Source organism: Zeus faber (assembly GCF_960531495.2).
Source record: "Zeus faber genome assembly, chromosome: 21".
In the NCBI taxonomy this organism is placed as follows: Eukaryota; Metazoa; Chordata; class Actinopteri; order Zeiformes; family Zeidae; genus Zeus; species Zeus faber.
Genome location: NC_137208.1, coordinates 3198994 through 3271082, shown reverse-complemented (window position 1 = coordinate 3271082; position 72089 = coordinate 3198994). Strand labels below are relative to the sequence as shown.

The 72089-nt window shown below is 43.1% G+C and overlaps 3 protein-coding genes across 4 annotated transcripts; 2 read left to right on the top strand and 1 right to left on the bottom strand.

Annotated features, from left to right (window-relative positions):
* Nucleotides 1-2818: 2818 nt before the first annotated feature.
* On the top strand, nt 2819-11572 carry mapk12b (mitogen-activated protein kinase 12b; the record flags this gene model as incomplete). Its single annotated transcript, XM_080022493.1, has 12 exons — nt 2819-2937; nt 3580-3709; nt 6079-6137; nt 6338-6449; nt 6587-6616; nt 7081-7128; nt 7723-7837; nt 7944-8015; nt 9006-9085; nt 9586-9664; nt 9819-9992; nt 11508-11572. 12 exons carry the CDS (start codon nt 2819-2821, stop codon nt 11570-11572), a joined length of 1083 nt encoding a protein of 360 aa, XP_079878619.1.
* Nucleotides 11573-45009: 33437 nt separating this feature from the next.
* Nucleotides 45010-59811, bottom strand: rpap3 (RNA polymerase II associated protein 3). Of its 2 annotated transcripts, XM_080022702.1 has the most exons (18): nt 59689-59811; nt 58160-58318; nt 57883-58038; nt 56154-56255; nt 55922-56049; nt 54876-54997; nt 53990-54060; nt 53470-53607; nt 50734-50861; nt 49898-50019; nt 49632-49702; nt 49472-49558; nt 49137-49360; nt 48123-48303; nt 47101-47198; nt 45984-46084; nt 45778-45881; nt 45010-45697 (listed from the first exon to the last, which is right to left on the bottom strand). In XM_080022702.1, exons 2-17 carry the CDS (start codon nt 58310-58312, stop codon nt 45796-45798), a joined length of 1968 nt encoding a protein of 655 aa, XP_079878828.1. In that variant the 5' UTR covers nt 58313-58318; nt 59689-59811; the 3' UTR covers nt 45010-45697; nt 45778-45795. The 2 variants fall into 2 exon arrangements, with proteins under 2 accessions (XP_079878828.1, XP_079878827.1); XM_080022701.1 differs by having other exon boundaries at nt 45010-45881.
* A 649-nt stretch (nt 59812-60460) lies between these two features.
* On the top strand, nt 60461-66629 carry atp23 (ATP23 metallopeptidase and ATP synthase assembly factor homolog). The gene is made up of 6 exons (XM_080022569.1): nt 60461-60681; nt 61283-61328; nt 62440-62521; nt 63686-63823; nt 64755-64838; nt 65763-66629. The coding sequence occupies exons 1-6, from the start codon at nt 60534-60536 to the stop codon at nt 65964-65966; spliced, it is 702 nt and encodes a 233-aa protein (XP_079878695.1). The 5' UTR covers nt 60461-60533; the 3' UTR covers nt 65967-66629.
* Nucleotides 66630-72089: the final 5460 nt, after the last annotated feature.

Here is a 72089-nt window from a genome sequence, read left to right as displayed (position 1 = left end):
AGAAGCCATTCGCATATTCATGTATGCTTACGAAAACAATTAATCCCCAGCCTGCTTCGGACAAGTGTCAACCAGTAATGACGCGCCACACTTTCAGTGTAACCTCGCTTCTCATATGTTCGCTTTAGGTGTTGGTTGCTCATGAAAGCCTGTTCACGCTGGCCCTGGTCCATCAGGAATTAATAATACATCAATCAACAAAAAAAATCGGGATGAAAGGAGGTGTAATCCAGGTGTCCAGCATGTTGAAATGGTATCTCTCATCGGGTTAAGGACATTCATTGTGTAAAAGGTATTCATTTTGCACCTATGAATTGCCGAATACAATTCCTTAAAGACAAGTAACGGCCCTGAATTACATTGCGTGATTTAAGAAGTTTCATCCAGATAATTTGACCAATCAGGCATCCTGGCAAGTTTTCAGTTATCATTTTGCTGGATAGTTTTAACCCTCCTGACGATTTTCAAGCACAATTTTGCCTGTTTGACATATACGGCCCTAGCTGACAGGTGTACCTGTTGTATTGACGGTAAAATGCATGCAGGGTTGCGAAGCTATGTGACACATTTGCCACAATTTTGACATATTTGACAAAATCTTAACACATTTGCCACAATTTGGCATTTGTCACAATAGTTTGAATTACATAAACATCTAGATACTAGATTTTACTGTCAATTTATTTTCACTGAATTCCATAGGGCAGGTTATTTTGGAGCTGAATTAAAATGTTTCTAAACCATTGAAACGCATGTCATTGATACAAATTCACTATATTTTGTATTTTGTTCCACTCTGAAATACCACTGTATGTGCAAGTTCTTCAATAGTCAGCAAATTATAAACGACGTCCCTCCAAACAAATGATCCGTCTCTGTCCAGGTGTGTTTGAATCATCTCTAAATTGAATTTAATTGAATTAATTTGACTTTATTAATTAACTTAATTTAATTTATCATAGATATCTATGATATTGCTGAATAATATACAGTATGCAGTGTACAGAATATTCGGGAATATACATATCACAATCTATATGCCAATTTAAAAGCAGCAATATATTCTGCAATATTGCAAATATATTATGGATTATATTTTTCAATGCATATGAAGTTTATTATCAATTGCTTTTGTCATCCTTTAATTTTGAGTGGTAAGAGTTAATATATTTTCGACGTATTATTGCTTATCTCCTCGGTTGTATCGCAATATGAAATGAAGATGTCATTGTGTGGTGATGTACCATTTTGTGGTTTAAATTCTTGATCTGTGAGAGAAATATGCAGATGACCAATTCTTTGAATGATTTTTCATAGGGCAATAGCCTTTTTATATGTTGCGTAGCTTTTATAACACATTGCCTTGGGGTTTTTAATGATGGTCTCTCAGAGCTCATATGAAGAGACTGTTCTTTCAGATACATCACTGTATTATAAAGACCAGATCACATTCCATCTTCACTCAACTTTATGTGGAGATAAGGGTCGCCCCAGGGGGCTTGACAGAACGTTGTGGTTTGTTTTATAGCACAGTAACATTGTACCTGTGACTGGAGTTTGACTGTTGAAACACTGTATGAGAGAAACATTATCCTGTAAATAACAAGCTGACCAATGGGACACAACCACTCTTCTCTATAAAGGCCTCTTCAACAGAAGCAAGGGCAGACTGATCAGATCACTGTTTTGAACTATTCTGTTAAATTAAATTAAACTCAATTAAACTCACCCATCACGCAGTGAGAATTCTCCAACAGCTCTCAATTAATGCAAATGAAAAGATATGACCTCAACGCGTTGAGTCTCTCTCCATATTGGAGAGGATTTTGATGTGTCTATTTTTAACATGATTGAAATTACACAAATCACTGATATACTTAAAATGACACGGTTCAATGTAATAACAATCTATAACAATGTGGTGAAGCTGGATCTTTTAAGTTATTGACATTATAAGCAGATATTGTGTAAAAACAATCTCTAAAAGTATCAAAAGGATCAGTAAGTATTAATCCATCACATTGTGTTGTGTTACACTGCAAATCCCACTATTTGAGTCACAACAGTAGTGGTCACTTCCTTTTCCCCAGAGTTTTCCTTTTTCTGTTTTGTTTTGTTTTCGTCACGAGGTGGTGGGGGTATATTTTCTTCTTTTTTAATAAATATTCATCCATATCGACAGTTTTACTGATCACATGTAGCCATGCCAACCCATCCAATTCACCCCCGGCTGCCTTTAAATTCCCTTCTCATGCGTGCCCCCATTGATGCATTCTTTCCATGGGAAGGCGGACCCCGCCACCAACAATGGTAAACAACATATAGCTGAGCAGATATAACACAAGTACACTGGAATGGCTGTGTATGGAAGTGTGCAGGATAAATTAAGGATCACATATGGGATTTGTTTTCTTAATTTTTTGGTTAAAAGATTTCATGGATTACCACTTTTATGGTCTCCAAAGTGGCCGGAGTAAGGAATTGTTGTTCGGCTCCACTGGTCCCCCATGGCAACAGGCAGATGTTGAGAGGCTTTACACACATTGTCCTCAGACGACACACCCAGAAAGAAACCTCCACCCTGCCTCCACCCAGTCTGCAACATTAAAAAAAACTCCAAAAAACAAAGAGTCGTACCAGGTCCAGGTCCCCAAATTCATCCTGGAAACGCGCCGCGTAAATTTGGAGATCCATGCAAAAACAACAACGCGCGCACAGGCACGCGCGCGCGCGCACTCACGCCCACCGACTTTTGGGATCGTGCATGAGGAGCAGGACATCCTGAGGAGTCATCACCACCAGCACCATCACCACCGACATGTCCGTGCGCTCCCGGACCGGCTTCTACCGGCAGGAGGTGAACCGGACCGTGTGGGAGGTTCCGGAGAGGTACCGGGACCTGAGGCAGGTGGGGACCGGAGCCTACGGGACCGTGTGGTGAGTCAGGGCTGCGTGGGTTTTTAGTCCAACATCATAACTGGGACTGGTGGACGCGTGTGATTTGATTCTATTTATAGGGCTTATTATGGGCCATGCAAATTCACAGCTGAACGGCGCGTCCGTGCGTAAAACCCACGGACACGTCCCCAATGAGTCCCCAAACCAGACCGGAACTTTACTAGAACTTTGTTGTAATTCTACTTTGTGTGGGTTTCTGTTGGTCCCAGCTGCTTGGGGGTGGGGGGCCAAACAAAGGCCCCCGGGGGCCTTTGTCTGGAGGCTGCTGTGTCTTTCCTATGACACGTCACTCTTAATGATCTTTTTAAATCCAGTGTTTCCTGCTTCTGTGTCCCTGTAGAGCAGCTTCATCACTGGTTATATCCATCCATCCATCCATCCATCCATCCATCCATCTATCCATCAATTAACCTATCTATCTATCTATCTATCTATCTATCTATCTATCTATCTATCTATCTATCTATCTATCTATCTATCTATCTATCTATCTATCTATCTATCTATCTATCTATCTATCTATCTATCTATCTATCTATCTATCTATCTATCATCCATCCCTCTGTCAGACCTTCCATCCTTCTGTCTGTCTGACATACTATCCATCCTTCTATCCCTCAGTTCAGCCCTGGACCGCAGGACTGGACTGCAGGTTGCCATAAAGAAGCTTCATCGGCCGTTTCAGTCCAAGCTCTTCGCCAAGCGTGCGTACAGGGAGCTGCGGCTGCTCAAGCACATGAAGCACGACAACGTAAGAGCCCTCAAATATTAAACATATAGAGATATACACCATATATGGATGTATTACTGGAGCAGCTACACCCGCTTTCTGCTTTATCCTGAACTGGCCTTGGGGTCAAGGAGGGTGGTTCTCAGACCAGTGATGAGTAGAAGGACGGGAAGATCCTTGTGAGGAGGACGAGTCCATGTGGAAAACAGTCTTATAGTAGTTATTAGTACTTATCAGATCAATCAATGTCTCGAGAATTTGGCAGTGCCCCCGGTGGCCAGGTGAGGGATGAAGCGAATAGGACCCTTAGACCCGCGAAAACGTCTCGCAACACCGACTCAGCATTGTCAGTGTACTCGATCCACAGTCTCCGATTAAATACCAAAGGACCAACCTCATGCAAACTCAAAACACTGGGGAAATGGGGTTTGTTACTTACTTCTAGACATGTGTTGTTTTACACAAAAAATTGTGTTTGTGAGCATACTGGCGTGTTACCGGTCCATTGTTTGGTTAAAAAAAGACCCGAGGGCCCCTACAGCCCGGCCGAAACTCTGCTACCAAAAGTGAGAGTTTACCGACATAAAGGACACAGTGTTAATGTACAAGTTAAAGCTTCAGCCAAAAAATATTATATAATGGCAATTTGCTGAAATATAACAGAAGCTTTTGTGGTGCAACATCAAATTGCGAGGCTGGACTAAATGATCAAATTCATCAGATCTATCCAGAAGAGCACCTCTTTGAGAAGCATTAGTCGTGATGAAAGGTTGGACCCTTTTACGATCGGTTCTTGACATCTCGCTCAGTAAAACGAGGCGCTCGATTTTTGATGCACGGTGAAAGTCCGGGGACTTCCTGTGGGAGCGATGAACACAAAGAGTTCATCATTTTTAGTTTGTGATGTGAAGATTCACTCTTTTGACGGAGTGACTCTCGAGTCATTTAGGAAAGTTGTTCGCTAGGGGCGGATCGTTTGCGAGTCGTGCGTCACTAACACTAACATTAGACGGCCATGATAATACTACTTGTTGTTTTTTTGTTGTTGTTTGCAGCTGTGTGCTGTTTGTTTTTGTTTGTTGTTGTTGTTTGTTTGTTTTATGCTGTTGTTTGTTTGTGTTTGTAGTTAGTGTATGTTGTTTGTTGTTGTTGTTGGTTTGTTGTATGTTTTTGAGCTCTTGTTTGTTGAAGTGGTTTGTAGGTGTATGCTGTTTGTTGTTGTTGCTTGTTTGTTGAATGTTTGTTTGTGGTGGTTTGTTTTTTGTTGTTTGTAGGTGTATGCTGTTTGTTGTTATTTGTTGTTTGTTTGTTTTCTGTTTGGTTTTGTTGTATACTCGTTTGTTGTGGTTGTATGTTGTTTGTTACATGCTTGTTTGTTTGTTGTTGTTGTTGTATGTTGTTGTATGTTGGTTTGTTGTTGTTGTTGTTGTTGTTGTTCGTTGTTTGTTTCATGTTTTTTTTGTGTGTTTATTTGTAGTTGTATGTTGTTGTTTGTTGGTTGTTTAGTGGTTTATTGTGGTTGTCTGTAGTTGTATGTTGTTAGTTGTTTGTTCTTGTTTGTTGTATGTTTGTTTGTTGTTTTGTTTCTTTGTTGTATGTTGGTTTGTAGTTGTTTGTTGTAAGTTGTTTGTTGTATGTTTGTTTGTTGTATGTTGTTAGTTGTTTTTGTTTCTTTGTTGTATGTTCGTTTGTAGTTGTATGTTTGTTTGTTGTATGTTTATTGTTTGTCTGTTGTTGTTTGTTGTATGTTTGTTTATTTCTTTGTTTGTTTGTTGTGTATTTGTTTGTTGATGTTTGTTGCATGTTTATTTGTTTGTCTGTTGTTGTTTGTTGTATGTTTGTTTATTTCTTTGTTTGTTTGTTGTGTATTTGTTTGTTGATGTTTGTTGCATGTTTATTTGTTTGTTTGTTGTTTGTTTGTTGTTGTTTGATGTATGTTTGTTTATTTCTTTGTTTGTTTGTTGTGTATTGGTTTGTTGATGTTTGTTGCATGTTTGTTTGTTTGTTGTTTGTTTGTTGTTGTTTGATGTATGTCTGTTTTTTTCTTTCTTTGTTTGTTGTGTATTTGTTAGTTGATGTTTGTTGCATGTTTATTTGTTTGTTTGTTGTTTGTTTGTTGTTGTTTGATGTATGTTTGTTTATTTCTTTGTTTGTTTGTTGTGTATTGGTTTGTTGATGTTTGTTGCATGTTTATTTGTTTGTTTGTTGTTTGTTTGTTGTTGTTTGATGTATGTCTGTTTTTTTCTTTCTTTGTTTGTTGTGTATTTGTTAGTTGATGTTTGTTGCATGTTTATTTGTTTGTTTGTTGTTTGTTTGTTGTTTAATGTATGCGTGTTTGTTTTTTCATTTGTTTGTTGTTGTTTTTCTGATCCTCCCGGCTCCTCCTTCAGGTGATCGGGCTCCTGGATGTCTTCACCTCAGAGATCGCTCTGGATCGCTTCCGGGACTTGTAGGTTCATCACGGGTTCAAACCAGTGCTCCTCCCCTCCCCTCTCTCCTCCTCTCCTCCTCTTCTACTCTCCCCTCACCTCCTACCTCCCCCCCCCCCCCCTTCTCTTTCTCATCCTCTCCTCCCGTCCACCTCCTCCACCTCCTCTCCATCTCCCCCTCTCTCCACTCACCCCCTCTCTCCCTCTCCCCGTCTCTCAGCTACCTGGTCATGCCCTTCATGGGGACAGATTTGGGGAAGCTGATGAAGCTGGAGAAGCTCTCAGAGGAGCGGGTCCAGTTCCTGGTCTATCAGATGCTCAAAGGACTCAAGGTTCAGTTCCCCAAAAAAACAGATGCTCGCCATTCAAATGAGGAGTAATTTCTTTAAATGAATTGTTCATATTTTATTTATTTATTTAATGCATTTAATATATTTGTTTATGTCACTGATTTGTAATTTCTCCTCAGTACATCCATTCTGCAGGGATCATCCACAGGGTGCGTGACCTGTGACCTTTCAAACTATGCAATGAATTAAGCCACTGCCATTATTATTATTATTATTATTATTAATAATAATAATTATAATAATAATAATAATAATAATAAACATAATGTCTTATTTAATAATAGCCGTTATTTTTATAGCACCTTTCATACACAGCATGGAAGTCAAAGTGCTTTACAGTGATCAAATAGTCATCAAAAATAATAATAATATTAAAGAAATATGGTTGTTATATTATGATGATGATGATGATGATGATGATACATGATACATTTAAGTAAAGTAAATAAGTAAATATAATTTATTTTATTAAGCTTCATTTTTCAGTATCGGGTACCAAGACATTTTAGTGTGTGTGTGTGCGTGCGTGCGTGCGTTTGTGTATATTATACATTTTATACATTCTCTTATGCATTCTTGCATTAAATGTTTATTTTGTATAAATATGTAACAGGACCTTAAACCTGGAAATCTGGCGGTGAACCCGGACTGTGAGTTAAAGGTACAGTATGTAAAGTAGTCTTACACTGTAAGATGTGCATTAATAATACATTTGAAATGACTAAGTCACATTTCTAAAACTTCTGTGAGTTGGATCAATTTCATTTTTAAATTTTTTAATTCAAATTAAATATTTCAATTGAAATATTCTACTTAAAATTAGATGTTTCCTTCCGCCACCAACCCGCTCACTTCCAGATTCAAAGAGCTTTCTTTCATTTGTTAACTGATAATGATTTTGTTAAAGTCATTTTTTTCCCAAAAGTGCTGAGTGACAATATCTGCATCATGAATCACCCGGGGAGGTGTTTTAAGGTGCTCTCAATGTGGAACTATTTTCTACCCAAATCATTGTTTTGGAGGCTGAATATTGACTTTTCTGTACAAGTAATTGTACACAATTAAAATAGTGAAGTTATTTGTGTACAAATGTAAAGATTATTGCAAAATGTGGGGGAAATAATTGTGCAGCCAAAAATGAAAAATAGGTGAATAATTTGCTCAGCCAAATATATCTCCCATTTCTATGCTTCATAAAACTCTACTTATGTACTTCATATTATTCCCTTGTTGTCATTGTCATGCTTCCATCCAGATCCTGGATTTTGGGCTTGCCCGCCAGGCAGAAGAGAAGATGACGGGCTACGTGGTGACGCGCTGGTACCGAGCCCCGGAGGTCATCCTCAACTGGATGCACTACACGCAGACCGGCAAGTCTGAACCGCCACCGCATCCTGTGGCCACTAGGGGGCAGTGCACACCGAGTTGAGATCCTTTAAAAACACTTTTTACCTTATTGCACTTGTTTTGTTGCAGTGGATATCTGGTCTGTCGGCTGCATCATGGCCGAGATGCTACTCGGGAAACCGCTGTTCAAGGGGAACGATCGTATCCTTAGCTCAAGACATGAGCTTTCATGGTGTATTTTACCATTTGTTGATCCCCTGTGGCGGTGGTTCTCAATGTGGGGTCCGGGGACCTCCCAAAGGGTCCTCCAAGAGGTTCCAGGGGGTCCCCAGCAAAGTAATAGTTTAAACTGAATCGTTATTTAATTTACAAGACATTAGAATAATAATTGTTTGGATCCTAGTTTGACTGTTACCTCCCTAAATATAGTTAAAACACCAAATCATATTTAACAATAAAAATATTCTCAGATTGTGATTTAACCAGAGACTAAATTCTTATCAAATTAAGGGTCCGTGGCCTTATATGTTTCAAATTGAGGATCCTTCGCGTGCAAAAGTTTGGGAATCACTGCCCGGTGCCCCGTGGCGTCTTACCTCATGATACAGCATTGCTGGTTACAGGACAGCAGTCTCTCACTCACTGCCTTCCTCAAGGGCACTTGGGCGGGGCAGATTCTGGCAGGTGATGTAAAACCTTCATACTCTCGTTCAGTTCATACCGTCTGAACATGTAGATCACGGTCATTCAGTTACAAATTCAAATGGGTCCGATTTTTTTCAAAAGCCTGCACTTTGAAGGCTTTTGGTCACATCACAAATGCAAGAAATAACGAGAACTTTACGAACACGTAAAAATGGTGGGTATTTTAAATTAAGATAAATAATATTACATGTATACATCACAAACTCAGCAGAGATCGGATATAAATGGCAAAAAGGCAAGTTTCCCGATTCTCTCAATGACATTTTTATTGATTAGCCAGTTTGGAAGGGTGCTATCCCCTAATTGTCCGCCAGGGGTCACTGTTGACCCACATCTTTGCACAATCTTTGCTATCCCTGGGCTGTGATTTGAACAGCTCTGGTGTAGATCATTCTTAGTTCACCTGAATATCAGTCTTACACTTGAGTGATAACATTTTGGGACCAGCGACACATGTTTGACCTTTGACCCCCTGGCTGACCCCAGACCTGGACCAATTGAAAGAGATCATGAAGATCACCGGAACGCCGGCGGCCGACTTTGTGGTGAAGCTCCAGAGCCAGGATGTAAGAGAACGTGACGTTCCTAAATACACAGCAATATATTCACTTTCTATCATCTGTGGGCAGTAGTTCATGAGGTAGCATGGGTAGTTTAGTAATCTGAGGGTTGCTGGTTCAACTCCCTAGCATGCTGAAGTGTCCCTGAGCAAGATACTTACCCCGTAACTGCTCCTAATGCTGAATCCATCAGTGCATGGATTAATGTAAGTCACTTTGGACAAAAGCATCTGTTAAGTACAGATGTTCCATCAGTACCAGATCATCAATTAAGATATGTTATTGTGAGGAGACAATCTTGCATTCCAAATGAATCCCAACATGCCTTTTATTAGAATTGTCTCTTTTGAAATGCGATTTTAAGTTGTTTACACCAACATATAGTTCGATATGATGAACCTTTACCATGAGATTTTGAATTTATAAGGATATATTATGATGGATATTGACACTGCGTACATTTTACTCACAGTATCATGTCACGATAACCAACACTCACCTTCCAGGCCAAAAACTACATCAGAAGTCTGACCAAAGTGCCAAAAAAGGACCTGCACACCATTTTCTCCAAAGCTAGCTCAGATGGTAAGCAACATTTTTTTAATAATAATAATTATATATATATATATATATATATATATATATATATATAAATAGTTCAAAGTAAAAAAAAAGATATACAATAAAATAAATAAAAATATTATCTTCTCAATGTTTAATGTGTGTGTTCCCTGGCCAGCGGTGAGTGTTCTGGAGCGCATGCTGCTGCTGGACCCGGAGCAGCGGGTCAGCGCCGCGGCTGCTCTGGCGATGCCCTTCTTCAGCGACTTCAGGGAACCTGAAGAGGAGACGGAGGCGCTGCCCTATGACCACTCGCTGGACAACACCGACCTGCCCCTGGACCAGTGGAAACGTGAGGGTTTAGGGAGATCAACAAACGACAACAATAACAACAACGACATCAATGACGGCAACAAAAACAATGACAACAACCGCTACGACAACAGCGACAAGAATAACCACGGCAGAGTCAACAACGTTGACAACGAAAATGACGACGCAAAGATAACAGTGAAAACAACGACAAAGATAACAACGGCAATGGCAATGCCAGTGTGGACCACAACAACAGTGACAACAACCACGACAGCAACGACAACAACTGTGGCAATGCCAGTGACAACAACAACAGTGACATCAACAACGACAATGGCAACGAAAACAACCATAATGACAACAACGATGATAGCTATGACAATGTCGATGGCGACCACAACGACGACAATAACAACAGGGACAGTGACCGATGACGGCAGTGAAAACAATGTCAACAACCACAACGACAACAACAACAACAACAATAATGATGACAGCGACAACAACGGTGACAACGAAAATGACAGCGCAACGACGACAAAGATAACAGCAACTTCAACAACAAAGACAACAACAATAACGACGACATAGACTGCAAAAATTATGACAACAACGTCAACGGCGATGACAACAATGAAGACAGTGGGGGGCACCTCGGTGGGCCACCGGGTAGAGCCCGGTTCGATTCCGGCCTGGGGCCATTTGCTGCATGTCATCCCCCCTCTCTCTGTCCCCTGCCTTCGCTTCCTCCCCGCACTTCACTGTCAAATATAGCATGAAAATCCCCCAAAATATATACTGTATATCTTCAACAAGGAAGAGAGTCAACAGCAGTGACATCGACATTGACGATGGAAACGAACACAACAGCAGCGATAATGACAACAACAACCATGATGACAGCAACAGCGACGGGAACAACACAAATAACAGCGCAACAACCATGACAACAATGACGACTGCAAAAATGATGAAAACAATGAAGACATTAGTGACAACAACAATGACAACAATGTCTTTTCGGATAACAACAGCAGTGACAACATCGACGATGGAAACATACACAACGACAAGGGCAGTGACAACAACGACAATGACAATGGAGACAACAGGGACAACAATGATAACGACAAAGACGGCGACAAGAATAACGATAACAACACCAACAACAACAACTATGAAAACAACAACGACAACTATGAAAACAACGACAACAACTCTGAAAACAACAACAACAACTATGAAAACAACAACGACAACTATGAAAACAACAACGACAACTATGAAAACAACGACAACTATGAAAACAACAACGACAACTATGAAAACAACGACAACTTAGAAAACAACGACGACAACTATGAAAACAACAATGACGACAACTATGACAACAACGACAACTATGAAAACAACAACGACAACTATGAAAACAACGACGACAAGGACTGCAAAAGTGACAATGAAGACTTTTTATTGGTTTAAAGTGAATTAATTATTTTCTTTTACTGCTTTGTTTGTTCAACGATTTCCTTTTTCTTTTCTCTTATTTCAGGCCACACTTTTACAGAGATTCTCACCTTCCGGCCGCCGCGGGACTCAAGAGAGACGTCACTTTGACACACACACACACACACACACACACACGATCTGAATCTGAAAACGCTGTTAAATTGAAACCACTTGAATTGTACTAGCTGTTAGAAGTTGTACTTAAATGAATTAAAACCATTGTTTTTTTTCACATCTTCTGATGCCCAAAATAACATTATACTACTACATTATACTAAAGCTGTACTTTAAATGAGTGCATACCAATAAACAGGAAGAGCCAAAATATACACTTCAGGTACTCTCACAGAAAAGCACAAATGGGTAGAAACACACTTTATAAAGTAAAAAATATACTTTCAGTTCAGAAAATGTTACTTTTCCTTCAGTTGATGCCAAAAAGTTCATAAACAACAACAACTCTGTTGTTTCATCGATTAATTTTCAATAAATATAATGCAATTTGTATTCTTTCTTTCTTTCTTTCTTTCTTTCTTTCTTTCTCCACTGTTTACCTTTCAGTCATTTATATCTGATATGGTTTCTGGGCGAGGACGTGGTTAGATTAACACCCACGTGGACCATGGGATTCTTAAGCTTTTCTTCCGCACGTGACCCGAGGATTTATTTCACTTCCTTGTAAAATGAAGGCGGGGCGGGGGGGTCCTCGAGGAATCGCACGGGTCATCGGAAAAATGATTTTTATACATGTATTTTTATGTATTAAAAATATGATTTAATATCCATCCATCCATTCATTATCTATACCGCTTGTCCTCGTGGGGTCCCGGGGGGGCTGGAGCCAATCCCAGCTGTCATTGGGCGAGAGGGGGGGTAATATGATAATATGATTTTATTTCCCTTTTTTCCATATTTATCAGTAAATAATAATATTACAATATTAAAATATAAAGATGTTTTTTTTTTAACTTTTCATTAGTATTATTATCATTATTAATAATAATAATTACCTAAAATAACAATACTATAAAGATTCATAAGAACACCCATTTATAATGATTGTAAGTTAAACTCTCTCTCTCTCTCTCTCTGGCCTTTAGCCAGAGCTTAGTCTTTCATGGGGGTCTCACCCAAGAAAACTTTGGGGACCCCCAAATCTCTCTCTTAAGGTATGAGATTCAACCCGTACGCGCAAAGACTTGGCACGGTGGCTACGCTATGCTGGGCCTGATCACATGCCCAGCGCTCTCTGATAAAGGCCGCCGGGCCACTCAGGAAGCAGCAGCTCCTCCATTTTAACCCTCACACCAACACGAGCATGGACCAGCTGCTCCTCTGGCAGGAAGGCCCGGGACGCTGGAAGGCGGGGCAGCTGCTGCTTCTCCTGTGCCTGGCAGGTAAAACTGTGGATACGTTAGTAACGTCTATGTCTTAGCTCCGTTGGGTGTTGGTTTTTGCGAGGGATCTGCTGCACTGGGATCAGTCCCGTGTTTGGCCGGGTCAGTGTGTGAATAAATATTTGGACACAATCGTCGACTTTGTCCAAACGAATCCTTTGGCTCAAAAGCTGAAAGAGTAACTCAACGCCTTTTCGTTTATAGCCGAACACCAATCTTTTTTTTAACTCTGCTCAGTGATTAGTGAAGTTTAATTGGTGATCGGTGTCTTTCCTCTACTATCAGAAAATAATTTACAATTTACAATATGGGGGAATAAAGACTTTGTCTGCTGATGACATCGTGCTATTATCAATCAATAAATTAAGTTTTAATTTTAGTTATAATATGTGCTTTTATGTCTATTATTATTCTATAATATTACAGAGATATCAATAATTACATGGAAATGTAACCTAATGCTCAGATTAAAATTGAAGTTGAGGAGAGGATGGAGTTGAAGCTTTGTTTCGAGTTTCCTGTTTAGAGCTATGGAGTGGGTGTGCATTGAGGTGGGTGCTGAAAGGGGTGAAGTCATCCATCGAATGTGACCAAGTTCCCCAGATGTCGTCTAGATATCTGAAGAAGTTGTTGGGGTTGAGTGTGCAAGTGTTGAATGCCGTTTCCTCCCAATCCGCCAGGTGTAGGTTTGCGTAGCTCGGAGCAAATTCAAAGTGGAGTTGTCAGGTTGATTTCCAGTCGTTCCAGTATGGCACTGTCTGGCCGTTGTGGGTCTGGAAACGTGTTAAAGATTCTCCTGATTGCTTGTAAGCCGGGTCCCATTTCGATGTAGGTGCAGAAAAATAATTTAATTCACCCTGCATTTCTTTATTCTGGAGATGAAGTCGTAAGTGTCTTGTGATATAGCTGGCATGTTTTGTGGAGATGGGGGCAAGAAATAGTCAATGAATTCCGCCACTCTGTAGCTCTCACTGCCGCAGTCTGACACAACGGGTGTTCCAAATGGAATTCTATCCGGTGCCGACCAGTTGTTTCTGGGTTTGTGGATTTTAGGGAGGAGTTAGAATGTTCTTTCCCGTGGTTCTTCTTCTCCCATTAGGTATTGAAACTGTTTTATTGTCATGGTGCCCTCCTCCACCATTCTGGATAGGATTTCCTGGATCTCCTGTCGTGTTTATTTGAAGATGGCCCTCTCCATACGTGTGTAGTATTCCATAAGTTGTAGTTGTCGGTTTGCTTCCCACCCGTAGTCGTTTCGGTCCCGGATTACTACTACTGCGCTTTTGTCTGCTGGTTTGATTATCAGGTTTTTGTTGGCGCTTAGTTGTTTAAGTGCCTGTACTTCATCTCTGGAGAGGTTTGGGGGGTCCTGATAGTGGTGTAGATTAGTTCTCGATAGGTCCGTCCAATCAATTGTAGAGTTTCAGGCAGGATCTGTCCCTGCCCGGGTTCCCGCTGTGAGGCTGGTATGAAGGGAAGTCTGTTTGTTTGTGTCCTTGGGTAGTTGAAAAAGAAAGATGCCAGTCGTAATGTTCTGTGATATTGTTCCACGTCTACTCCTGTTCAGGGGATGGCACCCTTGGTAGTACCCAGTGTGGGTGTAAAAAATAGGCCCTTCTCCAGTCGGGAGGTCTGGGCTGGGTTAGGTTTAAAAACTTTTGATAGGTTTAAAAATTATGATTTCCCTTCACTGTGTTTGTGTTCGGTGGGAGAATCGGTTCTCTAAAAACGTCCGCCAGTGTGTCCGGATTGCTGTCCTGGTTGCTGAGTCAATGTGGAACCCATCGGTGGTCTTGAATTTGTCCTGGGGAATCGGGGTGATTGTGTTTCCTTGCTGTTGGAGGAAAGTGTTAATTTTTCTTACCTGTCAGCGCTCAATTTACGGCGGGGTGGTGGAAGCATTCAGTAGTGGGATTCTGATCCACGCTGAAGGGAAGGTTGTTTTGGTTGCCTGGGTTGTGGTTTTGTAGCCCTTCTTCATGTTGGTGTCGGTCTGTTGTTGTTCGTTGATTCCGAAGTCTAGGATCACTTCGTCTACATCTTTGTTGGTGGGGGTCTTTCTCCAGAGGAGGTGGGCTGCGTGTTCGAATTTGGCCCCAGGAAAACAGGCCACTTGTAGGCCGCCAATATTCTTGCTGTTTTCCAGGAGGTGATGTAAGTTGGAGTCGCCTTGGAGTCGCCCCGCTTCCTGCGGTCGGTTGGTACGCCTCGTAAGTCTCTTCTTGGGGGTCTCTACCCTTGGCAGGCTGGGAGTGGTCCTCCTAGGGGGTTTCTGCCTTGTGAGTGGTGTCAGACGAAGATTCTGTAGAATTCTTGGTTGAAGTGTTGAGAATTGTTCGTCATCCAGTAAGTGTAGTAGGAGGCCGTTTTCTTCCCGTTCCATCTTAGTTTGTAGTTCCAGTTTTGATGGCGCGCAGATCTTGTAGGGGCATTGTGTAGTTTCAATGGTCACTTCACAAAATGGAGGGTCCTCGTCTCGAGGATGTTGTACTTGGGTCCCAGTTTCTCCTGTTGGGGCGGGTTTGGAAGCCTTTCTTGTGGCCGGTGTTGTGGCTCTTGTTGCTGAGTTGATTCCCTGCCGCGGAGGTTAAGCGTTGGTACCTCGTTCCGGTTCCTTGGGCTGTAGATCGGTCAGTGGGATGTAGACGGTGATTTATTCTTTTGTTCCCTCCCTGTTTTGGTACGGAAGTGCTTTTGCTGCGAATCTGACTGACGCTGGGTGGAGGCGATTAAAGGATTTGCTGTTAGGGTTAGGGTTAGGACCCTAGATGTTAGGACCCCGACCCTAAAACTGCAAAGTACTTAGTGTCATGGAGTGAAGAGTGGTTTGATCACGCAGGCTCTCAGCTCAGGCCGGTTGTGTCAACACACGCAAAGGAAGGAACACCTGAAGGCTCCAGCGACGGTGAGAGGAACACACACACACCAATATAAACAGTCACTACCCACTAAGATACACATTACTACATTTCTCTCCACTCTACATCCCTTAATTCTACCCTAGTTCTACTCCACCTCTATTCTACTCCTCTAACCTGTACTCTACCTCCACATCTCTCTACTCTATCTCTACTCTACATCTACTCTACTTCTACTCTACCTCTACTCTAACTCAACCGCTACTCTACTCTACTTCTACTCTAACTCAACCCCTACTCTACTCTATTTCTACTCTACCTCTACTCTCACTCAACTCTACCCCTACTCGACTTCTACTGTACCTCTACTTTAACCCTACTATAATTCTACTCTGCCTCAACTCCACCTTCTACTCCTACTCTATACTGTATCTACTCTAACTCAACTCTATCCCTACACTACTCTACTTCTACTCTACCTCTACCCCTACTCTACTCTAACCCCACCGCTACTCTACTCTACCTCTACTGTAACTCAACCCCTACTCTACTCTACTTCTACTCTAGCTCTACTTTAAGTCAACACTACCCCTACTCTACCTCTCCTCTAACGCAGCTCTACCCCTACTCTACTGTACTTCTACTCTGCTCTACTCTGTAGGGAACTGTCATCGACATGATTGTCATCAATATATATGATATTAGATATGATTTGCTTTAGTTCATCAATATTAATAATAAATATGATACAAGATTTTGTTTGATAATAAATCTAGGTGTATAGTTAGTAGTGTATAATTGTTAGATAAGTGTATTTTTTTAGAGCCTTATATATGTGACATGTGTCGCTTTACCTCTTTGGATACTCAAAGCAACTCAGTTACACAGTTAACGTTCTTTCCTGTTGCTCTCACCACTTCTATCTTGAAACCTTCCTGAGACACTAACGTTATACTGATTTTTCCAGGGCGCCTTGAGGCGGCCATCTTGGGACCCGACTACGTGATAGTGAACGTGCCGTGCAGCTTCGAGTGCAAAAGCAACTGCCCGTCCTCCTCCTGCACCTACTCCCTGGCCGTGGACGGACAGAGATCCCTCGGCAAGGGCAACGTACTGGCCCTCACCCTCGAGCAGTGGATGGATTCCCTCAACCTCACGTGCACGGTCATGGACGAGGGCCAGCAGGGCCCAGTTGTCACGGTAACAAAGAACCTGCAGGTTTTAGGTGGGTGGATCGTCAAATTCCAAACCTTTGTTTTCACTTGCAGTCTTTGCGATTGTCCGGCTTCAGAAGTTAAATGTCCACCCCAGGATCTTGCGTCAACCATGTGTATTTGCTAACTGGCATCACTGGGTCTGTCTTATTGTGACGCAAGAGTCGTGAACGATTAGTTCAAAGCGAGTGACTCATTTGTAGCGAAACGTCCATTGATTGCAAACGATTGGTTCTTGGGAGATAGCGACTCAGGAGTGAAATGAGTCATTTGTTCGCGACTCTTACTCGAGTATTTTACCCATGAACAGAAAATAATTAGAGGATCAAATGTGAATGTGTAAAAAAAAAAAAAAAAAGAATAAACAAACAATTAGAAGACAATGAACAAATCATTTTACTGAGTCACTTGAATCTGAATCTCCAAAAAGAGCCAAACTTCTCCTCACTCCCGTCTGATGAGCGCTCCCATGCACTGGCGTGGGTGGAGCAAAAACACAGCAGGACTTTTACCTTCTGAAAAAAAAAAAGACCATTGAGCCTGACCATTGTTTCTCCTCCATCCATCAGCTGGACCAACCAACATCTCCATCACCGGCTCTGACATGATCAACCCCAAAGTCAGCCATAGCTACAGTTGCCACGCCTACTGCCGTCCTTCCTGTAACTACACCTGGAAGATGAATGATGGCCCCTGGATCGGGGGGCAAGGGAATGTGATCGGAGTTACCCCCGGAGAGCTGGATCCGTCCAAAGCCCTCATCTGTAAAGCCGTCAACAGCGTGTCAGGCCTGTGGGTTGCCAAAATGCGATACATCACAGTAGTGTGTAAGGCAACCGTTTCCCCATCGGCCGACGTATTTGAGGGCTAATGAAGAATGTTGAATTGACTGTTACGTGTTGCTATGACTTCCTCCTGTAAGGAGAAGGTTCAACCAGGACAACTGACCGTCAGTAACAAAACTGTAACCTGTGGACCGGCAAAATTGGAATCGTCTGTTTAGTTGCTCTCTAATTAGTTGTACCCTAAACTTATATTCATGATACCATTCACCATCTACTCAAACCTGACTCTGGACTGACTCTCCCAAACAAATTGATTTCTTTTACCTTCAACTACATAAGTAAGTAAGTAAAGTTTATGTACCTTATTTCCTCAAATAGAAACCCGGCCTCTAATAAATGCCGGGGGCGTGGTCAACACCAGCAAATAAAAGCCTGTCTCACAAACAGGCCGGGGGAAAAACTGATCAGAGCGATCTTTTCTCCAGGCAAAGTAAATAAAAACAGCCTGATTCTGTTATTGTGGATGTATTTAATTTACTCAATGTCCTACTGCTGTGTAGCCGATCGCAGAGGTTTTCTTTGGGCAAATGCCCCAACCTGAACGCTCTCACTCTCCAGTGTTCCAAGCAGGACGGGGTGCGTTCAAGGTGACTTTCAGGGCAGCTACTAGCTCTCTCTTTTTTCACCCTACATGTGTTTGAATGGCATGGCACCCAGACAGACGTTTGATTTAAAAATCATACTAAAATATACTTATTAAACAGAGGAATTCGATATAAAAGATTCAAGATTCAAGAGTCCGCCTGAAGCCTGCCTGAAATATAAGACCTGCTTCCCGCAAAGGCCTGGTACCCTCTGCAGCTGAGGTAAATAAAGGCCTGGTCACTATTTGAGGAAATACGGTGTGTAGCACCTTTCCCAGACACCACTCACAAAGTGCTTCACAGTCAAATAAATAAAAATCAAAGATAAAAAACAGACCAAACACGCAAGAGGAAACAGACACAAGTTAAATCGTAAAAAAAAACTAAAAAACACTGCTTTTTAAAAGAATCTAGAGCCACTGGGAGACTGTTCCAGAGCTAAGGTGCTGCCGATTGGAAAGCACCATCTCCCTCAGCCTAAAAATGTGTCCGAGGGACTCTAAGAGATCAGCTCCCGGAGTGTGAGTCCAGGGGGTCCAGGATGCATTGTGGAGTCCGGTCATGTAGGGCGCTAAGGTTTTAAAATTAATTCTGAATTTAACGGGAAGCCAGCACAGACAGGTTTAAATGGGCGTTATGTGTGACCACCATGTGTGATCATGTTAAAAGCCCCGCAGAAGCATTTTGGAGGGTTTGTAAACGGTCCAGAGAGAATTTATTAAGGCGGGTAAAAAGAACACTGCAGCAGCCCAAAGGTAATGAGATTAAAGCTTGTACTTGCATCTGCATTTCAGCTCTTGACACAACAGACCTAACTCTGCCTGTGTTTCTTAAGTGAAAGCAAGATGATGGTGTCAGCTTCCTAATACGAGCATCAAAACTCATGGATTGGTCAAAAATCACACCAAGATCACGCAGGCTCGACCGGAAAGACAAGGACAAGGCACCAAGGTTCTGCCTGATCGCTGAGTGAAGGTCATCAGGAGCAATAATCAAGACGTCGGTTTTATCTGCATTAAGCTGCAGAAAGTTATTTGCGATCCAGCTCCTGATTGAATTGAAACGGTTTTTCCATTTTTGAATTGAAAACCTGGGGTTTTACTTAGTTTACTTAGCCCCTCATTATGTGGAGACCCATTGCGCATGTCCGCGTAACAAACAAAATAACGACCTATCTATCAAAAAGGGGATTATTTACTTGGATTACATGGATTCATTGAGATCAGACGCCACAAAACAAGGGCAAATTGCACTCAGCAGCAAAATGGAGGGACTGTATGTTCGGCTGTCCCATCACGTGATCGTGATCAGGTCACGCCATGTATTTGTCATGGCCTCTAGCGGATATAACCAACGAGATCATGGTTCCTCCGATCCCCGATATCAACCCAAATCAGAAAATGACAAAAAAAAACAACCATAACCAGTCGTTGTTTCATCCAAACGGTCAGCCCACCGCTAATAACAGGCGTTACTGGACATGGTAACTGTAAAGATATTACCAACACTGTATTAGTAACTCATGATATTGCTGCATTGCTGCTAAAAAGTAATGTATTTCTGTAAAGCCTTACTTTTGTAATGTGTTACCCCCAACACCGGCCTGTCAACATTATCGAATGCTGCGCTCAGGTCTAACAAAACCAAGACCCAACACTCTCCAGCACCTGCAGCCGTCGAGCAACATTAGAAGAGCTTAAGGAGAGCTGTTTCAGGGGAGTGCAGTTTACGAAGAACCAGATTGAAAACTGAAATTTGTCAAACACCCTGTGCACATCCAGTGGTTGAACAAGTTGTTTTTCACCAACCTTTTCTAAAATAAAAAAAATAAATAAAGGGAGTTTTGAAATAGGCCTGTACTGTGGTTCTCTGGCAGGGAGGGCTCCAGGTTTTGTTTGGCTTCTTTGACAACCGTTATACAGTGACCTATTTAAAATAGCTGGGGGACACGCCCCGGTAAAAGAGAGTCCAGCCTAGACAAGTCTTGACTCTGACTGACGCGATTTGGTCTTGGACTCGACTGGGACTTGATCAACTTTGGACTTGGTCTTGCCTTGGGTGGTCTCAACTGCCGCCCTGCCAACAACCAGAATAAAGGAAATACCTTGGAGATTCGCTCTGAGTTATGAAGTCCACCTCAGGGGCTTATAGGTCCTCTCTTCAACCGACAGGGAAGCAAAGAGGGAGTTCTCCAAATCTGGGGTTGGATCATCTTGGGTTTCAGGTCAACTTTGGGGTTGACCCTTGTGGAAAACCAGTCCCAGTCATTGACGATCGGTACTTTTTCACTCCTGATGATCTTCTCATGTCATTTCAGCTGGTCCATCAGATGTACACATCAACGGGCCGGACTCCATCAAAATGTACAGAAAGCATAAGTTTACCTGTGTGGCAAACTGCGCGCCGTCCTGTCGGTACCTTTGGTCTGGGAACGATCAAACCTTAATAGGCAGCGAGATCGAAGTGGAAGTGGAGTATCAGCTGAAGTCCCTCACTCTGCGGTGCGAGGCCCAAAACATCGTCTCTGGGAAGTCGGCCACGGCGTCCAAGAACCTAAGGCTGCAAGGTTGGTGGACAGAGAGCAGGGCTGGGAAACTCCGGGTCCAGAAAGTTATCAAAAAAAAAATCAAAAACGTCTGTTTCCGTGTTTTTGGCGCTCCCGCCGTGCACTGATCCATCAGTTGAAACCTCTGCATTGAGGCTGATTGGCTGAATCCGCATGGTTGACTCAAAATCCCGGAGCGGAGTTCTAACTTTCTGGACCAGTCATTTTTCGACCCCCGACCGCAAAGGGAGCTTTTGCTCAGTGAAGTTGGTTTTCATTTGTCGACAGATCACTCGACGGCGGCTCGCGCTAAGAAAACGATGGCTCTGCTCACGTGCGCCCTGATCCTCGCCGCTGTCATTCCAGCTTGATCCACATGGAGGCAGTAGAGCGGATGTATGTACTTATTTTTTTTTTAACAGCTAATAGAAAGAAGAAGAAACAGAAGAAACAGTCTTTAATTGTCACACGACACTCCACAACACATGCTTGCACACACACACACACATGCACATGCTTGATGGTGGCCGGTGAAATGGCTCCTCTGCTTTTGACCCATCCTGGCTTGTCCTTCCTCCGGGGGCACAGCCAGGAGCAGTGGGCAGCGTACGTGGACGCGCCCGGGGACCAGGTGATGAGTGTCCATCTATATTATTAGATATTTATTATTTATTTTTATGTATTATATATTTTTCTCTACAGTTATTCCCAACAAGTAGAGCGGAGTATCTTTCTGCCGCAGTGTAAATAACCGTATCGTGCTCTCATGACCGATGTAGTGTAGGTTAGGGGTATTTCTTTATATTGACATAAGCCTATTTGCTGTTGGCGATTGATGCAATGGAAAGGTACTTTAACACGCCTGAATAATGCTGTACAACACTGTGAACTGATTGTGTAAGAAATTTACGCAAGGCTTTGAAATATTTTTTTCCACTATTAATCAATAGACATACTGTACGTGTGCTCCTAATGTGTTAGGAGGAGCCATGTAGACAAAGTTGATAATAATACTTAGACAATATGAAAACTATTAAAAAAATAATAATTGTATATCTAAAAACAGAAACGTTCCAATTCCGCCACATAGTACAGAATCACAGTTCAGTTCGCAAACATTAAAATAATCACAGTTTACATTAAACACAAGCAATTACACCCTTAAAATTTACCATGAGAATATCAACATATAAATATTTTTTGCATTTTTATCCAGTAGTAAGGCAAATAATGCAGTCGTCCTTCCCATGCAGTCCGGATGAAAGACATTTGGGATATATTAGGGAAATAGCACCTTGTTGCATATACTGTAAAATGAGGGATATGCAGATCCAACATTTCCGTCTTTACAGCGGTGACTCATGCGACCGGTGTGTTGACGAGGGTGGTACTGGCCGCCTGCTCGGTTGACTGGGCTCATATGATTGTGATGTGTCATGATGTTGAAGTGTTTTGTTTGTTGAACTGAAAGTTGAAGGACACCGTCAAGCATTTTAATTCATGTTGTGAGTTATTTGAGTTACTTGTTACAGTGATTTCTAATGTGGGTTCAGATTTGCTGCGTTGTTTTTTTTTGTTTGTTTGTTTGTTTTGTTTTAAACGCTCCATCTCCCTTCGTCTGTGACATGTGTGTACGATGACATTGGGGTAGGTTAGGAGGGCCGGCAATAAACTGTATTGAATAAACTGCCCATGAACAAATTAATCCATCCCTGGTGGTGAGTGTGATATTTGCTTAGTGTCATAATTGAATAATAATTATAAAAGCGCTGCGCTGAGCTGCTTTGATGGTGGTGTGTTGTATTTGTTTGACTTTTCAGGTTAAGGGCTGAGGCCGAGCGGGGAGGAGCGGCGATGAGCCTGAAAACTCAAAATGTTTCATCTGGATCCAAGCCGCAGGGTTCTTGATCAGGTTTTAAGATCAGAACCCAGCACGCTCACATTTCCAGTACCATTTGGACCTGATGCATTTCCGTGGATGCGAAAGAAAATGATCCCACTATTTCAATAAATTGCACAGAAGAATCTAACAGCTCTCTCAAGTGTCACCGTTCTTTTAAAACCAGGGACAAAACATGTTAATAAAATGTTTTATGTTTGTAAACATTTAAATTATGTTTTTTTTGTTTTTGTTTTTTAGAAACAATTCACAGAAATGCATTGCTCGAGAAAACCAGAAGTGGTATTTGAATTGGTGGTCTGTTGTTATGAGAGTGAGGTACAGTTCATGCAGGTTCACAGCAGATTCACAAGTACATTTTTAGTATAGAAAGAAAACACCTTATCGTGTAAAATAAAAGATGGAGAATTCATTGACAGTCGCTCCATTGTGTATTGTGTCTTGCTGTGTACTCAGGTTTACTGCCCTGATTACCAGTGGAGACTCCGCCCCGTTTGTATATCAAACTGAGGCAACTCCTGCGAAAATACACTTGTTAAACAAAGCTCAATAAAAGCACAAGGTCAGTTTGTTCTCCATAGATACTCAACACATATTAAAGGTGTGTTGGTATATAAAAGTGTGGCTTGGTATATATCTACTGTGTGGCTCGGTATACACAGTATCTACTGTGTGGCTCGGTATATATCTACTGTGTGGCTCAGTATACGCAGTATCTACTGTGTGGCTCGTTATATATTTACTGTGTGGCTTGGTATGATTTTTAGAGGAACATTTGTTTTTAATTTTGAAATGAAATACCTATCACATAAAGTGCCTAACACACGATATACATATCACTCAAAATATCACTCACATGTATGCCTATAACATGAAATGCATATCACATGAAATGCCTGACATTCGAAATGCATAGCACATGAAGTACCTATCCTTCCAAAAAAAAAAACACCCACCTGAAATGCACATCATATTAAATACCTATCACATGAAATGCATATCATATGAAATACCTATATCATATGAAATACCTATCACATGAAATGCATATCATATGAAATACCTATATCATATGAAATACCTATCACATGAAATGCATATCACATGAAATACCTGTCACATGAAATGCATATCATATTAAATACCTATATCATATTAAATACCTGTCACATGAAATGCATATCATATGAAATACCTATATCATATGAAATACCTATCACATGAAATGCATATCACATGAAATACCTGTCACATGAAATGCATATCATATTAAATACCTATATCATATGAAATACCTGTCACATGAAATGCATATCATATTAAATACCCATCACACTAAACACCTATCACACGAAATACCTATCACATGAAATACCTATCATATGAAATACCTACCACATGAAATGCACATCACATGAAATGCACATCATATTAAATACCTATCACATGAAATGCATATCATATGAAATACCTATATCATATGAAATACCTATCACATGAAATACCTGTCACATGAAATGCATATCATATGAAATACCTATATCATATGAAATACCTATCACATGAAATGCATATCATATTAAATACCCATCACACTAAACACCTATCACACGAAATACCTATCACATGAAATACCTATCATATGAAATACCTACCACATGAAATGCACATCACATGAAATGCACATCATATTAAATACCTATCACATGAAATGCATATCATATGAAATACCTATATCATATGAAATACCTATCACATGAAATGCATATCGCATGGAATGCATATCACATGAAATACCTGTCACATGAAATGCATATCATATGAAATACCTATATCATATGAAATACCTATCACATGAAATGCATATCACATGAAATACCTGTCACATGAAATGCATATCATATTAAATACCTATATAATATGAAATACCTGTCACATGAAATGCATATCATATTAAATACCTATATCATATGAAATACCTATCACATGAAATGCATATCATATTAAATACCCATCACACTAAACACCTATCACACGAAATACCTATCACATGAAATACCTATCATATGAAATACCTATCATATTTAATACCTACCACATGAAATACCTATCACATGAAATACCTATCACTAAATGGTAATATCTTGCCTTTTACTGCCTATTAGTGGAAATCCCATGAAATAGCTAGCAGGTGAAATACCAACCTAAAGGGACGTTACAGATGTAAAGGTGGATCAGCGCCACTCACTGGTGGGACTCCGCACGCAGCGCAGCGCGGACGCAGCGCGGACGCAGCGCGGACGCAGCGCGGACGGCTTCCTTGGGCAGGGTACCGAGCTGCAGACAAAATGGCGGACCTCCGCCATTTAAATCCCGGTGCGGAGTCCCACCAGTGAGTGGCGCTGATCCACCTTATATATATATATATATATATATATATATATATATATATATATATATATATATATATATATATATATATATATATATATATATAAAAAATATATATATATATATATATATATATATTTTTTATATATATATATATATATATATATATATATATATATATATATATATATAAAAAAAAAATATATATATATATATATATATAAAAAAAATATATATATATATATATATATATATATAAAAAATATATATATATATATATATATATATATTTTTTATATATATATATATATATATATATATATATATATATATATATATATATATAAAAAAAAAATATATATATATATATATATATAAAATATATATATATATATATATATATTTTTTTTTTTTTTAATATATATATATATATATATATATATATATATATATATATATATATATATATATATATATATATATTTTATATATATATATATATATATTTATTTATATATATATATATATATATATATATATATATATATATATATATATATATATATATATATTTTATATATATATATATATATATTTATTTTTATATATATATATATATATATATATATATATATATATTTTTTTTTTTTTGTGCTTTATCACAGGAAAAAAAAAACGAGAAGCAGAAGACCAACTTCCGCTGCTGAGGTCAAACGACTTCCTGTCGACCAGCGGTGGTCCGCCATTTTGTCTGCATCCAGTTCGGTCTCACTTATCGTGGCTCTATATGTCACAGATTTAAATTTTAAAGAACGATGGCCGCCCAGTTTGCGTTTTCCTTTATAGTGCAGTGGGTGGAGTAAGGCTCAAACCAGGGGCTGAAACTGCTCTTTAAAGCAGGGGTCCCAAACCACTGGCCCAGGGGCCACACGCAGCCCGCGAGACAATTGAATGCGGTCTGCCACATGTTTACAATACACTACAATTATTTAATTTTTAAATCACAAAACTAAATCAATCCAAGCAACTTTACCTAATGTTTTCAGAATGTGAAACTGAATAAAATAGAATACAACAAAGATTTTTTTTGATGAGAAAAAACACAGGATGGTTTATTTTTCCATTGATGTTCAACATGGCCCCCCCAGGACAAGACAACCTGGCTAGTGGCCCCCGGGTCATTTCAGTTTGGGACGTCTGGTTTAAAGGAGATTCAGTGATCAACCGCTTATAATGACCAAAAAGCTTGGGACAGAATCATTCCTATACAAATGCTGTTTATTTAATTTGCATATAGATGTTCTTGTGTTTGACGTACATGGGCCAGACGTGACCGTCAAACAGACCGGGCGGGTCTGGCACAGTGTAGTTCCTTGAGCACCTCCTCTTTTTGCATTCTTCATATGGGATGGAAATAAAATAGTGTTGGTTCAGTACGGTGGGATGGTAGCTCAGGAGGTAGAGCTGGTGGTCTAGTGATCTAAAGGTTGCTGGTTGGATCCCAGGCTCCTCCTGCTAGCATGCTGTAGTGTCCTTGAGCAAGACACTTAACCCCTCATTGCTCCTGATGGCTGCGCCCGTCGGTGTTTGAACAATTGTTAGTCGCTTTGGATAAAAGCGTCTGCTTAATGTAATATAGTAGTCTGCTTACAGTGATAATTTGGGGTATTTTCATACATTAATATATTTTCCTACATAAAGGCCCCCCAAGGATCTAACAATTTTACTTTTTCATTAAACACTTTAAATCCTGTCCGACAATTATTTGAAGTTAAAATTGATTTAAGACTGATAATTGGTCAAACAGGCAGATGTAGAGCAGTGGCATTGATGTGTTATGGAGCGGGAGCAATCTCCGCTCTGCTGAGCGTCCCTGTTCCTCAGAAAATAAAAATAAAAACAATAAAGACAAGTGTGATTTTATTTTAGATGTATTTATTTTCCTCCGTTTCCTATTAAATCGGTAAAACGGTTATATCGTGTCATCATTCGCTTACAGTGATCAATTTGACCCCGACAGAGGTGATCACTGTAAGAGCTGCTCCAGTGGAACAAACTCAGCCAACAAGACCAAGCACATTCATTACACTGACAGCGTAAAGGCGTAAAGGCGTAAAGGCGTAAAGGGGTGTGCCCGCTTATGGAACGATAAAAGGAAAACAAACAAGAAAGTGCGTTGGATTTAGCAGAAAACTCTGTGCTCCATCGAGGCCGAATGGATAAAAAAACAAAGCAGATAAAGAAACACCTCAACAAGCTCCCAAGGAACAAAGAGAAAACAGCGTGACAGTGGAGGATAAAGCTGCAGGTCGCACGCCCTGGAGCGGCCACAATGCAGCTGATAAATCAGCTCGAGGAGCCGGGAATTGTGGGCAATCTGCTCACCTGCGGCGGCCGCTGATAAGGACGAGGCACTGCTTCCACCTCCCTTATAAAGGCGTCCATGGCGTCGCCGCGGGTATTTCAGCACCAGCCATGGTTCGTCATCACCACGTCCAGCTCCTGCTGCTCGTCTGCCTGGCAGGTAGGACACCACCCAACACCACCAACACCAATAACTTCATCTTCACCACCAACCCCATCACTACTTACTTCATCTTCAACACCACCAGCAACACCATAAAGTTAATCTTCACCACCATCACTAACACCACTTACTTCATCTTCAATGCCACCACTAACTTCAGCACAATGTGTTCTTTTTAGGTTATGTTTGTTGTTTATTTTTTTTGTTTATTAGGTTTATTGCATCTTTTCACATTTTGCCAAATATTTTTATAGTTTTTATTCTAGTGCCTTATAATAATTATTGCCTATGTTTTTATGTGAGCTGCTGTGAATATCTATCCGTCCGTCCGTCCGTACGTCCATTTGTAATTTATTAATGCATTATTCTATTCAAGGACTTTCCGCCAGTGAGAGAGAGCAGGAGCCGGGGTCCGAGGCAACACAATGTAAGAAACTTTCTTTGATTTACTGCTGTGGTCTCACAAAAAAAAAAATCATATTTAGCTAGTCATGCAACAATAACAATACAAACAACTACTTCTAATAATGATAAGCTATTTTTATAGGAAACCTTCATTACAAAATAAAATACAAAAATTAGACCACTAATTAAAAAAAAAATGAAATATATAAAATATATATTTTTTAAATGTTTTTTTTTTATATATTCAAATATAATTGAAATTATATCTTATTTAAATGTAGACTTTTATTTCATTATACTTCATACATTTAAGAATCAACTTTATTTTTGTTTATTTTGTAGTGAGGATGTGTCATGATACTGTCACGGGTGCTGTCTGGTGAACCCAAGTGCAGGACACAACCGAGGCTCAGGAGAAGGTGCCGAAGATCAAGGGTTCATTGCAGAGAGACCAGGGTGAAGGAGATTACACAGCGGGCTGGGGAGGTCAGGCAGGGAGGTAACGCAGGACAGGCAGGCAGATGCGGAAAGGTCAGGCAGGACAGACCAGAACAGGTAGTCTGGTGACATAGCACTAGTATTGACACAGTGGACACATCGATCTGACAAGGACTGAGTGAACGGAGAACAGGTTATTTACAGGTACATACAACTCTAGCCTTGGAGTTATTCTGAGGGACCCAGGGGAAAATGCACAGACATGACCCCCAGAAAGGGGACTGCTATGGTTTTTCAGGGGCAGGAACAGGATAGGTGAGCATCGGGCTGGCTGGTTTAGGACTGGGGGCTAGGGAAAGGCTAGGATGGGAGTCCAGGCTCATAAACCGCATCTAACTGCCTCAAGTGAAACACTGAAAAACGCAAGTCAATGAACAAGTAGTTGACACAGAGGGAATCAAACCCTGGTCTACTGTGTAGGAGTGCAAAACCTCATGCACTACATTATATGTGCCACGTCAATAAGTGCATTGATACATATATACACACATGGTAATAGTCGGGTTTGTTGCACCGAATTTATTGCACCAGCAGATGTCCCCCACAAGCGCTGTATGAAGTAGCGAACCAATTTTCAATTCCAATGGTTCGAAAAGGTTCAAAGCTTCAGAAAGCCTCACTAGTCACAATACTGTCATGGGTGCTGTCTGGTGAACCAAAATGCAGGACACAACGGAGGCTCAGGAGTAGGTGCAAAGATCAAGGGTTTATTGCAGGGAGACCCGGGTGAAGTAGATTACACAGCGGGCTGGGAAGGTCAGGCAGGAAGGTAACGCAGGCAGACAGATACGGAAAGGTCAGGCAGGACAGACCAGGGCAGGGCAGACCAGGGCAGGACAGGGCAGGGCAGGGCAGGTGCAGTGGAATGAGTAATGCAGGTAGTCCGATGACATAGCAGTATTGACACAGTAGACACGACAATCTGACAAGGAATGAGTGAACAGGGAATAGGTTATATACAGGTGGAGGGATGAGGAAGGTGAGGACAGCTGGCTTGATTGCTGAATAGGGTTAGGTGCGCAGTGGCAGAAATGCAGAACCAGAGTGACAGACAGAGGGACAGGATAACTAACAAAACAGGGCAAAACCATGACAGGGTGACTGAGGTCCTTTCCACTTCCTCAACAACCGGTCATCTCGGGCAGCGATTTCCAAAGTGTCGTCCCCCAGGGGGTCCTTGAGGAGGTTCCACGGGGTCACCAGCAAAATGATTAATAGTCTAAATGTCCCCCTTATTTCACCACCACAAGGCTCCTTGATATGGAACATTTAGAGATTAAAAATTTTCAGTCTAGGGAAGTTGACCCTGTTCTCCCTCTTTCTCCCTCCCTTCCTCCTCAGCCGGTCCGTCGTCTGTCTTCATCACCGGCGTGGACACGGTGACGGTGGGGGTCCCATATGGGTTCTTGTGCTCGGCGTACTGCTCCCCGGGCTGCACCTTCACCTGGACCCAGGGGGACCTGTCGTACCAGGGGCATGAGTTCACCCTTAAGCTGAAGGAGCAGGTCCCCCCTCAGAACCTGACCTGCCGGGCCCTCAACCCGGCCACAGGCAAGACGTTGGAAGTTACCAAGAGGCTGCGGGTCACAGGTCGGTTTTTTTTTGCCAAAAAGCACTCCCACGTCGACTACATCGAACTCCCGGGCTCTCTCCTTTTCAGTGGGACCGTCGAACATCAAGATCAGCGGACCGCCCATGCTGACCATTGGCGCCAACAGCACATTCTCCTGCACGGCCGACTGCTTCCCATCCTGCCTGTTCACCTGGACCATCCAGTGGGAGAACGAGAATCTGTTTACGACGCAGGGAAGCACCACCTCCATCATGCCTCCCAAAACAGCCAACACCGAAACGCTGATCTGCCAGGCTCAGGACTCCGTCTCCCTCCTCTACATCACCACGTCCATGCAGGTCTGGGTGGCAAGTAAGACCAAGAAATACATGTTTATTCCATTTCATTTAAGTGGTTCTCAACGTGGGGTCTGGAGACCCACCAAGGGTCCTTCAGGAGGTTCGGGGGGGTCCCCAGCAACAATTATTTACAAGACGTTTCCACTTAATCAGCAGGTAGTCTAGGGCAATAGTTCTCAACGTGGGGTCTAGGGGACTCCCCACAGGTCCTTCAAGAGAATGTGGAATACTGGTTGGATCCCATCGTGGGGGTTTCTTTCTACAGGTAAGGGTTTAGGGAGAGAGGCGGAGTCTTTCTGACTGTGGTGCGCTGACATGGCGAGAGTTTTATTGTCCATTGTAATATGTTGCACGCAGGCCACAATTATATATATATATATTTATATATATATATGTATATATACCTGAGGAGTCTTATAATAATGGAGGTTAATACTCGTCCTCTCGGGTGCTGGAGGAATGGCGTTGCTCTGCTGGGCTGCTTACGAGCCTGTGCGCCGATCTCCTCTGTAAGACAAACAAAACATTAAGAAAAACTCCCTGCCTCGAGTGCTGTCGTCCGCAGCCAGTGCTTGACCACGCCCCTTTGTCCGCCACACCCATTTCTCTGTTATCGCCATAAAAGACACAAAATCATATCTAACAATAAAAATCTTCTCAGATTGGCACCTCAGAGACTTAATCTTATCACACGCAGTCCGTAGTCCTAATGCAGACCAAATTGAGGATCTTTGACGTTGAAAAAGGTCGAGAATCGATGTTGTAGGGCTGCGCTTTAATGATTATTTTCAATCTATGAAACTCATTTAGACCGTAACATGACAGGAGCATGATGTGATCAGGTCCGAAAAGATGATAAACGACCAGCACAAGTTAACCCGAGTCCGAATCAGTCAAAATATAGAACAAAGACAGGCATTCACAAATTTCCGTCAATCGATTAATCGATTATTTGTTCTGTACTATGACTCACTTCAATCAGGATTAGTCGAAATCCACATCACTGGCCAGAGTGAGGTGACTGTGGGGAAGCAGTACGTCTACACCTGCTTCGTGGATTGCACGCCGTCCTGCAACTACACGTGGACGTTTGAGGGCAAGAAGTACCACAGCGACCAGATCCTGCTGCCCGTCTTCCACAAGGGCCAGGAGCCGGAGGTGAGGAGCGACCAGGCCATCATCATCACCGAGTACCACCGCAGCGAGCCGCTGACCTGCGAGGCCCAGAACACGGCGTCCGGGGCCACCATCAGCACCACCAAGATCCTGACCGTCACCGGTGGGTCCGAAGTTTGTAAGGGGGGAGGCTCAAGCCCTGAAAATGGGTGTGGCCGCGCAGGTCCGGCCGAGTCCATGCAGGGCGGTTGGTGGGGATTGGACCCCACTTCTTTTAAAAGAATCTAAATTTAGGACCGAGAGAGCCACTAAAAGCATTAAATTATGGCCCCGATCACCCTGCATGCTTTGTGCTGATTCCCACCTTTGTAAAGAACTGTTTGCTGTTTTGTGTTATTAGTTCTAACATCAGTTATTGTCTGGTCCAAAAAAAAAAAAAAAATTATATATATCTATATATATATATATATATATATATATATATATATATATATATGATCAAATAATCTATAACCTCTCTTTCAGATCCCATCTCTGTGCGGCCGGTCGGTCAGTCCGAACCCGTGGCGGGTCACGCCTTCTCTCTGCAATGTGTTGGCGCTCAGAACCCGGGCTCCATTCGATGGTTAAAAAATGACCTCCCACTGACGGCCTCCCCCAGGCTCCAGCTCTCGCCGCACAGCACCACCCTGACGTTCAGGCCCGTCCTGCAGTCGGACACCGGGTCGTACCAATGTGTCGTCAGCGAGGGGGGGGGGTCCATCAAGTCCATTGGATACCAAACGAATGTTAACTGTGAGTAAAAGTGGGTGGAAAAATGAAATGGGAAGCATTATCGTCGCAACAACCTCGCTGAACGCTTCACTGGTGAGGAACGTACCGCTCTGCTGTAGCTTCTCACCGGGCTTCAATGCAGTTCAATGGGGCAAACGATGACGCCTGAAAAGAACCTGTTGCATCTCCTCGCACTACGTGTACCGCATATCATACTGTATTTTTCAAACATGTTTTTATCCAAAACAATTTTTTTTACCTGCAGAGTGTAACATTGGTTGCCGGCAGGAAGGGATGTGACTTCCTGTTTCTAGTCTCTAACGGTTAGTGTGGTTGTAGCTAAAGGAGCAGATTTATGCAAAGTGCAAAAGACTCACTCAAACCCTGAAAAGCCTTTTTCTTCTTAAGCGTTTTCCCCATTGGACTGTATTGAAGCCCAATAAGAAGCTGCAGCAGAGTAGTAAGTTCCTCAATATTAAAGCATTTAGCGAGGCTGTGCTACCACCAGTTAGCAGTGATGGGAAATATAATCCTATGTAATCTAACGGATTCTAATCCAGTCTAATCATATTTTTCTAATCAAATCTACTTTTTCATTTTCTTCTTCTTCTGTCGGCTGCTCCCATAATCTAATCAAATCGAACACATTCTAATGTATTCTAATGATGGCTGGGTATTGGTACTCAATACTTTTCATGTATTGACCGAAACAACCCAATATCAAGTCGCTTCGAAACTTCGTAAATTGTGAGTGTACACATGGACTCACTCTGCCACGCCTTCAATCCAATATGATCCTTGATGTTGCGTGTTGCAGATGGACCCTTGCAGGTAACCATATACGTGACCAACGAGGGCCCAGTAGCTCGGGAGATGTTCCTGTATCCTGGAACCAACGTTTCCCTGGATTGTTTATCACACTGCTACCCTGCCTGCTCCGTCATCTGGTACTACGATGGGAAGCTGCTCTCCAGGAACGTCTCCATCACCTTCACCCCTCCGGATCCTCCAAAACAGGCAGAGCTCATCTGCGAGGCCTTTAACCCCGTGACCAAGAAAAACAGCACCGCTGAGACAATGATACATATCCCAGGTAAGGAATATTTTTATATTTGGATCAACTTAAAATTAAGAAATTGAGGTGAAAGCAACATCCACATACCATTTTCGTGCTGCAAATCTGGGTCCCCAGCAGCTTCATCCAGCATTTCAGAGGGGATTCCGATGCGTTCCCGTGCCAACTGAGAGATACAATTCCCCCAGAGGCTCCTGGGTCAGCGGGGTTTTCTCCCAGGTGGCCGAGCCTGGTACAGTTCACCTCCAGAGAGAGGCATCCAGGGGGCATCCTCACCTGATGCCCAAACAACCTCAACGATCTCCTCTCCATGCGGAGAGGATCGCTGAGCTCCTCACACTGTCTCTAAGGCTGAGCCCCGCCACCCTGAGGAGGAACCTCATTTTGGCTGCTTGTATCTCGGACCTTATTCATTCGGTCATCACCCAAAGCTCATGACCATGGGTAAGGGTTGGAACGAAGACTGACCAGTAAATTGAGAGCTTTGGCTTTCTGCTCAGCTGTCTCTTCAACACAGCAGTTCCGGTACAGTGCCTGCATTACTGCAGAAGCTGCACCCATCCGTCAGTCAATTCCATCTTACCCTCACTGGTGAATACCACTATGGCCTCAGATTTGGAGAGATACTGACTCATTCCCGCCGCGTCACACTCTGCCGCAAACTGTTCCAGTAAATGCTGGAGATCAGTCTGATGAGGCAAAGAAGACGACATCATCTGCAAAAAGCAGAGATGACCCAACTGGCCACTCTTTAGTCCTCTTCAATGTCTTGATATCATGTCCAGAACAGAATTTGAGACTGGTCTTTGCTGCAAGACGGTCACTTCGTGTTCTCCAAAGTGTGGTTCATTTTGATCTGCTGATCTGATTTTCTTGGTCTCTCTCATTCTGCAGATGGACCGGTGGGAACAACCTTGTCATATCCTAATTCTCTAGAAGTCGGGGAGCAGGCAACCGTCACGTGCTGGGCTGCGTGTTTTCCTTCCTGCACCTACACCTGGAACGTGTTGGGTGACACCATGAAGGGCAGCGTGATCAGCATCACCCCGAGCCGCCCCGCGGCCAACGAGACCATCACCTGCATGGCAACCAACACGAAAACTGGTCAAACCCAATCAGTCAGCGTGACGCTGCCTCTCACAGGTTTGTAACTAGTTTAAAGCAGATGCTGAGAGCCAGGATGAAACAAGGCATAGCAAACACACACACACACACAGTGTCAGCCATCAATGTTTATGTTACGTCACAAAAGTTTTTTGAACATAATCTGTTTTAGATCCCCTCTCGGTGCGTGTGGTCGGCCAGTCCCAGCCCGTGGCGGGCCACGCCTTCTCTCTGCAGTGTGTGGGCTCACACAATCCAAACTCCATCACCTGGCTCCGAAATGGCCTCCCGATGAACACCTCCACCAGGTTCCAGCTGTCGCCCCACAACACCACCCTGATGTTCAGCCCCATCCTGCAGTCGGACACTGGGACGTACCAGTGTGTCGTCTCAGAGGGGGTGGACTCCATCAAGTCCATTGGATACAAACTAAACGTTAATTGTGAGTGTATTATACCTTTGTGTTGTTTGATAACATGCATTTTATCAGTTTTGTCAGGGTTTTATTGACTCTCGGAATTCCACAAATCAGCTCTTTTGGCTACATCTGCACTAACAAAAAAAAGACTAGAAACAGAAAGTTGCGTCGCTTTACTGGCAACCTGCTGGTGCCAACATTATGTGTCCGAGGGAAACTCGTATCATGTGTGGAGTTCCTCAACATCCAAGTCATGGGCCGCTTTTGTTTAACCTCGACAAGCTTCCACACCCAAATGATGCAAAAAACTGTCTACCACAGTAATGCTGATGACGCTCAAATCTACATCACTCTCTCACCAAATGATTATGGCTTCATTGATCTGTTACTACAGTGATTGGACAAATCAACAACTGGGTGTGTCAGAATGTCATCCAATCAAATAGGGTTAAAGGTTTGAGTGCTGCCACGTTTAAGTGTGAAGGGCTGGTCTAATTTGCATATTTACCTTAGTCAATGTATTTTTAAGTAAAGCACTTTGATTTGTCCTAATGTATTGAATGTGCTGTAAACATAAACTCACTCTGCCACACCTTTAATCCAATATGATGCTTGTTTTTGCGTCTTGCAGATGGCCCCTTGCAGGTGGCCATATACTTGGGCAAGGTCGTAATGGATGGTGAGCTGACTCTGAATCCTGGATCCAGCATTCCCCTGGAGTGTTTATCACACTGCTACCCTGCCTGCTCCGTCATCTGGTACTACGATGGGAAGCTGCTGTCCAGGAACGTCTCCATTACCTTCACCCCTCCGGTTCCTCCAAACCAAGCAGAGCTCATCTGCGAGGCCTTTAACCCCGTGACCAAGAAAAACAGCACCGCTGAGACAATGATACATATCCCAGGTAAGGACTATTTTTTATATTGGATCAACTTAAAATTAAGAAATTGAGGTGAAAGCAACATCCACATACCATTGTCGTGCTGCTAATCCGGGTCCCCAGCAGCTTCCTCCAGCGTTTCCAAGGGGATTCAGCGAGGGGACGGAAGGATTCTCTGTCGAATGCCACTCGCGCGGGTCTTTTATACTGGCCCAAAGACAACATTTACCATTTAGTTCCCCTACATAGGTCACAGGTCACATTTCACTTCCCTTCTCACCAGGACCCCTGGTGATGTGCTCTCTCTCTCTCGGGACCCCTGGCACCGTCTCTGAGTAATTATCTTATACGATGGGCCTGTTTGGGACGTCACACATTCCAAGACACCTAATTTTTCCCCCCTTTGAGACTACACAAAGTCTCGACAAAGATAAGAGTAATTGAGGTTACAACGGGCCCTAAAGAAATCACCTACTAACAAATAAAATGATTATATTATACCCTTCTGAACATGCTTAGTAGTAGCAATACAATCAATTTGTGGAGTGTGAGAGTGAAAAACCCATCTGGCAGCTTCCTTTCTTAGTTCTTTCAACAAACAATCAAGACAGGAAAATTCTCTCATGGTTCCTCTGCCCCAGGCAACCACCTATTGCACTCCAAATCAATTAACCGTGAAGAAGAAGGGTTTAGAGAACTGTACAGGATGTGACATATAAATGCATACATTCAGAACCTCAGAAATAAATCAAAAATTTGTCCAAAGTCAGGCTGGTCGACCCATCGGACCCTCCAATGAACCTGTCCCTGCCTATTATCAATGTCCCTCAAAACCGCAAAAGAATAAAACACCTGAGGCCCCAATATATCCATTTCACCCTGTTACAGAAAACTTCAAAGAAAACAATACTAAATCAAAGTAATATGTCTTGCTAAAAATATCTACTGTAGAGTACAGACTTTTCATCAATAATACAGGTTACATTGTAATAAACAAACTCCAATATTAAAAAAACCTGCATAACACCATCAACTTTTAATGATATTTCACTCGGTACTCCTGATCATGATGTCCTCACTCAGGGTCCGTCGTCCATTTTCATCCTCCATTTTTGAATGTCCAGGTTTGAGTGTTCAAGTCCATTAGGCTGTTAGGATCTCCGGACACAGCCAACCTCATACTGGTCCTGAAAGAAAAATTCACCGGCCCCCCTTTGTCCAAGCATTTTCTCGATTAAAAATAGACTGTGTCTATGACGGAATCAGATATTCAGAATGGATATTTCTCTACTAATGTTAGCTCCTCCTTCATCACTATTTCCTCCTCCTCTTCACTGACATCATTACCACCCAATAGTGGCATCTGAACATTTTCTCCCGGCATTACAACTCCAACCCATCTCAATATCATGGCCTTAGCAAAGGTCAACAATACCGTACAAAAACAAAACATCACACACAGTGATAGCAGAGCAGCCCCCAGAACCTGAGCCACTACAGCTCCTAGTGGTCCTAATTCTCTTGCAACCAAGCATTGGCTGACTACCCTGCTCCTTTGGATGGCCCAAACGCATCCCTTATGCGTTTCAACGCTTCTATGGCATTAGTCATGTTATCAGCAACATCAGGGATCAACGTATAACAGGCTTCTCCGGTTAGATTTAAAGCCACGCAAAGGTCACCTTGTTTGGCCAAAATATAATCAAGAGCCATGTCGTGTTTCAGCAACGTCAATCGATGACTCCTCTGGGCGTTTGAGAAATATTCAAAATCTCTTATGGTCTCGTTTGCAAAACCTTGTAGGGTATATGTGATATTATCAATATGATCGGCTAAGAATGTGACTCCATACCATGGAAACAATCCTATAGCCCATTTTTCTCCTAAAGATATCCTCCAATGATAAGCCTCCAAATTGTGAAACTGTGCCAAGTCTCTTTTCTTCCTACTCTCAGCAGTCTTTGTAGAGTTACCTTCATTTGGCTTTTGTCCCTTCCGGATAACAAAAACATCATAAGAAAGTTTCAACTGTGCCATAAAGCAACATCCAATCCACCCATACGGCAGAAATAAGTATGCTTTATCATCACATACCCACCAAATATCTTTAAATGTTCCTATAGTCACATTACCCGGTAAAGTTTGATTCTTTACTCTTAAAGCTTTACTCTGTCGACGCTGCGGTGCATGAAAGGTCACTGTATATGTGTCATCAACCGTCCTTTGGGTACTTTGTCCAAATTGCATCATGTAACTTTCACATGCTGATATCCCCATAAACATACCATCTCCACCATGAGTATCATTTGAGCAAAAACAAGCTCTACCTTTCGCAGGTGTCCCTTCCATAGCATCAGGTATTGCTTTTCTAATATCTTCATACTTGTCAAGAAGATTTAAATATGATAATTCTTTCAACCAGGAACACCTACGTCCAGGTCTAAATAGATTGACTGATAGAGCCATCCATATTTCATTCGCTGCTTGTTGTTTGAATAGCAGCCATGATAACAAATTACTTTGACATTCAGGCGTCAAAGGTTCCGGTACCGTGTCTAGAATTGAAGGCCATGTGCCTGGAGATGGTACTCTCACCACACATGGACAATTCAAGTTAGTAGTCATCCTAACGGAGTGAGTTATCTGTTGGAATAATAGATTTCTATTTGCCCACGGGTCTGCTACTTGCAGCACCGAGGAATCAAACCCATATGCTTTCCACCGTGTTTCTCGCTTCTGTAAAGCATGAAGAGGTTCAGTCATGTCTTTTGACGTCCATTTCGGTTCAACAAAATCATTGACCACATTTGACATAGTCGTCTGACCTATTTGACCTGAATCTCTATCAATCTCCTCTGCAATTGGCTCTCTAATTAAAGAGCTCTCCTTGCTAGTGTTCAAATTAATTTCCAACTTCGCCATAGTCTTCTGAGTTATATTTACCAGTTTCTTAAATGATAGCGATGTAGTGATAGGTGTCAGTGCCTTATCTACAGACTTCGTAGACACTGAAAAAGTCATCATTATTTTATTGGTGGTGGATCTCATTCTCCCAACCTCACTTGTATGTTTACCAGGAGTTACAAATGTAGAAGTTGTCATCCTTGTTGTGGTAACATCCTTCTCTGCCAACGTTGTAGCCAGAGTGGTAACTGGCGATGATACGTTAATGCTACTAGTTATTCTTCGAGCTAAGGTAATAGATATCATCGGTCCAACAGTCACCCTTGGTGTGACTGATTGTATTTGAACTTCTTGAGCAATCGTACTTATTTCCTTAGTGTCCAGACCTTTTACTACAAGCATTATTTTTCGAGTTCTATATCCTGTTTGTGACGCCACTTTGTATTTCTTGATGAATTTGATGTGTTGATGAAGAAGGAGAGACCGCTGATGCCGACTCCATTTACCATTTGGTTCCCCTACCTAGGTCACAGGTCACATTTTACTTCCCTTCCCACCAGGACCCCTGGCACCGTCTCTTAGTAATTATCTTATACGATGGGGCTGTTTGGGACATCACACATTCCAAGACACCTCAGTTCCCATGCCAACTGAGAGATACAATTCCCCCAGAGGCTCCTGGGTCAGCGGGGTTTTCTCCCAGGTGGCCGAGCCTGGTACGATACACCTCCAGAGAGAGGCGTCCAGGGGGCATCCTCACCTGATGCCCAAACAACCTCAACGATCTCCTCTCCACACGGAGAGGATCACTGAGCTCCTCACACTGTCTCTAAGGCTGAGCCCCGCCACCCTGAGGAGGAACCTCATTTTGGCTGCTTGTATCTCGGACCTTATTCATTCGGTCATCACCCAAAGCTCATGACCATGGGTAAGGGTTGGAACGAAGACTGACCAGTAAATTGAGAGCTTTGCCTTTCTGCTCAGCTGTCTCTTCAACACAGCAGTTCCGGTACAGTGCCTGCATTACTGCAGAAGCTGCACCCATCCGTCAGTCAATGTCATGCTCCATCTTACCCTCACTGGTGAATACCACAATGGCTTCAGATTTGGAGATACTGACTCATTCCCGCCGCGTCACACTCTGCCGCAAACTGTTCCAGTAAATGCTGGAGATCAGTCTGATGAGGCAAAGAAGACGACATCATCTGCAAAAAGCATAGATGACCCAACTGGACACTCTTTAGTCCTCTTCAATGTCTTGATATCATGTCCAGAACAGAATTTGAGACTGGTCTTTGCTGCAAGACGATCACTTCCTGTTCTCCAAAGTGTGGTTCATTTTGATTCGCTGATCTGATTTTCTTGGTCTCTCTCATTCTGCAGATGGACCGGATGGAACAACCTTGTCATATCCTAATTCTCTAGAAGTCGGGGAGCAGGCAACCTTAACATGCTGGGCTGCGTGTTTTCCTTCCTGCACCTACACCTGGAACGTGTTGGGTGACACCATGAAGGGCAGCGTGATCAGCATCACCCCGAGCCGCCCCGCGGCCAACGAGACCATCACCTGCATGGCAACCAACACGAAAACTGGTCAAAACCAATCAGTCAGCGTGACGCTGCCTCTTACAGGTTTGTAACTAGTTTAAAGCAGATGCTGAGAGCCAGGATGAAACAAGGCATAGCAAACACACACACACACACACACACACACAGTGTCAGTCATCAATGTTTATGTTACGTCCAAACAGTTTTTTGAACATAATCTGTTTTAGATCCCCTCTCGGTGCGTGCGGTCGGCCAGTCCCAGCCCGTGGCGGGCCACGCCTTCTCTCTGCAGTGTGTGGGCTCACACAACCCAAACTCCATCACCTGGCTCCGAAATGGCCTCCCGATGAACACCTCCACCAGGTTCCAGCTCTCGCCCCACAACACCACCCTGATGTTCAGCCCCATCCTGCAGTCGGACACTGGGACGTACCAGTGTGTCGTCTCAGAGGGGGTGGACTCCATCAAGTCCATTGGATACATACTAAACGTTAATTGTGAGTGTATTATACCCTTGTGTTGTTTGATAACATGCATTTTATCAGTTTTGTCAGGGTTTTATTGACTCTCGGAATTCCACAAATCAGCTCTTTTGGCTACATCTGTACTAACAAAAAAAAGACTAGAAACAGAAAGTCGTGGGCCACTTTTGTTTAACCTCGACAAGCTTCCGCACCCAAATGATGCAAAAAACTGGATACCACAGTAATGCTGATGACGCTCAAATCTACATCACTCTCTCACCAAATGATTATGGCTTCATTGATCTGCTACCACAGTGATTGGACAAATCAACAACTGGGTGTGTCAGAATGTCATCCAATCAAATAGGGTTAAAGGTTTGAGTGCTGCCACGTTTAAGTGTGAAGGGCTGGTCTAATTTGCATATTTACCTTAGTCAATGTATTTTTAAGTAAAGCACTTTAATATGTCCTAATGTATGGAATGTGCTGTAAACATAAACTCACTCTGCCACACCTTTAATCCAATATGATGCTTGTTTTTGCGTCTTGCAGATGGCCCCTTGCAGGTGGCCATATACTTGGGCAAGGTCGTAATGGATGGTGAGCTGACTCTGAATCCTGGATCCAGCGTTCCCCTGGAGTGTTTATCACACTGCTACCCTGCCTGCTCCGTCATCTGGTACTACGATGGGAAGCTGCTGTCCAGGAACGTCTCCATTACCTTCACCCCTCCGGATCCTCCAAACCAAGCAGAGCTCATCTGCGAGGCCTTTAACTCCGTGACCAAGAAAAACAGCACCGCTGAGACAATGATACATATCCCAGGTAAGGAATATTTTTATATTGGATCAACTTAAAATTAAGAAATTGAGGTGAAAGCAACATCCACATACCATTGTTGTGCTGCTAATTCGGGTCCCCAGCAGCTTCCTCCAGTGTTTCCAAGGGGATTCTGATGCGTTCCCATGCCAACTGAGAGATACAATTCCCCCAGAGGCTCCTGGGTCAGCGGGGTTTCCTCCCAGGTGGCCGAGCCTGGTACAGTTCACCTCCAGAGAGAGGCGTCCAGGGGGCATCCTCAGCCGATGCCCAAACAACCTCAACGATCTCCTCTCCACGCGGAGAGGATCGCTGAGCTCCTCACAATGTCTCTAAGGCTGAGCCCCGCCACCCTGAGGAGGAACCTCATTTTGGCCGCTTGTATCTCGGACCTTATTCATTCGGTCATCACCCAAAGCTCATGACCATGGGTAAGGGTTGGAACGAAGACTGACCAGTAAATTGAGAGCTTTGGCTTTCTGCTCAGCTGTCTCTTCAACACAGCAGTTCCGGTACAGTGCCTGCATTACTGCAGAAGCTGCACCCATCCGTCAGCCAATTCCATCTTACCCTCACTGGTGAATACCACAATGGCCTCAGATTTGGAGATACTGACTCATTCCCGCCGCGTCACACTCTGCCGCAAACTGTTCCAGTAAATGCTGGAGATCAGTCTGATGAGGCAAAGAAGACGACATCATCTGCAAAAAGCAGAGATGACCCAACTGGACACTCTTTAGTCCTCTTCTATGTCTTGATATCATGTCCAGAACAGAATTTGAGACTGGTCTTTGCTGCAAGACAGTCACTTCGTGTTCTCCAAAGTGTGGTTCATTTTGATCCGCTGATCTGATTTTCTTGGTCTCTCTCATTCTGCAGATGGACCGGTGGGAACAACCTTGTCATATCCTAATTCTCTAGAAGTCGGGGAGCAGGCAACCGTCACGTGCTGGGCTGCGTGTTTTCCTTCCTGCACCTACACCTGGAACGTGTTGGGTGACACCATGAAGGGCAGCGTGATCAGCATCACCCCGAGCCGCCCCGCGGCCAACGAGACCATCACCTGCATGGCAACCAACACGAAAACTGGTCAAACCCAATCAATCAGCGTAACGCTGCCTCTTACAGGTTTGTAACTAGTTTAAAGCAGATGCTGAGAGCCAGGATGAAACAAGGCATAGCAAACACACACACACACAGTGTCAGTCATCAATGTTTATGTTACGTCCAAAAAGTTTTTTGAACATAATCTGTTTTAGATCCCCTCTCGGTGCGTGTGGTCGGCCAGTCCCAGCCCGTGGCGGGCCACGCCTTCTCTCTGCAGTGTGTGGGCTCACACAATCCAAACTCCATCACCTGGCTCCGAAATGGCCTCCCGATGAACACCTCCACCAGGTTCCAGCTGTCGCCCCACAACACCACCCTGATGTTCAGCCCCATCCTGCAGTCGGACACTGGGACGTACCAGTGTGTCGTCTCAGAGGGGGTGGACTCCATCAAGTCCATTGGATACAAACTAAACGTTAATTGTGAGTGTATTATACCTTTGTGTTGTTTGATAACATGCATTTTATCAGTTTTGTCAGGGTTTTATTGACTCTCGGAATTCCACAAATCAGCTCTTTTGGCTACATCTGCACTAACAAAAAAAAGACTAGAAACAGGAAGTTACGTTGCTTCCCACTGGCAACCTGCTGGTGCCAACATTATGTGTCCGACGGAAACTTGTATCATGTGTGGAGTTCCCCAACGTCCAATTCTTGGGCCACTTTTGTTTAACCTCAACAAGCTCCCGCTCCCAAATTACGTAAAAATTGCCTACCACAGCTATGCTGATGACACCGAACTGAACCACTCTCTCACCAAATGATTATGGCTTCATTGATCTGCCACCAGTGATATGCAGGGGATAAAGGTTTGAGCGCTGCCACGTTTGAGTGTGAAGGCCTGGTTTAATAAGCATTTTAACCTGAGCCAATGTATTTTAAGTCAAGCACATTGTTTTGTCCTAATGTATGGAATGAGCTGTAAACAAACTCACTCTGCCACGCCTTCAATCCAATATGATCCTTGATGTTGCGTGTTGCAGATGGACCCTTGCAGGTAACCATATACGTGACCAACGAGGGCCCAGTAGCTCGTGAGATGTTTCTGTATCCTGGAACCAGCGTTTCCCTGGATTGTTTATCACACTGCTACCCTGCCTGCTCCGTCATCTGGTACTACGATGGGAAGCTGCTGTCCAGGAACGTCTCCATCACCTTCACCCCTGCGGATCCTCCAAACCAAGCAGAGCTCATCTGCGAGGCCTTTAACCCCGTGACCAAGGAAAACAGCACCGCTGGGGTACTCATAACTCTTTCAGGTAAGGGCCGATGCCAACAAAACCAAGACTCAATGCAGCATCAGAGAAATGAACTGCAAACCAATAATCAAAGACAACTCCAAGTTGCTGTAAAAGACTTCATGTGTTTCTCTTACGTCCTCCTGCAGACGGACCGTCAGAAGTGTCCATATCAGGCCCTGGATCTCTAGAAGTCGGGGAGAAAGCCACCTTCACGTGCTCGGCTTCCTGTTTCCCATCCTGCACCTACACCTGGAGCGTGTTGGGCGGCACCATAACGGGCGACGTGATCACCATCACCGGTAGTCGCTCCGTGGTCAACGAGACCATCGCCTGCGCGGCAACCAACACGAACACCGGTCAAACGCAGTCGATCAGCAAGACGCTCTCTATTTCAGGTTTGTGACTAGTTTACCATCAGAGCCAGGATAAAACATAGCATACCAATGCAAAGAACAAACAAACAAATATAAACAAAGGGTCATTCATGAATGTCACAGATTCCCCTATTCATATATTGTATTGTCTGTATTCCACTCCCTCTCTACTATCCCTCCCTTAAGCTGTACGGCCTCTACTCTTATCACTACCTTCCCTCTACTCTACATCTACTCTCCTTGTGGTCAGCGCTGTAGAGTTTCAAATTGGGTTCCGTCGCTCATCCCTCACTCCTGGTTCTCCCTCACAGATCCTCACTGGTGTGGATGTTGAAACGGCGGGTGGAGCGAGTGGAGCAACGGACAGAGTGCATTTTCCCCCCGATTCACTGCCGGTTTTTCCCATTTCTAATAGTTTTAACTTACTCTGAGATACCTGTTTGTCTTCCTTTTTGGTTGTTGTTCGTCTCGACCTGCCAGACAACCTGTCCTGGTTTGTATGTGCCACACGTTATGCACTGTTATCTTGAATAAAGAAGGGTCCGAGTCACTGTGCAGATCCATCATCCGTCTTTTATCAGTTTGACACCTGTGATAACATTAGGTTGATAAATTGCTCAATTCCAAAACTTGTTTTCACCCTTTACAGTCGTCTCAATAGATCAAGAAATGAAAAACGCCTTTATTTGCAGTTCAGCTCACTTTGCACTGTTTGGGTGGGAAGGTGGTGGACTTACTGATGCAGGCGGGAAAATGAGTTATTTATTTGCTAGAGGAAAAGTATGCGGAAACATCACAGTGTATGTTTTATAATCAACCACAGAGGCAGACAAACAGCTCATACCTGGAATTAAAATGTGGACAGCTCTGAATCCAGGCATGAACGCACCCAAGACTAATGTGGGAAGTCGTATGCAGAGATTTGTAATAAATATTTTAATAAAAATCCAAGATTTGTTAAAAAAAATAAAAAAAATAAAAAATGATGGCAGACAAAGAAAGTGGGGGATTCATGAAATAAAGAAAAAATATTTGTTTAAAAATATAGTAAAAAAAACTGGAGATTTCTAACAATCAAAAAAAGAAGGTGGTGGAAAGATTTCTAAAGAATATAAAATAAAAATCAACCATACCAAAAAACCTAGTCTGAAAGACAAACAAAAAGGAAAGAGGGGCCGGGAGATTTTGAAAAAATAAAAAAAAACTCAAAAACGAACTTTCGTCTTTTCTTCATTGCGAGGGCGAGCCCGGGTCTGCGGAAGGCGTGGTTATTTGCATATGGAGTGGTGGAGCAAGCAAAAATCAGGAAAAATTCCACGTCAGCGTTGGGTGATTCTGGAATAAACCATGTTGTTGTTGTCAGGACTTGGATGAAAACTTTAGTTTTTTCAGCTTCAATTCAGTCTTCTACGAACCACTGGCGACGCCCCATGTCAGACGCCATATTCCTTCTGTAGCGTCTCCACCGAGGATTTCTCCAGGTTCGCTTTGTGAAGATACCCAAACAGCTCCCGCAGAACTATGGGAAATACGACGTCTGTCAGTCATTTTATACACGGAATAAAAATAAATGAAATGAGGTTTTGTTTTTTCCTGAGGCAGCAGGAAAGGACTCCTCTACCTTCCTTCTCCTGGGAAGACATGAACATGACGGCCATGTTGAACCGGCGGACGCTGGCCAGGCTGCGGAGGATCCTCAGCACCAGCTCTGGAGCCTCGTTCCTGCCCAGACGTTCATGATTAATGTGCACAGGGAGAGATGGAAGAAGAGAGATTAAAAACAACAAGATAGATGGAACAAGATCGATGGACAGAACAAGAGAGAGACAGAATAAGAGCGCTAGAGATGGACAGAATTAAGAGATAATAGAGACAGATAGATAGATAGATGGACAGATAAACATTGGTAATGAAGAATACATCTGATGATGAATTAAATGTAAACCTATGAACTGTCACAAAACAACAACAATCAATGTAATATATTTTTTAAACAGTAAACAAGAAAATAAATGGCCATGTACAGTAATGTAGAAGGTAAATAGGAGGTTAACCTTCTATGTTAATTCTATAAATAGAATTAACCTGAAAATTAACAATAAGCATAGCAATAAACAGTAAACCGGAAAAATAAAAATACTAACAATATATAGAAGAATAATACGTCTACGTAAGTGCGCGGACACCTTCACACTGCAAACACAATGTTCCTGTGGAGGTAATACACCCAACTGCCACCAGGGGCGGCAGAGAGCCCTGCTCCGGTTGGGAGCACGACGACCACGACCAAACATGAAAACTGTGGAGCAACGCGTCATCTTGTACTTATGGCAGCGGAGGAAAGGAGAAGATGGAGCATGGAGCTCGAACAAATAAATAATAAGTAAAAACAAAAATCTGTTTAATCAAACACATTGGGCTCATCGCCAGAGACTGGTTGAATTCCACTGCCATGCAGAATGGAAGGGATGTTTCTCTATAGTAGATGCATAAAACAAAAAAAAAAAATATATATATATATATACACACTTTATATTCAGGATATATGCGATTTTGGAGGCTGTCTGACGGTATCTGTCGTGTTGTCTCCCAGTATTTGAAGAGAGCTAATGAAATACAATTTATATACTATATACTATATACTACTACTACTACTACTACTACTACTACTACTACTACTACTACAACTGGGAGCAGCGAGGTGCCGTTTTCGAGGCTCTTCATCAAACAGGACTCACTGGGTGTAGAACCGCTGCAGCGTCCCGAGGATCTGGTTGAGGAGGTCCGGTTCCAGGGAGTTCTGGAAGATCTTGGCGAACGCCTCAGGCTCGATTTGCTGGAAACACCAACACAGGGTTCGGGTTGAAAAGCTGCGTGAGGGGGAGTTTTCATTGCAACCGTTGGTGGGAGGCAAACGAACCAACAACCTGCAAAACCCCCCACAACCTACCAGCAGAGTTCCCCCACCCAGGATGCAAATAGCCCCAGATTTCTGCCCTGTTACATTATAAAAATTTGCATTATGTTATTTTCTCACGCTTTTGTACAAAGCGACTTCGAGTTCTGAGAATTAAAAAATATACAATCCTTATTTGATGTTCCTTTAATAACAACATTATTCATCATCTTATTACCTTCACGTTAATAATACGCTGACCATATGTATATGTATGTGACAAATAATCTTTTGAACTTAAAACAATGTTTATATGGTTGCCCCAGAAACGAGTAGTGAGTGGGGGACAAACAGGAAGATGAAATGTAGGAAATAGGAATATGAAATGTTTTGTCATGCATAACATATTTTTCCTCTCAGTCATCATATCATGACTAGAAATAAAAATAAATCTGCTTTGAGTTCAATTTCAAAATCATAATGAAAATAAACAAACCCAAAATCACCAAAATGCTGGTATCCAGGTTTGTGAAATGCAAAATATTCTGCTTGAGATGACGCATTTCCCCAATTTCACATGAGCTAGGCTAGTTGATCCCATCTGCAGTCATCCATTGCGCTAACACACTTAGCATGAGTCGCTGGAAGGTGAAATTTCCTACTTTCCCGGGAGCTACGCTAGTTGATCCCATCTGTGGTCATGCATTGAGCTAACACAGTTAGCATGCAGCTTGTCGCTATCTCTGTACTGCCCAGACAGATGAAATTGGCGTCTATCTTGCTGTCTGAATCTGAGAGACAAAAAGCGAATTCCCCCCCAAAAAACGGGCGTATTCCCTTAAAGACAGATCCCAGAACACACACCCTCAGGTACTTGTAAACCACTTGGGGCTGGTTTCCGATCTTCCGGAGGTCGGCCTCCAGTTGGAAGCTGTTCGAGGGCGGAGGCAGTGACACCTCCGTCGGGGTGGAGGAGGAAGCTGTAGGAGTCTCTGCTGAACCGGGCTTCTCTGCCCGTCTGCTGGCATCGCCCCCTGGAGGACACCTTGGAGATGACATCACAGGTCAAAGTCTTGTTACATTTGGAAAAAACGAGTCTTGGCGATGACCAAAGTGTTCAGGTTGTTGGACCAGATGTCAGAGGATCAAATCTTCCACTGTTTAACTTTTCTTAAATGATGATATTTCAGCTTTGGAAACCAAAAAAAAAAAAAAAATGTCCGCCGTGGCCTGAATTTGAAAATCCACCGCGTTTGCCGCTTGTCAATCTCCGCTCTGATGATTCGACCATGAAGAATATGACTTTTGCACATCCCTCATTACCTCAGTCAGGCAGGGAAACACATGTAAATAAAGCTGTCACGATCAGGAGATTTTTACCTGACGAATGTCATAGAAATATCTGCGACTAACAACTTAATCTGTGTTCATTTGATTTGTTCTTTTGTTCATTTGATCCCGTTCCGCGTCCAACACGGAGAACCTGTTGCAGCCACAGTGTCGATCCCCCGCCTGTGATCTATCTGCTGCCGTGTAGAACCAGCTTCTGAATAACACCTGAATACATTTACATTTACATTTAGTCATTGATCAGACGCTTTTATCCAAAGCGACTTACAATTGTTCAAACACCGACAGACGCAGCCATCAGGAGCAATTAGGGGTTAAGTGTCTTGCTCAAGGACACTACAGCATGCTAGCAGGAGGAGCCTGGGATCCAACCAGCAACCTTTCGATTACTAGACCACCAGCTCTACCGCCTGAGCTACCATCCCTCCACAATGAATAACCCCATCCCTCCACATCCCTCCCTGAATAACGACGCCTTGAAAAACATGATCAATAATGGAACACGTTCGCCGAAACAGCGGCGCTTACTGGGCAGGAGGGGTGCGTGCGGGGAGTTCTGCTATCTCCTCCATCTTCAGCATCTTGGCGATGGGGGATGAGGACAGTGGAGAAGCCTCGTCCAGAACCACCACCCCCTCCTCCTCCTCCCCCCCCTCCGTCACCTCCTTCTGGGCGGAGGAGGAAACCGAGGCCTCCTGCGAAACCGGCATCTTCCCACCGACCTCCTCGATGTCGATCCTCCTCAGAGGCTTCTGTTGGGGTGGGGAATGGAGGACACGGTGAGAGCAGGTTCCTCAAAAGAGGTTTTGAAGGAACCAGGGCTCCCTCAGAAGAGCTCATGGAGGAACGGGTGATTCGCTCACGGTGGACCGGAGGTGAGGAGGCTTGTCGACGGGCTGGAGCGTCCTCCTCGCTGCGTTCTCCTGCGTGGCCAGCAGACCACCGGCCTCCTGGGGGAAACACCGCAGCATTTTAGGGATGCACAGTCCTCACCGGCCCCCGACGTGGTAAACCCCAACGTACCGCGTTCATCTTCTGGAGCTCGTTCAGGGCCTGCTTGTTACCCGGTTCCAGTTTCAACACCTCCTGGAAATCTGATGGAAACACAAGCACAATGTTGAATATATATAATAAGAATATTATCCAGGATGTGGTTCAAACAATATACACCACAACATAACCTTTCCCATCGCAGGAGAAAAAACCTCTGGCAAATCCCCATCAAAATGCACATTTCTGTTGCAGTAGGAGGCACCTCCACCAGGGGGGAGGGGGGCAAAGCAGTGTACCTTGCTTGGCCTCGGCAAGTTTCCCCAACGCCGCTCGGGCCGTGGCTCGGCGGGCAAACGCTTTGGAGTAGGTGTTGTCCAGGGAGAGAGCGGCGCTGCAGTCCTCCTCCGCCTCTCGAAACCTGGGAGGGAAATAATAATCATGATAATAATTATATTTGCAATAAATAAATAAATAAATGTGTTCCTTCATCTGCTCCTTTCATACGTCATCTCAAGCTCAATTTTATGCAAAGCAATTGCATTTTATTAATGTGATAATTGCATCAACTACCACATTCTGAAATACAATGTGGAATAACCGTTTAAAGGCCACCTCCTGTATTTATCCTTTTTCAATTTGTCACTTCCTGCTGCAAATTATCAATTCCACAGTCACTGCCATGCAATACCATCTGGCAAATCACTGACTTTAACACTAAGAGTTCAAATTCTTTGAAAAGTAAAAGTAAAATAAACACCCCCTCACCATATACATAAAACAATTCTGTCATACTCATTCTGGCACTTTCTATATTTTCTATTATATCATTTTTTCAACGTCTTCTAATATAAATATTTTCTATGCCATTTTTCTATTGAGCAAGTCCGCTACCGAGTTGAAAAACTGTTTCCTCCACCTCTGAACTTTAGTTTGAGTTCCAACCTTCGCTCTCCATCACTGAGGCCAGGTTAACTATGAAATGGCCTCGTTTCCCTGGTTGAGAGAGGAGGAGGAGGGCGAGAAATCGGCCCCTTAAAAATAAGCGCGGAAGCAAACATTTAAACGTGGTCGCGGGAGGCCCCCTAAAAATAAACACCGAGCCAATAGTAAGAAAAACCAAAAGCCTCCTCACCTCTCCAGCTTCAGGAAGGCCATGGCTCGGTTGGCCGGCAGCAGGGGGTTGGTGCTGTCCGCCTCCAGGCCCATGGTGTAGCACTCCACCGCCGCCTCGTACTTGCCCTCCTTGAAGTAGGCGTTCCCCTGGAGAACGTGATGGACACATGACCAAGAAGCCGTGGAAACACTTTATTTGGGAGTTTAGAGAAAAAAAAAAAAAAAAAATTTAATAACATAAAAAAAAAAAAACGCCCGCAAAGAACCGGGGAGCGTTGGACAGGGATGAAAGTTTTGATTCTTTTTTTTAAGATTCGATTCCTTGTCAGTCACTAGTTTAAAAAAAAAAAAAAAAAAAAAAAAATTGTTCCATTTTTCTTTCGGCGAACGATGAACGTCCGTCAGAAGAAAGAACTCTCACAGGAATCATTTGCGCGAGCACCTTGTGCCGATTACGCACATTTTGGTATTTTTTAGTACTTTTAGGGCTTATAGAGCTTATTGTGCGTAATCACCAGGTGTCATGACATTTCACTGCATATACAGTGGGGCAAAAAGTTTTTAGTCAGCCACCAATTGTGCAAGTTCTCCCACTTAAAAAGTTGAGAGAGGCCTGTAATTTTCATCATAGGTTCACTTCGACTATGAGAGACAGAATGGGGGGAAAGAATCCAGGAAATCACATTGTAGGATTTTTAATGAATTAATTGGTAAATTCCTCTGTAAAATAAGTATTTGGTCACCTACAAAAAAGCAAGATTTCTGGCTTTCACAGACCTGTAACTTTTTCTTTAAGAGGCTCCTCTGTCCTCCACTTGTTACCTGTATTAATGGCACCTGTTCGAACTCGTTATCAGTATAAAAGACACCTGTCCACAACCTCAAACAGTCACACTCCAAACTCCACTATGGCCAAGACCAAAGAGCTGTCAAAGGACACCAGAAACAAAATTGTAGACCTGCACCAGGCTGGGAAGACTGAATCTGCAATAGGTAAGCAGCTTGTTGTGAAGAAATCAACTGTGGGAGCAATTATTAGAAAATGGAAGACATACAAGACCACTGATAATCTCCCTCAATCTGGGGCTCCACGCAAGATCTCACCCCGTGGGGTCAAAATGATCACAAGAACGGTGAGCAAACATCCCAGAACCACACGGGGGGACCTAGTGAATGACCTGCAGAGAGCTGGGACCAAAGTAACAAAGGCTACCATCAGTAACACACTACGCCGCCAGGGACTCAAATCCTGCAGTGCCAGACGTGTCCCCCTGCTTAAGCCAGTACATGTCCAGGCCCGTCTGAAGTTTGCTAGAGAGCATCTGGATGATCCAGAAGAGGATTGGGAGAATGTCATATGGTCAGATGAAACCAAAATACAACTTTTTGGTAAAAACTCAATTTGTCGTGTTTGGAGAAGAAAGAAAGCTGAGTTGCATCCAAAGAACACCATACCTACTGTAAAGCATGGGGGTGGAAACATCATGCTTTGGGGCTGTTTTTCTGCAAAGGGACCAGGACGACTGATCCGTGTAAAGGAAAGAATGAATGGGGCCATGTATCGTGAGATTTTGAGTGAAAACCTCCTTTCATCAGAAAGGGCATTGAAGATGAAACGTGGCTGCGTCTTTCAGCATGACAATGATCCCAAACACACCGCCCGGGCAACGAAGGAGTGGCTTCGTAAGAAGCATTTCAAGGTCCTGGAGTGGCCTAGCCAGTCTCCAGATCTCAACCCCATAGAAAATCTTTGGAGGGAGTTGAAAGTCCATGTTGCCCAGCTACAGCCCCAAAACATCACTGCTCTAGAGGAGATCTGCATGGAGGAATGGGCCAAAATACCAGCAACAGTGTGTGAAAACCTTTTGAAGACTTACAGAAAACGTTTGACCTCTGTCATTGCAAACAAAGGGTAAATAACAAAGTATTGAGATGAACTTTTGTTATTGACCAAATACTTATTTTCCACCATAATTTGCAAATAAATTCTTTAAAAATCAGACAATGTGATTTTCTGGATTTTTTTTCTCATTTTGTCTCTCATAGTCGAAGTGAACCTATGATGAAAATAACAGGCCTCTCTCATCTTTTTAAGTGGGAGAATTTGCACAATTGGTGGCTGACTAAATACTTTTTTGCCCCACTGTATGTATGACCGTATGTATATGTATGTGACAAATAACCTCTTGAACTTCATTCCGTCAAAATTATTGATTGGATCTCAAAGATGGATGTCGCTTGTGAAAAATCAGTCCTATTCAATATCAATTATGCAAAAGCCTTTTCCCCCACATTCATTTATTCCTCAGTCGTCATTTTCAGTTTGCGAGTCCCACATCCGCTCGCTGAATCCAAACTCGAGGAGCTTGTTTGGGGCACGTTGCCCTTTCCTCTGACCGAGGTTCAGAGCCTCCGTGAATCCCCAGGCGTGTCTGGCTGCAGTTACAGGGCCGCGAGTGAATGGAAAAGGAAACAAACAAAAACAACTCTTCGGCCAAGGTGACTCCAGACTTCCTACTCGTTTGGAAGCTTTGTCCGCAACGAAAAAAATACAATAAAAATAGTTTGCGAGTCTCGCATCGCTGGTGTAGAACCGCCGCAAAGGGCCAAAACGGACAGATCAGTTTGGTTCACGCGACACGGTAAAATAAATCTGGAAAAACCTAAACCTCCAAGTCGGGGAAGTCTTTAAATAATAAAAAGAATACAAATAAAAATCAGGTTTCGCCCCGAACGCGACAGGACTCGCACGCACTCTGTCCTTCTGCAGGACGGCTTCCTGCCGCCTCCGCTGTTCCTCCACCCGTCTCTGCTGCTCGGGGTCGGCGGCGGGAGCCTCCTCCTGGAGCTGGGCACGGCTCGAGACGGAGGCGCCGCCTTGGGCAGCCGACGCCTAGGGAAGACCACAAGATCACTGACACACAGGTTGAAAACGTGGGAGAAGAGCAGCTCAGATCGGATCACTTCATATTAGGTATATTTATAATTAACAGTTAGACGACAATAACAGTTTTGACCGATTAAAACTATCAGTTAAAAATAATAATATAATAATTATCAGTTTATTGCATGGTAAGAGGAAAAAAGGCTCCACAATCTATGTCGCTGTTTTCGTTCGCGTACTGAGGGTTATGCAGTCTATTGATTTTTGCCTGAAAACTTGAAAGCTTTTGAAGTGCAAAAATTGCAGCATTTTCGCAAAAACCCGCAAGCTCAAACATCTCCCATGGCTGCAGCCGAAGCGAGTGGGAACAGGCGTGCGGTCTGAGACTCACCTCTCTGAGCCTCCTCACTTCGTTCTCCGCTTCCAGGTTTCCAGGATCCAGCTTGAGAACCGTCTCATAATCTGGTGACAGAGATATTCCCAGGAGTTATTGGGCTTTGTTGAGGATAGCACAACACACCGATAAAACATAATGTTCATCTACGTGCAACCTCTCAAGTACTTTAGTAGTTCATATTTCAAGTAGGTTTGGGCGATAAGGAAAATTTTATGATCACGAAAATTATTACTTCACACTATGTCATTATTCATCACAAAAGCTTGAAGAATACCACAATAAATATGAATTTAACAGGTCTATTTTTGTATTTGTTTTTTTATATATATTTTTTTATCTTATATTTAATGTTTTGTCATTAGGCTTATTGTACATTATGTTTTTCTTTTTTTTGTTTATCATGAGGTTTAGTGTAGACTGTCATATTTCATTGTGTACAGTTAACCTATGTATTATTGTATATTTCCACTTTTTTTTTTTTAATATTCTATTGCTTTTATTATTGCCTAGTTTTATATACAAAAATACAACGCCCCCCAAATAATAACAAACAAACAAATATATAAAACACTTTCCTGATCAGTTCTGAGAAATTTAAGGTCATATTTTGTGTTCATTGACTTTGACTACAAAACACTTGTATCATGATATTTAATATCATAAGTAAAAGTATGTGATAATAAAATAAGTATATAAGTGTATCAGAAAAAGTTAGTAATAATAAGATTAGTATATAATTATATAAGTAAAAGTAAGTAATAATAAGATAAGCATAGAATTATAGTAGTAAAAGTAAGTAATAATAAGATTAGTATATAATTATATAAGTAAAAATAAGTAATAATAGGTCTGTTACTATCTGACTACTAGAAAGTCTCACCTTCTAAGGCCTCTTGGTATTTCTGCAGGGCGCACCTTGCCGCTCCCCTCCGTGCAAACGCCCTGAAGTACTTCCTGTCCAGAGCGATGGCCAGGTTGCAGTCCGACTCGGCCACGGCAAACCTGAGAAAACAGGGAAACAGGAAGGCCTCGTTGGCTTATGCGGCTATGTTATATAAACTGGGACGCACCGACATTTTGGATCAGAGTCTTTGGTTTTGCGGATGAGCCAACACTGGGGCCAGACTAAAGTACAGTGCTGAGGTATCGCTACTAGAATGTTGTAACACAAACACAGGAGGCAGCTTGATTATATACCAACAGTGTTATAATGATTGACATTAAACCAAAATAAATAAATAAATCGATAAATCGACAAATAAATAAACAAACAAATAAATAAATCTAGACTTACTGATAGTTATAGACTATACTTATACTATTAGTAGGTCAATAACAGTGGTCATCAATTGGTCTGGCCTCAGGATCCATATTTATTCACGACCCAAACATAATTAAAAGGTTCGAACCATTCTCATGCATTCCACAAATAAAAAATAAAGTGACGTTACCCACGATGCATCTGTGCACGAAAGCATAAGTATTCGCTTTGATTTTACCTGGACTAACAACAAGGCGTGAGACATTTGTGAAATGAGGACATGGCGGCCAAATGTCGCCGTTGGAAACGTTGTTTGACAATAAAAGCACGGCATCGGAAATGACCCACTCTACAAAAACATAGGGGTGGTTTTCCAGACAAAGATCAGGCCTGAATCACACTTTTAACCTGGACTCCTCAAAATGTTTTTTCTCAAGTCATGGTTTAAAATTGTGTCGGACTGGCCCTCGATAAGATCTAGGTCTAATAAGAGGAAACGGAGGATCTGGGCTCATGACCAGCACCAAGACCAGACACAAGGAGCTGACTCCTCCTCCATTCCAGACACAAGGAGCTGACTCCTCCTTCATTCCAGGACTCCCTCGTCCCGGAGTGATGCGGCGAGGACCTGGCGTCCAACGTGGACAAGGGAACGACCGCTTTACTTTTTGAGTCTGTAGAAGCAGGCAGCGCGGTTGGTCGGGAGGACGGGGCTGAGCGGGTCGGCACTCATCCCCCTGGTGTAGCACTCAGTGGCGGCGTCGTATTTCCCCTCCTTAAACAGCTTGTTGCCCTAAAAACAAAAAAACAAACAAAACAAAAACAACCTTTTCAAATAACATTTTGGGCAGCAGAACAGGCTTCCTCGTTGTTCCGTCTCTCTTTCTACTTTTATACCTTTTCCTTCTCGGCCAGCGCCAGGTCCGCGGCCTCCTCCGAGTCCGACTCATTGGACTCCGCGGGGCTTGGCTCCTTGTCCATTTCTTCCAGGACCTTGTCCTGTCACGAGACATTAAGACAAACCCTATTTGAAACAGGACGGGTTCCCCCAACTTTTTAACACCAGGCCTTAGTAAAGGGTCTGGTTCGAGTCAAGATTTCAGGCCTTAGAAACGTGTTAAATCTCCATTTTTGAAAACAGTGAGCTTCACAAGGAGGAAAGAATACCAACTGTGCATTTTATTATGTTTTTCTTGACTCTTGCACTTTCGCAAATGATCAATTTGGGCTATATCCATGGTGACATAAGAGACTAGAAACAGGAAGTGGCCTTGCTTCCTTCCGGAAACCCTCCGTAGCTTTGTGCTCCGGCCGTTTTGTGTTTTACGACATGTTTCAGGAAACATGTCCCAAAACAATCTGTTCAAATTTGCACGGTGGGCTTCATTCTAATAAGAACGCCCTCCATCTGAGTAACTCAGGAAAGAAAAGTTTTAAAAGAGGAATAAAAACCATGAACAAACCTGTCCATGAACAAACTGCAGACGGTGGAAATGTAAGTATTTAAAAAATGATTCTGCTGTGTGCTTCTTTAAAAAATAAATTTAATAAAAATGATAAATGAATTAATCAATATATACAGTATGTGGTAGACACTGTAGGCAGTGCGCGATCCACTGTGCGGTTCTCCAAAGAAAACCAATAAAAAATACTGTTTATTGTAAATGTATTTATTTATACTATTATTTTGTTTTATTTCATTTTCTGACGTTTACATGAAACAATAAATCCCCATGTGGGAGAGCCCGGGTGCATCGCCGTGCAGTGTCCCTGTCTCCCACAGGCCTGGAGCACGGCAACCAACGTGGGAACAAACCTTGAAATGAGGCCTAATATGTAGATCTGAGTGAAGATTCAACAACTGGATTGCTTATTTTGTTGATGTTATTTTGCTTATATTGCTTGCTTATCTCTTGCCTCAAATTAGTTCAGAAACAGATTTTGCTGGACTGATGGGTGGCTCCTCCACCAAAAAAAAGCCCCCCTTAGAACAGGGTGGTATAGAGGCATGTTAGAATGGTTAGAATGCATAATCTGAGTTGGATTTTCAGCAAAAACAAAATTCAAAAACATGTTTTGGGGACCTCAGAGACCGATATCAACTTGTTGAAAAGGGGCTTAATAGGTTTAACTTTCAATAAAATGTGATATTGAAAACACTAAGACTACGTTCGCACTGCGGGCCAAATTGGCCCATGTCCGATTTCTTTTGCTCTTATGTGACTCAGACCTGCTTTTTCATGACAGTGTGAACGCCGCAAATCCCACGAAATCAGATCTTTTAAATTCAGAATTGGGACACTTTCATATGTGGTCATAAATCGGATACAGGTCAGATTTTCTGCAACGCGACCGCAGTCTGAGACACATGACAACTTTTGAGTTTCCCAGGAAGTTTTTTCCTGTCTTAAATCGTTTTGCCCCATTGGACTGCATTGACGCACAGTCAGAGGCTGCGAAAGAGTGGTAAGTTTCTCAAGAGTAAAGCAAGGTGTGTGGCTACGAACAGTAATACCTGATGGAAAGAAACATTTCAATAAGCACTGGGTTGAAAAACTGGGATCCTATCCTTTAATAGACACAATGAATAGTTGGAAATGGCTGCTACAGGCGTAGTAATATTTACCACGTCAAATTTATCCCAGGAGCGATAATCATACGCTTTTATCCTCTGCGTTTCCTGCTTGGGGTCGTCGGCGTGAGAGCCGTTTTTCGTCGCCGGCTTTTTCTTCTCCCTTCGCTTCTTGTTGTAATCCTTGTTGCGCACAGGCGGCAATGCTTTCTAAAATAAAAGAGAGAATGATTTTGTTTGTTTTTCCCCTGTGGCCTGACACAAGGTCTTCCGGTTAACAGAGAACGACCGCCTGGTGGATGGACGGACGGACGGTTACGGGGGCGCGTACTTGAATCTCCCCCAGGCCCCCCGTCCTCAGCTGCTCGTCCTTCCTCTTCATTTCCGACTCCCAGCCGTCCAGCTCGTTCATGAAACTGTGAAGTTCCTCCGCGTTCTGCCGCATTTGGAGTTGGAGCTCCAAGGCCTTGTTGGTGCCAGACATGGCTTCCTAGAGAGAAGCCACGTTACAAAAGGAGAAGTACTTTAGAACTTTCTTTGAAACTACTGGCGCTGGAAAGTTAGGACTGATTGGTTAGTCTGGATCAGCGTTTCCAAATCCAGCGCTCAAGTACTGGAAGTTATAGCACCTACTGTACTCTACCTGACCCCGGACCTGAAACGGACAGGACAGGGGGGCTTTGGGGGAAGTAAATATGGTCAGTGAAAGGGGCGCTGTAACCTAGGTGTACATTATATCTGTGTTTGTAACATAGACTGTTATTAAAGGGTGACGAATGAGGTTCAAATTTCTCCGGTAAAATAAATGATTTTCGGACACCGGACCTAGTTTCAGGAGGCTGGTGTAAAAGTGCAATTGCTCTCATAAACTGCAGGGGCGTCAAATCCCAAATACTAAAAGTTACATAGTGCTGCTTTGAAAGGTGCATGACACTCAAAATAAGACAAAAAACCTGAACCCCCAAAAAACTGGCAAACTCGACGGATTCAGACGGGTCTGTCCACTGTGACGCACCGCCCCTGGAGAGCCTAACCCTAACCCATAGAGATGAATGGGGAATCTCAATTCCATTCCACACAGCCAGATTTAAGGAGGACATTTGTTCGCGTCTTTCTCCCAAGTAAAGTGGGCGATGTCAGACGCTGGTGCTGCGTCTTTTACAACAGAAAATATCGTATAATATATGAAAATACGACATCATCATCCACCTTCACCTTGGCTGTGACGTGTACGCCGTTATTTTGGGGTTCCACTTTACCTTGCTCGCGCTGCGTTGCGTTGAACTCGAAAAGTCGGTAATTCCGTTAATGTCGATCTGATTTCATCTTGTCTGAAGGCGAGGGCTGGGCTGACAAACACTGATCGTGAGCGTGAAGCTGACGCCACGTCGCTGACGTCACACTCGCGTTGACCGCGGACGTCGGTCGGTAGGTTTGAGTTAAGAGCCGGTTAGGAAGACCTGCGAGGTGACAAGAAGGCCGCAGAAGACCTCGCTTCACTTCCCTGCCTCCGTTTGTGCATGTTACGATATTTCTCTACGCAACTGAACGAAAGCAGCGGCGACCGGAGTCCGTGGAGACGCGTAGCAACCGTCGAACCGCGCGTTCCCTTCCCTCCCGGGGCCGCGTCTCTCCTCCTGTTCGTTCCTTCGTTCTTAGGCTGTTTTACTCAAGCCACCGGCGACCAGCACCGCGAGCAACGAGACGCGGCGGCGGGGAAGAGGAAACCTTTCCAACAAATCGACGCGTAAAAAACGGAGCTGCCAACACGCCGCCATGCTACTCCAACACAAATGTAAATACATATGATATATACAAAAAACATATATAAAAAGGCGTAGTGACGGATATATACATTACCTGTCGGTTGGTGGTTTTAGTGGAGTGTCACTGTGGGTAGAGCCCTCAACACTACAGCGTGTCGGCGCTCCTCCGCTGCGTGTTTACGTCCGGCGCCATGACAGCAGTTACCCAGCAGCCTTTGCGCGCTCCAGCTCCTCCCACGGGTACCGCAGCAAATAAAATGAAGACTAAAAAACATTTATATATTGTGTTTTGATTTATTTTATTTTCTGTATAGAAGTAATTTTATATTTTTGTCCGTATGGAAGTTTTCATAATTTGAATCTATTATCTACAATCAACCTGTTTACGTAGGATATGCTGCGTTCAAGTTCAACGTGAGTGAAAGGAACTATGAGCTTTCAACCTGGAAATTGTTCTCCCACGTCTTTAACTATTGTACAATTTTACGAGAATGGTAATGCTATTACAATGTACAATAAATAAAATAAAATGTTACAAAAAAACGTTCGTTGAATAAACTAGAAAATGGAAATACAGGTCATGTCAACTTTTAAGAAGTAAATCCCACTTGTAAACTGTCCCATTTGATGGGACAGTTGAAAAGCCTACAGCAGCATCCATACATGGATACACTGGGAAAATATCCTCTTTAAAATCAAATACATTTAATTGAAGTAACTTATACATAAAACACACAGGTGTAATATAATTTGATGTAAAACAAAAGAATAAACTACAATACAAAAAAGCCACCCTCGACGTCATCTCCACATGACTTGAACGCACCACGACCCCCTTCTGACCGCTAACATGTCACGTGATCCACACTCCCTCTGCTAGCCGTTAGCTTGTCGTTAGCTCGTGCGGAAGCTCCAGTTTGTCCACAACCGCAAACCGAGATGGAGCAGAGCAAGCGGGGGGAGGAGGACAGCGGATACGACCTGTTCCCGGAGAGAAGCTCCGGACGATTCAAGAAGGGATCCATAGAAAGCACGTTCACCTTCAACCACAGGTGTCAGCTCATGCTGCAGTTTGCGATAGAAACCAGTGAGTAACGGTCAGCAGCCATGGTAACCGGTTAGCAGCCGGTTAGCAGCCGGTTAGCAGCCGCCGGGCAGCCGCCGGGCAGCCGCCGGGCAGCCGCCGGGCAGCCGCCGGGCAGCCGCCGGGCAGCCGCCGGGCAGCCGCCGGGCAGCCGCCGGGCAGCCGCCGGGCTGTTGTGTTTTACATGTATGTTTCCTGTTTGCACCGAACACCAGACACATTTCTTGTACTTGTAAACTTGCAGCACTGATCAGCAGCCAGAGCAGCCAGTCGTCTAAACCTGATGATAAACGACAAATATAACGTCAACGTTTTATATAAATATATATGAAAGTGACATTAAAAAAAAAACTCAAGAAGAACCTATTTATCATCCATCCATCTTAGGGGTCTCAAACCACCGGCCCTGGGGCCACATACAGCCCGTGAGACAATCAAAGGCGGCCAGCTATATGTTTATAATATAAAACTTAAGGGGACCTGTGATGCTCCAGAGGTCCTTAAGGTTCCAAAAAGACGTGTTAAAGGAACGTTCAGTAACGTTATGTCTTTCAAATTTAAAAAAAACGTAAAAAGAGGCTGATTGTGTGGTTTCCTCCTTCAGGTCCCTACGCCAAGCTGCTGCTGGAGGCCATGAAGAGCTCGGGCTGGTGGGTATCCATGCGGTCCGGCAGAGCCTCTATTTTTGTGACCTGGAAAAACCTGGACTCGGGTCGTGTGGTTTCGTAGCCAGTTCGCAGTAGAGTCACGGGATATGAGAACCATCCTGAATATCTGTGAGATTGACTGACCAGCACCCTGCCACCTGACTGTGGCAGAGACGACCACGCCCGCTGCCACGGCACCGGCCCAGACCCTTCAACCTAAAACACCTACATTTTTACCCTTTTTTCCTGTAAAAAGGATAGCACATATGTATGTTGGCAAACCTTCTCCATAAGCCCAAAATTCCAAATGACCTGATGGTAAAAATGACATTTAGATTGTTAAAACCCTGATTGAGGCCCTATAAACTGTGTCAGCAATTCAGAAGCCTTTTATTTGTTGAGCTACACTTTCATTTACGGGGAAGTTGTGGTAAAGATGGGTGGGGTCAATTGGCGTAATGTTTAAAACAACAAAAATACAGAATATGCCTTTGAAGTTAAACGGCGATGTCTGGGGCCAAGTGACTGTGGCTGTCCATGAAGAGGGGTCACAATGTTATCACCGCATATCGAACAGTTTGATTTCAACGGCGAGCCGGATTTGATCGCACCGTCGACATTTCCCCCCCCCCGAGTTCCCCGAAAACACTTCATTGGAGAGTGCAGCTGTTTTGAAGGGGTGCTCCAGTTGTTTTTGAGAATTCTTACAGGAGCTAGGCTAGCTGAACCCATCTGTAGCCATGCATGACGCTAACACAGTTAGCTTGCAGCCCGCCGCAGTCTCTGTGCTGGACACACAGAGATGGCGCTGGTGCGGTCTGAATCCGTGGTCTGAATCGGGGCAAGGTGGATTAAAAGGTTAATTTCCCGCCTGGAAAAAAGTGGAGTTTCCCTTTATCTCCCACTTCATGGCCAGATCCGGAGTTTTTGTGAGAGCCGCAGATTTTGTCCCAAATTCCCACGTCGACCCCCAGCGATGTCCTTGTAAATAGAACGGACGGTGCTGAACATCAGTGGAATCTAATTGTTTGAGTTAAAATACAAATTCTTATTGAACTTGTTTAAATTTCGATGTGTAAATAACGACACCTTTCCTCCTCCTCCGCCTCCTCAGCTCGGTGTACAAAGATCGACATTTCTCCTGCGAGGACTGCGACGGCAGCGTCAGCGGCGGCTTCGACGCCACTTCCTCCCAAGTGAGACGCGCTGCTCCCCCCGCAGCTCCACCCGCCACTCCTCCCAAAGCCGTTTACCGGCACGGAGGGAGCGCTCCCTTTAGCACGCTCATCGCGTTCTGCCCTTCCACCCCAAACTTCTCTGGCTCGCCGTTAAAATAAGTAACGGATAATCAAAATCAAAAAGGAAGTGACATTCAGGAAAAAGACAGGAAATGAATGAAAAAAGCCGTCGTTGATTAGTTGAACCGTTGGCTCCCTGATGCTTCTCCTACTTCAGGTTCATCTCTGCATCACACACAAGTTGAAACTCGAAGATGAGAAAGTCTAACTGACACTTACTTGTTTACTTACATGTACTTACTCTTATTTACTTATACTTACTCTCGCTTACTCTTATTTGCCTACTTACTCTTATGCATTTATTTACTTACTCTAACATACACTTACTGTTACATACTTAAATTTACCAACTCTTACTTACTATTACTTATTTACTTACGGTGACTTACTCTTAATTTCATACTCTTATTTACTTACTTACTCTTATCTAATTACTTACACTTATTTACTCTTACATATTTATTTACTTATTCTAACTTATTCTTAACGAACACTTGCTCTTGCTTACTTGCTTACTCTTAGTTATTTACTTACAGTAACTTTCTCTTAATTACTTACATACTTACTCTTATTTACTTACTTACACACTTACTAACTCTTATTTACATACGTACCTACTCTTATTTACTTACTCACTTACACTCCTACTCTTATTTGCTTACTTTCGCTTATTTATTTACAGTAAATTAGTCTAAATTACATACATACTCATATTAACTTACTCAATTACTTACTGTTACTTATTTACCTACTTACTCTTATTTACTTAGTTACTCTTATTTACATACATACTTACTCTTATTAACTTACTCTGAATTACATACCTACTTACTCTTATTAACTTCCTTACTTTTATTTTCATACGTACTTACTCTTATTTACATACGTACTTACTCTTATTTACATATGTACTTTTATTAACTTACTTACTCACTCCTACTAATTTGCTTACTTGCACTTATTTACTCCTACTTACTCTTACTTACATTTACTTACGCCTACTGACGGACTCTGACGGACTCTGATTGACTGTTGCCTCCTTGGTGTTTCCGTCTCTTCTAGATCGTTTTGTGCCAGAACAACATCCTCAAGCAGTCACACATGAACCGAGTGGTGACGCACGAGCTGATCCACGCCTTCGACCACTGCACCGCGCACGTCCACTGGTTCAACAACTACAGGCACCTGGCCTGCTCCGAGGTGTGTGTGTGTGTGTGTGTGTGTGTGTGTGTGTGTGTGTGTGTGTGTGTGTGTGTGTGTGTGTGTGTGTGTGTGTGTGTGTGTGTGTGTGTGTGTGTGTGTGTGTGTGTTGTGTGTCTGTGTGTGTGTGTGTCTGTGTGTGTGCGAAAATCCAAAAACCTTTATTCCATGAAACCTATATTTTCTAAATTGTTATTGTCAATTCGTAGTTTTAGTTTTGTGAAATATTGTATTGTTTATTTTAGGGTGGTTTATAATTGTTACTCTTTATTTTTGATTGTTGATTAGGTTTATTTTATATTGCAACATTTTTATTGTTTATTTTATTTATTGTGATTTCTATTGTTATTGATTCTTCTTTCATTTAGATTTTTCAGTTTATTGTATATTACAATTTGTTTTATATCTTAGAATTTTTTGGGGGTTACTTGCATATAGACAGTTTAATTTTTTGGTTTATTGTATATTTATCAATTTTTCTTGAAATTGCATCGCTTTGTATTTTGTAATTTCAACATTCATGATTTCAAGAGTTTTATTTGTCACACGCCTACAGGTATGCACTGAAATGCAAGTGGCAGTGCCTGCAGAGATTGTGCACATTTTTGGCAGCAATAAAAAATTCCCAATATAATAATGTATGAAATAAATAGTATATAAATATAATAGAAATGTGACCTGTACAAACGAAAAACAACAAATATTCCGTGCAAAAATGGGTAAAATCAAGTCAAAAATCTAGTCAGTACATCCAGAGAAAGTGTGTAGGTGTGTAGTGTGTTGTATGTGTGTCTTTGCTAACTTCTGATAAGGACACTTTGGACAAGTCGAAAAACAAACTACATCCGTTGTGTCCTGATGACCTCCCACCTCCACTGAGAGCGTTCCTGAAGAATTCTATAATCTTTCGTGTTCTCCCCTTTTTTCCCAGATCCGTGCAGCCAACCTGAGCGGGGACTGCTCCTTCAACAACGAAGTTTCCAGATTTAACTTGGGGCTGAAAAAGCACCAGCAGGTACGGAACCAGGGCCGACCCGCGTGTCCGCATGCGGGCGTCCTGCGGGGTCAGCCGGTAACCATTGAATGTCAGTTACACACTCGAACCACCAGGGGGCGGAAGCGTCTGCTTTTCAAAGCTGCTTCATAGGAAACTACATTGTATTACAATCAATAAAATGCAAACAATACAATCATTGTATTGTTTGCATTTTAACGTTTGTAAAACGAACTAACGGAAGGAAATGTTTATATGGGAAATGGTCCTACTTTGCTTTTGCGGAGTTAATGCCGAAGGAATAATGGAGGAATCTTCTGTTACAAACTGTCAAAACAACTTGTCAAATTCAAACTCAGTCCCATTTAAAGTTACAATAGGTTTAATGTTTCAAACGTTTCTTGTTATTTTTTGTGTTTTTGTCTATTTTTAGGTGTCTTGTATGTTGCCAATCTTGTTTATTTTTATTGTTTACTGTTCATTTCTACATTGATTCAGTTGTTAATGTCATTTTTATTGTATGTTGCCGGATTTATTTTATTAATTTGAGGATTATTTCAGTTTTTATTGTAAATTTTTGTTGTTTGTATATTGCAATTTTCTCAAAAATCCTTAGTTTTGTGTATTGCATATATATATGCATTTTTTTGTATATTGCCAAAGTTTTGAATTTATTTATACATTTTAGATGTATTGTATATTCCCTTTTTTTGTAAAATTATTCGTTTAGTATATATTGCCAATCTTCAAATTGTTGGGTTTACGGCATATTGCCAGATTTTTCAAAATGTTATTGAAATTATAGACTTCTTGTATAATCCCATTTTATCTGTAAATGTTTTGGTTCATTGCATATGTTTTCTGTTTTTTGTCGTTCTATCCCTCTCGCCATTTGAGTTTAACTATTGACTTTATTTAAAAACCTCCTGATGATCTCGCCCCCAGGAGTGCGTGCGTGGCCGCGCCCTGCGCTCCATCCTGGCCGTGCGCAAGATCGACCGCGCGGAGGCGGAGAAGGTGGTGGACGAGGTGTTCGACAGCTGCTTCAACGACCACACGCCGTTCGGACGCATCCCACACACCGAGAAGGACGCCAGGTTCGCCCACAGGGACTTCCACAGCCGGGACCGTTACCACGCCAACCTCTAGCCGCCTGGCGGGGAGATCTCCCCAATCTCGCTTGAAATTTGAAGGGGCCGAAAAACTGAGTCGGTGTCCAAAACGACAAACGAATCATTTTTTAAATCCTGAGGAATGCGCTGTTGCCACTTTAAAGGCAGATTTTTTTTATTTTTTTTATATATTTTTTTGGGGTGGTGGTGTAACTGTGTGTGAGAGGAATTTTTGGGATGTAATTCCTCTCTGGAAATGAATCAACGTCGCAGAAGGGATGATTACTATTTTTCCGCCTTTTTTTTTTTTTTTTTTTTTAATCTGTCAGTGTTTTTACCAAGGACGGGACGAGGCGTTGACATTTCCCTCGAGTTCCTCGAAGGGCTGCTCCCGTTTATTTATATATATAATTTTTTTTTTTTTTTTTGAGAATTTCTACCGGTGCTAAGCTAGCTGAACCCATCTGCAGCCATGCATGATGCTAACACAGTTAGCTTGCCGCCCGCCGCTGTCTCTGTGCTGGACACACAGGGGTGACGTTGGTGTCGCCCTTCTCCTCTGAATCTGGGGAAGATGGATTCAAAGGTTGATTTCCCGCCCGATAAAGTGGAGTTTTGTGTTTGTCTCCCGCTTCACGGCCCATCTGGTGTTTTTGTGAGAGCCGCAGATTTAGTCCCGTATTCCCAGCGACCCCCAGCGACGTCCTTGTGAATAAACTTCAATGGAATGGACTTGTTTGAATTAAAATACAAATTGTAATGGAACTTGTTTTGATTTTTATGTGTAAATAATGCGTCCTTATCCCCAATTCAATACGACGCCCCTGTGGATCGTTTTTAACCGGTGATGAAAGATTCAACTTTGTTTTTGTTTGTCTTATAAGATTCAGTTGGGGCAAGTCGTTCGGTTTGTCCGGCTCCGCTCGGTGAGCAAGGGAGGAGTCGCTTCGGCTCCGAGTTGTGAATGGAATTATTTCATTCTGTCCAAACCCAAGTCACAGTCACATTCAGTATGAATGCACGTCGAACACCTCGACCTCGTGGTTTTGCCACCGACTCTGATTTAGTTGAGTCGTAACTTTTCAGTTTGGGAGTCGAACCTTCACTCCTCTGCCGTCGTGACTCCAGACTCCCGAGTCGTCTGAACCATTGGTTCGCTGCGACCGACTCGTTTGCGAGTCTTGCGTCGCTGTTTGACACGGTCGCGCTGAGACGGTGCTGAAGGGACGTTCCAGCTCACTGCCGGTCGTCAAGAAAGCAAAACGATGTCAGTGTTCCACCAGAGGCGTGGTCGTGCGTCGCGCTTTGGATTCCACCTCCAAAACTCCTCCACCCGACACCACGTCCTGGGTGTAGAATCTCACCGCTGACATCTTTTATTCTTATTATTTTTCTTATTCTTCTTATTTGGACGTCCGCCTTTGAAGAGTCTCCCGTGGAGTTCCCAGAGATGGTTATTGTTCAGTAAAATATATGAAAGTTATTTCACTATCAGGGAATTATCCTGGTAATCTCCAGAAAAACAGATTTCTGTGCACACTTGTTTTTGTCTTTGTGTTTAGTGTATAGACACGTACACGCGCATTTGCACACGCATGCATATATACACACACACACACACACACACACACACAGGAAAAAGAAAGTCATCCGTGATGTCTCATGTGGGATCAGACACTGAGAGGAGTCGTCTGAGACTTGAAATGTGAGCGTCTCGCAGGAAACGGTGGAACGATGCACGACGTCACACACAGAGGTGGAGGTCGGTGCAACGTCACACAACAAACCACATCGTTGTGCAGAGCTGTGACCAAACAACACCTTCCCACGTGCGCCAGCAGCCGCATCTGGAATGTGCCTCCAGATGCGTCCAGGGGGGCGTCGCTGTTTTCTGTAGAAAGAAAAGCCTTCGTGAAGGATCTGTTTGAACTGTATCCAAGCTGTGTGTCTGACGTATTTCCTTCGAGCTCCATAAATAACATCTCCTTTTCATTTGGATGTGATGGATAATTCGTGGCTTTTTAATGCAGTGTTGGCGTTTTAAAAGCAATTGGCCCCAAATCAACAAAAAATAACAAGAAATGTATATTTTTTTCTGAAAGCATGAATTAAAAGTGCATGATTTATTATATATAAATAGATACTAAACATATATTCAAGATTCGAGAGAGAGAGAGAGAGAGAGAGAGAGACTACTCACAAAAAGTTTGGGATATTTGGCTTTCGGGTGAAATTTATGGAAAATGTAAAAAGTTCACGCTACAGTTATATGATATGATGAAAGTAGGGCATTTAAGTAGAAGATACAATGGTGATTTCTTCATCTCAAACTATGTATTGAAATAAAAGCCAACAACAGTGGTGGGTTTACCACAACAACAAATGTCAACGTCTCAATAACTTGTCATGTGCCCTTGAGCATCAGTTACAGCTTGACAACCACGTCTCATGCTGTTCACAAGTCGACTTATTGTCTGCTGAGGCCTGGCCCCCCACTCTTCTTGAAGGGGGCCCTCAGGTCATTGAGGTTGTGGGGTACAGAGTTAGGAGCCTCTACACGGCCACTCAGCTGATCACATAGGTTTTCTATGGGATTCAGGTCTGGAGAAAGTGCAGGCCACTCCATTTGAGGTGCCCCAGTCTCCAGCAGCCGTTCCCTAATGATGCCTCCTCCATGAGCTGGAGCGTTGTCCTCCATGAAGATGAAATGAGGCCTGTGTTGTTCATGCAGGGGCACAATGACTGAATGAATGATGTCATTCAGGTAGTATGGGCTTGTCACTGTACCATTCACAAAGTGTAGGACAGTTCTGTATTGACCAGACACACCTGCCACACTAACACCACCACCACCAAAGGCTCGTATGGTGACAGCAGTGGCTGATGCGTAGCGCTCTCCTTGACGTCGCCATCATTTCTGCTCAACGTGAATCGACTTTCATTCGAGAACAGCACTGAGGCCCCTGGTCCCTCGTCCAGCGTCAACGCTCCCTGGCCCCTGCAGGACGATGATGCCTGTGCCTGGTGGTGTGGTCAGGTGCCCTTGCAGGTGGTCTAGCACGCAGACCACGCCGACGTAAACGGTTGTGAATGGTCTGACGTGACACTTGGTGCCTCTCACCTTAAATGTGCCTGGAGTTGAGTGGCATCATCATCAGGTTCCGCAGGGCACTGTTGGGTGCTGTTGATCAGTTGTTAGGTGTGGTCTTGGTCTCATGATGTCAACATGTGAACAGCATGATGAAGAGGACTTTAAATACTAATTCTAATTGAACCAGGAAATGTATTGGTGGAGTCATGGATCAAACACCTGTTGTGAATTTTGCCGTTCAGCTCCTTGTTAGAGAACAGAAAGTTGTGCAAAAAGTACTAAAACATTGAACAGTTGGAATCAAAAGTTTAGAGAAGATGTGCATTCAAAAGTTTGGAGAAGGTCAAATGAAGTTCACATGTAAAGGTTATAGTGCATTTTAGCCTCATCCTGAAATTTCACCCGAAAGCCGAATATCCCTAACTTTTACTTTTATGTACTGTTATATATTATTATTAAATATACACTGTTATATATTATAATATATATTATTATATATATACTGTTATATATTATAATATATATTATTATATATATACTGTTATTTATTATTATGATATGAATATGAAGCAGCAGTGTTGAAGCGGCGTAAGGATCTGAGCCACTTTGACAAGGAGCACATTGTGATGCTGGACGACTGGGTCAGAGCATCTCCACAAGCACAGGTCTTGTGGCTGTTCCCGCTCTGCAGTGGTTACTACCAAAAGTGTCCAAGGAAGGACGAGCGCTGAACCAGCCACAGGGTCACGGGGCCCAGGGCTCATTGATGCAGGTGGGGAGTGAAGTCCAGCCCGTCTGGTTCGATGCCACAGAAGAACTACTGTAACACAAAGTGTTGAAACAGTGAATGGTGCTGTGATAGAAAGGTGTAGAACACACAGTGCAGGGCAGCTTCTCTCCACCTTCGGGATCAGGGAAAAGCCCCTTTTTCCTCTTCCTCAGATTCCAGACGTTGGAGCTGTTTTTGGGCTGTGCAGCGCTGATCACCTTCAGATGCTGCAGCCACATGTGTTCACTGGTAATTACAACACGCTCCCAGACATGGAATGTGCCTTTTTGATGTGCCACTGCTTAAAAGAGAGTCCCCACCACCCAACGGACCCCCACCCGGGATTTCAAAAAGAAAGATGGCTGCGGGGGGCTGGGGGGCCCTGGGGCGCGCTGGGTGGAGGGGTAAAGCTGCGAAGCTCAGCGGCTGAAAGCTGCTGCGGCGTCTCAGCGACTCCAGAAAATTTTAAATGATTGTAGTTCACGTGTTGCAAGATCCAAACTGCAGGGCGGCACTGATCCCTCCGGCCGTGTCAGACAGAACCATGCCGATCGGAGCAGGTCTCACTCTCAAAGCGAGGGAGGACTCCCTGGACGACGAGCGACAGGAGGAAGAGTGGCTTCGGCTCTGATCCGGGAACGGGATCCTCGCAAGAATCCTTTTTGTCCCGTCCGAATGATGAATTTGGGGGGAGGGCGCGGACTCCGACCGTCGGCCTTGGACTCCAGCGTCGTCTTCGCTTCAAATTTTCAGTTTGTGTGTCGAAGGTTCACTCTTTTGCCGGAGCGAGTCCGGACTCCAGAGTCACTTCAGAGATTTTGTTCGCCAAGACCGAATCTTTTGCGAGTTGTGCATCACTAACTATTAGTAGCAGTTCTACATGTTTCTCATGTCTTTAGTGGAAAACAATATCTATATTTTCATTTAATATTTAATAAATGCTTCATCTCCTTTTACTCTGATGCTGCCGGTCCCATCTGCTTCATCTTGAACGTCTTTCTTGTATAAATTGTCATTATTTTGGATTTGATCTGTTTTTACTTGATTGGAAACACCAGCTGGAGGTTTTGGAAGTTTGGGGTGTTTTCGGGGTTTTGGACGGTTTGGAGATTCTGGGGGTGTTGGATGGTTTTGAGGATTTGGGTGTTTTCGGGGTTTTGGAGGTTTTGAATGGTTTAGAGGTTTTGGATGTTTTGGAGGTTTTGGAGGTTTTGGATGGTTTGGGTGTTTTGTATGGTTTGGAGGCTTTGGATGTTTCGGAGGTTTTGGAGGTTTTGGATGATTTGGATGGTTTGGAGGTTTTGGAGGTTTTGGATGTTTTGGAGGTTTTGGATGTTTCGGAAGTTTTGGAGGTTTTGGATGGTTTGGAGGTTTTGGAGGTTTTAGTTCCGCCTGGGGTCATTTTGCATCCCGGGTGGAGGACCACCACCAGGAGGTGGAGGTTATTTTTATTTAAAGCAGAATGCACAACAACACACAAACAGATCAGGAAGCCGTGCAATATTACAGAAAGATCTTAAACGTATTATTATAAATATTTTTAACATTGTTAACTGTTTTCATAAGCTTTTTGTTAAGAGAATAAAAACATTTAAGTAGAAAGGTAGTAATATCTACATAAATAAAAGAAAGGTTTATTTTTTATATATTTACATTTATGTAGAAATAATTGAAGTTAAGTTACACACTGTTAGTAACAATGAAAATAAAGACGGATTTTCACAATAAAGCAAAATTATTTAACACATCAAAATAATTGGGATCGTAAAATTGTATTTGTTCAAAGAAATTACGTCAAATTAGTTTTTCTTCATCCAGATCAAACCGTGTTTAACGGTAAAGAAACAGTTGAGGGAGGACGGGTGGGGCCCCCAAGAGGAGCTGGGCCCCGGCGTCGCCCTGTGCTGTGAGCGGACAGCGAGGCTCTGTGTCTCAAAGGGGAACGCCGCTCTACATTTACATTTACATTACATTTAGTCATTTATCAGATGCTTTTATCCAAAGCCACTTACAAGGGAGAATAACATTCAAGCTACATTGCGACAGAGATTAGTGTAACAACAACATTAGTGTAACAATAAATACTGCAAGGTGGTGCTCAGTAAAGCTCTAGGAGCTCTAGGAGGACTCGGGGGTTCGGTGCCCTGTGAGCCCTCCGAAAGGGGCCCCAAATGTAAAAATGCTTGAATTAGAATCATCAGTGTTTTCAATGCATGATGTAGTAATGATTACAATGATATATTGAGGGGGCAACTCTCTGTTTTTCACAGGAAGGGCCAGGGGGGCCGGGCCGGGCCAGG

Excerpts from the sequence above, each read along its gene's own strand:
- rpap3 (XM_080022701.1), bottom strand. The coding sequence starts at position 58,312 with ATGTCTGGCACCAACAAGGCCTTGGAGCTCCAACTCCAAATGCGGCAG. Across the intron at positions 54,061-54,875 it reads ATACCAAGAGGCCTTAGAAG|ATTATGAGACGGTTCTCAAG; the intron begins GTGAGACTTTCT and ends CTCTGTCACCAG. Across the intron at positions 49,559-49,631 it reads AGCTCCAGAAGATGAACGCG|GAGGCCGGTGGTCTGCTGGC; the intron begins GTACGTTGGGGT and ends TGTTTCCCCCAG.
- atp23 (XM_080022569.1), top strand. The coding sequence starts at position 60,534 with ATGGAGCAGAGCAAGCGGGGGGAGGAGGACAGCGGATACGACCTGTTC. Across the intron at positions 63,824-64,754 it reads GGCACCTGGCCTGCTCCGAG|ATCCGTGCAGCCAACCTGAG; the intron begins GTGTGTGTGTGT and ends CTTTTTTCCCAG. Across the intron at positions 64,839-65,762 it reads GGCTGAAAAAGCACCAGCAG|GAGTGCGTGCGTGGCCGCGC; the intron begins GTACGGAACCAG and ends TCTCGCCCCCAG.